We start from the raw sequence: 72089 nt of genomic DNA on the forward strand, positions 1-72089 counted from the left end.
TTATTTTATTTATTTTAAATTGACTGTGTTAAAATCCCCCCCCCTTTTTTTTAAAAGGACTGTGACACTTAAAAACCTCAGTCTCACAGAAATCTAATGCGATTTCAGTCCCAGTGCCTAAGGGAATTGGAAAAGTGAGATGTGGTGCTTTTAATTTTATTTTTTTTTACTTCAAATAATTGAAATAAACATATGGGTGCCTGTCTTAAGACATTATGGATTTTTTAGAGATTTAATCAGGGAAGAAAGCTTATGGCAATAACCTAACTGGATGTACCACATATTTTATTGTCTCTTCTCTATCATTGTCTCACTCCTCCTTAGAGCTTAAGAAACACTTTGTAGAGCTTTGTCAAAATCCCAGCTACACAAAGGCAGCTATATACTAGTCACTGAGGGACTCCAGATCTGTTTTGTATGAAGCTACTAATGAGCTAATGTGTTGTTACTGCTTTGGAAAGCTGATATATGCGCCCTGACATGGCCTTCAGCTGAACAGCGGTGGGGACTGAAGTCTGCTTTATTGCCTTGACTGGAGTGGTTTTTTCAGAATGGAGACATGCACATAATGGAGACGCTAATCTACTGTACTTCTGATCTCCCCTGAATGACCTTATTGCTCTGGACAAAAAGCTGTGCCTATTAATCCTTGCCTGTGCCCAAATAACGCTTGGCTTCAGCTAAAATTGCTTTGAAGGGTGTTAATTAGCATTTTGCAGATAAATGGCAGGATCACAAATTCAGTTATCCAATGGGAAAGTGGATTAGAATAGTTAGAGAGAATGCATCTGCAATACTAGATGAAAATGATTGTCTTCCACAATACAAATTTAATTTTAGTTATAATTAGAGTAAAAAGTTTTAATTTCGCATTCTCAAAAAATTAGAATCTCTAAAAAGATAGATCATGCAAATACCTTTGACTCCCTATTTTTCTTTTATTTCACCTTACTAAAAACTGAGAACACTTGGCCAACAACACAGGCTCTTGGCGAAATAACAAACATGTACAAGGAACAGAAAAACTTAAGAGGGAAAAGAGAAGGCTCTACTACTTTTTTTTTTTTCCTTCTTACAACAAATAGTTTTGTTTCTTGCTCCCTTATTCAAATATTTTACAGTCAAAATCTTTGAAGTGCAGGGATTTTGTTACTTTGATTTTTCTTTAATCAAAGAAGAATAAAGATACATATGAAAAGCAATGAGAACATTGAGGAAGGCGATAGTCATCAACATCCCTGTTAGGATGCTGCTATTGTTATTGTGCCCCCTGTAATACAGGACCACAGTCTGGGGAGGGACCTCCTGGGCTCCTCGGGCCACTCAATAATTGCATTATACAAGCTCCTTTCATAACTAGCCATGCTCCAACTGAAAGTAGGTCAGTGTTTCACCCATTTCTCCTGACTACAAGACTGTTCCAGACCCTGTACTTAAGCTTCTTCTGAAAGCTTCATTTATTCACGAATTGTTCAAGCTCATTTGTTCATGGGCCAAGAGTATCCTTTAGTTTAAGTAATTCTTTCCCTTCCCCTTAATCCCCATGACTGGCTCACATAGATCAGTCATCTTTCTCATTTTTCTGTGGTGGACAACCAAGGGTTTACCCTCCCTTCACAGGAGAGACATGCTTTAATTTAGTTAATCTTTCCAGAACACAGATGACCAGAGCTGCGCAGTGCAGTTTCGGTGCTATCTCACCAGCACCCTTCACAATGCCATTGTTCCTTCTCTTATTGAAATCTAGTGAAGCAAGTAAGGTTGAAAGCTTCCCAAAAAAGTTTATCAACATGGATATCAACCAGTTCCTTACATTCCCGGGAATTTCAGAAATGTGAATCACTACCTTATTGAAAATTATTTGTGTAAGTTGAAATGGGCATGGTCCTAATCAGACCTGTATTTAACTGATTAATGACTTCCATCCTAAGCAGTTTAATACTTATTTTCAGTTTTACCCACCATCTAGCTGGGGCCAGGAGTCGGAAGGCAAGTTTTGCTTATTGATTCTGCAATGCTCCTACAGCAGCATGGTTTGGAACAAGTTCAAGGATTCATCTGAGTTAAGGTAGTTGCACAATAATAGTAAAAAATCCATTCTGCATGCAGCTCTCTTCTTAGGTCAGCAGCTGAACTTAAGAAAAAAGGAGTTAAAAGGCAAACAGATTCTGAGCAAACATGAATATCTTTCTTAAATTTGTTTAAATAAAAAAGATTCATAAAAATAATCCAAGTTCAACCTATGACATTTTGTTCACACAAAATCAAGGTGCATTGCTTCATTCTTTGGCTAAGCTTTTAAGATGTTATTTTCCTCTAAGAGCTGAGGCAAATTTTTAACTGAACCTTGATATTGAGTTAGTCATGAAAAGTGGCTAGCAACTTAAAACAGAATGTAAAAAATAATCTGCACTACAAAAAGTGAAAGAAAACCAAAGCCATTTCTGAAAGGAAATCCTGCATTTAAAAATTCTCATAGTGAAGTACTTGGATGTTTTCTAAATCATTCCTGCCCTCTTTGGGATCAAAAGCGTGTATAAAAAATCCAGTTGCTCACCTATAATGAGGGCAGGGCAAAGCAACCAGACTTCAAGGTACTGGAATTCTGCACCTGACTTCAGGCACTTCCCTCCTGTACCAAGATCTCTGCAGTGGAGAAGTTTGCAAATGTGGTTACAAAGCACCTGAGGCAGCTTTTTCTGCAGGCAGCCTGCACAGCTGGGGGGTTACCCAGAGAACATGGGAAAAACATTTGTATTTTGATCAGTGAACTGATTGCTCTGAGTCAGGATATGGCTGTTCTTCAAAGATCGTAATTGTTAATGAGCAAACTCTATTCTGTGCTGACAGAGCTAGCACAGTTTCTCTCAAGGTTTGTTTAACTCTGGGTTTTTAAATGAACTATAAAAATATTTGGAGGGGTCTGATTAAAAATTAGGTAAAACATCATCTGGAAGATAATTTGTTCTGTGATTTCTTTTGGAAAAAAATTACATATTGTCCCTAAGTTAAATATAGACCCTCAAGTGCTGTAATAAATGCTTTGTTAACAATCTTCTAATGGCTGTAGGATAAAAAAACCCGAACCTGTTAAAAAAACTATTAAGTTTTCTATTTGGTGCTCTGGTGCTCATGAACTCAGATTTTATGAAAACTGCTTGCTCAGTATGTAAGTCAGGTTTGATTGGTGTCTGAATGAACAAATGGATTATGAACACACTTTTACATTTGTAGAAATGGAAAACACACACAGGCATGACTTGTAATTGCAGTTATTACTATGCAAAAGAGGTTTTAAACATCTTTATTCTTGTGGAGCCATCCATCTCAGAGGAGGCTTGAAAATACATTGAATTATATTTCTTCATCATTTGTAACTTTGTTGTTTTTTTCTTTTAAAGCTTTTTGCCCTTTGTTCCCCTCTTTCCTAATTTACTTCATCAAAGCCTCAGGAGCCATGGATTTCTACTCTGCTGTTTAGACCTCCTTTGTTTTCCTAGAGAGAGGCATTTCAACACAGGAAACTTTTCATAAGTTTCAAAACTTCACATCTCTAACCAAGATACTGAAACACTTGCTGAAGATTCCTTTGTGTCCTCCATTTGTCCTCGAGGAAAGCACAAAGCACAGACTTGCCATCATAAGTTTTAACACAAAACAGACTATCACAGACTCAAATGGAAGAGAAAGGAAAGTCAAAATCAAATGTGGCTAAGCCCATGTCTGAACTTACCCCTTGATGAAATATGGAGGTAAAAGGACACATACCAAATTAAAGTAAGCCTTCTCTGGCCATTTTTAAAATGCAGGCCCTAATCACCCCTGGAATAAGGGGAAATTAATGAGATGCACATTCAGTATGATGATCATCACCACCACCATATGGTCTATAGTGATGCTCTTTGGTTGTCAATGCTTTCTTTTAAATATATCTGTTGTACCATACCTTAATGATAGAAGGGAGTGTGACTAGTCAACCTAGAAGAAAAAGATCCTGTTCCAGAGACCTTACTGCTTTGAAGGTTTATTGTAAGTGGATGAGTGTGTTTTGGTTTTAAAATACTGTTCCCCAGTAAAACTATTCAATAAGTTGAAATTAAAACTGGTTTTGGTCAAGTAATGAAGAAAACATCCAACTCTGAGAGTTACCCCACTAGTGCCAACTGCTGGTAAAAGATTTCACCCCTGTAGAGCTGTTGGTATATGGCTGTTGCAATTAATTAGAATTAATTCCAATTTCTTTCTTTGCTAAAGGAGTCCTACACTTAAACCATGCCTTTGGCTTACATTTGTAAGACTGATGACAAAGAGAACAAACAAGTGTTTCATGCTGACCCAAGGCTATAAAAAAGTGAGATTCCAGCAGTAAGCAAATGATGCAGCTAGAGAGAGAACACATAAATTTATAGTGCTTTTATAGTGACTATTTTGTGAATAAACTGGAGGACTTTCTTTTCTAAGGCTGTCACTGCAACACCCCCTGTAAATATCATATTAATTTTAATGCTTTCACTCATTACACATTTTACTGTGCAAAATAAGTTTCATTATTCTCCTATTCTTAGTACATAAATAAAACCCCCAAACTAATGAGTCCATTGCTATGTATAACCTCATTGCCCCATTTACTGATATGCACCAAAGACAAAGCTTTCACACAGCTGGGCTAACAGCTAGCGTTCAGGGGCTAGCAGCACTTTGAAGGCTTCACTTTTTATCTGACAATAGGTCACTAAGTATATGATACTTTTTTTTCCTCACTCTTGCAAACTGAGAAATCTAGCTGTCATCTGGAAGTGGAAGGTTGCAGTATTCATAGATGTTGCACTGCTTGACCTCTAACTGAATGCAGAATGAATCTTTATTGTCGTTCTTTGTTTCACCCCAGAGGTCTCAAAGGCTGTGTAGCTCCCTTTTGGAAAATTGGGGCAGTTACACTTTCTGCTTTTCTATAACTCTCAAAAAAATTGTAATAGGAATGTTGTGATGTTTTCTAACTCTCTTAGAAATATTTTGGTAACTTGCTATTTTGTAACTTGCGTGCCTTATGTGTAAATCTCTTTCAAAAACAGAGCCCTTAGCAGTCACGTAATTTTATTTTCTCTACTGCCCCATTCCAATGCATAATAATGCTGATGGTGCCACTAAGTGTCAGAAGAAGCCGACCATAGTTTAACAGCTGTGAGCTTATTATGTACTCATTTCCTGAAGCAATGAGCTAGAAACTACTTTTTTTCCCCGCATCATACCAAATAGTTACAGAAGTAGGGTAAGGTACAGTGGCAAATCTAATTAATGTTTTTGAGGGAATGTGTGGGTGTCCTGGTTTCAGCTGGGATAGAGTTAACTGTCTTCCTAGTAGCTGGTACAGTGCTATGTTTTGAGTTCAGAGCGAAGAATGTTGATAACACTGATGTTTTCAGTTGTTGCTCAGTAGTGTTTAGACTAATGTCAAGGATTTTTCAGCTTCTCATGCCCAGCCAGTGAGAAAGCTGGAGGGGCACAAGAAGTTGGCACAGGACACAGCCAGGGCAGCTGACCCAAACTGGCCAAGGGGGTATTCCATACCATGGGACGTCCCATCCAGTATAGGAATGGGGAAGTGGGGGCGGGGAATCGCCGCTCGGGGGACTGGCTGGGTGTCGGTCGGCGGGTGGTGAGCAATTGCACTGCCCATCATTTGTACATTCCAATCCTTTCATTATTGCTGTTGTCATTTTATTAGTGTTATCATTATCATTATTAGTTTCTTCTTTTCTGTTCTATTAAACCGTTCTTATCTCAACCCATGGGTTTTGCTTCTTTTCCCGATTTTCTCCCCCATCCCACTGGGTGGGGGGGAGTGAGTGAGCGGCTGCGTGGTGTTTAGTTGCTGGCTGGGGTTAAACCACGACAGTGGGTTTGAAAGATAAACCTCTGCAGGGGTTGGAAAGCAATGTGTGCAATCAGCTAGTACTGAGGGCAACACAAGCATATTTAGTCTATAGCAGATACTTCTAATACTTCAACAAAACAAAATGAAGGTGACTGATTTCTATTACCAGCAGACAGATCCACCGAACCTTCTGGAAATTCTGGGAGGTTCTGATTCCCTTGGAGAAAGTGATTGGAGCTGCATCAAGCATACAAATCAACAACTGTCTATTACATCCAGGCTTTTCAAGAAGAATTCAAATGAAGTAAAAGCTTCCAAAGGTTAACCTAAGCATTCAGAACTTATCAAAGAGATTAAGGAGCTGAAGGACATGTCAGCATCCTCTGAACGATTACAGGATACCTAACCACCCATCAGAGGGCTGAGTTTATCAGTGACATCTGCTGAGGATCCACTTCTGGCACTTGTTTTCTGTTTCTTCACTTGTTTTTTGCTCCCTATTGTCAAGAATGACTATTCAAGCTCAGCTGCCATGGTTCCCTTTCACTGTCCTTTGGGGTAAGTCATCCTGGATTTTTTATTTTTCCACAATGTCAAAACCCCCCAACTCTTCATTAGTTCTCAGCCTTCATGCTGTAACAGAGGGCTCCACTGTCTACTCTATTATGCAGAATCTCAGCCTCTGAGACCAGATTATTTCCCTTTTTCCTATGCAGCACACCCATCTTTATTGCAACAAAATTTAAAATCTGTTCCTTTCTTTACATCTTTAGATCTTAAACTTTGCCCTTCTTTTATCAAACTGGCGTATGAGTTTTTGCTATGGAAATTCATTCCTGTCTCAGTGACTTGAATATTACTGTTTACTGGGAATAACCACAGCAGAAATAATTAACTGACATCCCAGTCAGAATTTGGGTCATCAGACTATGAGATGACAAAAAATGAGTCTTGTCTGATGGAGCTTGAGTCTAAGAGTTTGGCAAATGACATACGGTAGTAAGAACTACAGAAGCAAAGAAGTGATTAGAGTGTGATGCTACATTAGAAGCAGTAATCCCAGAATCAACATTTCTGACATGCAAAGACAAATCTTGATTGTACAGTTAAATCCCATCCAGGGATTGATGAATTAGGAAGCTTTTATGGAAAATTCTACTGAAGAAGGTACTAAAGTGCCCCAGAGAAAGTTGGGCATATTGGCATTGAAGCTGCAGTCACCGCCAGGGCTGAAATGGGAAATTATGACCCTAAACCACATAAAATAAGGAAGCCTAGACACAGATCAAGATCATTCTGTTTGGTCCTGAGTAAATACAACAATCACAAAAAAAAGGGGGTTGTTTCAAAGTATCTTGCTGCCACATGAGTATGCCAACAGGTAGATTACTGTAAAGCCACAAGGTCATGCTTTGGAGAGCATGAAGACAATAAAAGATAGAGAGAAAACTCTGCCAGTCTGTCCCACTGGTGTCTTAAGCTGTCAACAGGTATGCTACAAATACACACAAGTCATATGGATACCACATTTTATATATTGCCTTTTGCTGTCTAAGGGAAAAATGAAATCACAATGAGGCTCCCCATCATGAATGAAGGGTATTGAAGTAGCCTGCATGTGCCCTGGCAGGGCCACATGACATCATAGGATAGCTCAAGATGGATTTTATGTTGACGTAAACCACTGTTTAATTTCAGGAGTATAGGTATCAAACAGCTCTAAGACTTGCTTCATGGACGTTAAAAGAAATGTTTACTTTTTCAAGCAATTACTTAACTTTCCCAATTATCCAGAAAAATGACCTCATTGTAGCACGTAAATGTGCATTGGAGACTCTCTATGTAAGCTATAAAAAAATACAGCTTTTAAAAATAGATATGCAACAGGTTTGCGATACTTGAGCCCTAGACACATGCAGTTTATATGCAGTGAGAGTAAAGGGATCTTTTCTACTGTTGTTACCACCCAAGCCCCACTGAACCTTTAGAAAAATAAGAATATCTTCCAAAGTGTTTATAATGGTATCTGCCTTATTTGCAGGTAACTAGCCAGATGGGATGACAAAGATCAAGCTTGCACACTGTGTGAAAAACAAGCCTTTACTTCCAACCTCCTCCTACAATCCTTACACAGCTCTTACTATCATCCCCTTTGTACTGGCACTTTGTTCTGCGTTCCCTTACCATCATATAGATAAGGTTGTGGGATGGGATCTTATTGGATAAAAAAATCTGAGCTATTGAATCTCTCAGCCTCTAAACTGAACATAAAGAAATAACCTGGGGTTTTCATTAATTCCATTTACCTTTAAAACTTTTCGTAGGCGGCATTTGGTCATTCCTTGCTGCAGGTTTAGTAGGAAGACAGCAACTGTAATATTCGCTAGTAAAAAGGTATTTTGGTGTCTCATACATGGTTTGAAAGTTTGACAGAGCTTCTGCATTTACCATCAACACAAGCACAACTTGGAAATCTCTTTCTTGGACAGGAGGCTTGTCATAGAAACTATTATAAAGCTAAGCAAATGTCTGCCTAAAATAAAAGGAACCTATCTGTGTGTGAGCTGCTATAAGGTTAGGAAGTTGGCAGACATTTCCTAAAATTATTTTGTCCTTTCTTGCAACCCTCCATCCTCCATTCAGCTGTGTCCTTCCTTGTAAATCCTGTAGATTAGGAAAGAGCAGGCAAAGGGTGGAAGACAACCAGTGATGCCAGCTACAAAGTGCTTCTCACACTCTTCAGCAGCCTAACAGAGCCACGTAGGCACATGCACATGCAATACATGTGTGTGAAAAAAATGGGTTATGTGTCAGCTTACTAAGTATCTACAGGATTCAGATCAGTCCTGTAGGTATTCACTCTTCCATGAGACGTTGCATGTATTTTCCCAAATAAAATAATACAGTGGAGACTGAAGGGATAAACTCATGGGTGGCACTGAAAAGTATGATGCAAACACAAGCTTTCCCTACTGTCACCTTCTAATGCCTCTCTGTAAAATATTAAAAGGAAAAATTATCATCAAAAGAAGTTTGCATCCAAGGTTTCGAGGGAGCTGGTTAATATGCACGGTTGTCCCAATAAATTGTTAAATGTGTTTGCAGTGAATTCGTAAATCACTGTGTGAGGCATTGAAATAACTGGCACTACTGTTTTGGCTCAGTTACCAGTTTTACATCAGGGACTTATTTTCCAGTTTTTTCCTCTAAGTTGCTGTAATCATGTGCTGCAGTTGAATCTAAACTGAATGGCATGCACAATAAATATGCTCCCTCACTGAGATCATGCAAGCACTGTAAAATGTAAAAGAAAACAGTGGAAGGCATTGAAGTGGTTCACACTGTGACCTTTTATAAACCAAGAAGAGAAAAACAGCAGAAAAGCAAAATTTGTCAGATTTATCTGCTCCTTTTGGCTTAATAACAGAGACTGTGTTTGCTTGTCTTGTGAGGACATCTATGGCACAGGAAAAAGCCTACCTGAGCAGAAAGAAATCCCAGCTCAGAGCCTTCTTTCACCCACTCACAGATGCAACCCAACTGTGTATTTTTTTTCAGAATCTTACATCTGAAGTGATGACCCTTATGCAAAAGGAGTCACTGGAGTGAGCAGACACTGACTGGCAAAGCAAGCAACATGTTTGGAGCCGAAATACTCATTCTGTACCTCAACAGCAATCCTGTCTGTCACGGCTTTGTTATTGCTTGATCTTATGCCATGTAAAACCCACAAATCTTCAGAAAGTAAAATAGCTACAAATGCCAGAAAGGACATTAGCATCTCTCAGTGTCTTCCAAATGTAAACAGCTACAAATCAAAAGCTGATCTTACAAAATGCCCTTATCGGTGTTTAAAAACAAGCAGGATCCTGTAACACAAGGTTATCTGCTTTTGGCTGATTTTGGTTCTTGTATTAACAACAAATACACTGAGCCGGACAGAGAAAAGTGAGCTGGACTAGCCCAGAGTACAGAAGACCTGGTTTCGGATCCCAAATCTGCCTCCTGGCTTCCTGCACAACAGAGGCTCCACAACGAGCACCATGGAGCACCAATTACTGTCTCTCTGGTTGTTCATTCAATCTGGTCAAATTAGCATTTTACAGTGCAGGTGATCTTTTTGGTAAGCTTTAAAGTAAAGCTAATGCAAAGTGACAAGACTTTGATTGCTATACCTATATATAGGTAATATATTAGCAAAAGGCCAGTTCTTCACATTTCTTGCCTTCCACAATTGTGCTTCAGCTGAAGGAAACAAAAAAAGTCAGTAGTAAGTGTAAATCACCGTAGCTTTTCAAAACACTACATGATTTTTTGAGAACGCTGTTTTCTAAAACATCCTGTATGACAACTCCATGGTCATGATTTTTAAAATGCAAAATGATGTACATTAAGTGACTGAAAATGTATAAATCAAAGTTCATGTGTATTTAATATACACAAACATATATAAACACACTTGGAGAATGTGACTGATACTTTTCAGTGCATATTAAGAAACATTACAGTTGTTCTCTGCTTTGCAATGGAAATACACTCTTTTTTAATGTTTTACTTCTGAAAAACAGGAGCTAAAAATATTAAGCTTTTCTGATTGTAACCGGATTTCTCACTTTCAGACTCTAGACTATTCCTGATTTTATTTTCCAAAGGAAATAAAAGTAAATAGCTGGAAATATATTTCTCTCAGTTGGTCATATGGATATATACCTGTTTCCCAAATCCTCAGTTCAGGTACTTTTTTTTCTTCCATATTGATGGTACCTCTCTTAAAGTGAATTCAGGTTCATAGAAAAAATTAGATTGGCAGGGACCTCAGGAGGTCACCTGCTCCAACCTCCTCAAAGCAGGGCCAGCTTCAAAGTTTTCAAAGTGGGATCAGGTCCAGTTGAAGTTCAAAAACCTTCAGGGAGGGACTTTTCATGGTGCATAGCCACTGTCATGAAGAAGAATACATTCCTCACATCCAAACACAATTTCTTGTGTTACAACTTGTGATCATCAGCTCTTGTCCCTTTGTCACGGTGTCCTTCACAGAGGCTGATCCCAGCTCCTCCAAAAGCTCCCTTTGGATAGTGGCAGATGGCAACTGGATCCCCTCAACCACCCGTAGCCTTCTCAAGACCAATCAAACCCCGTTCCCTCAGCAGCTCCTAGCACCTCTCATGCTCTAGCTTCCTAACCATCATGGTGGCTTTCCTCTGGACTTGCTCCAGTTTATCACTGTCTTTACTGGGGGCTGAACACTCCGCAGAGTTTTTCAGATACAGGTACTGGAATTTACCTACAAAGTCAACTGGAATAGCTCAGCTCCTCAGTGAAAGCTAAAGAACTAACTTTTCCTGCAGCAGATTATGGAGCTCACATATGCTTCCATCCAGTAAAGAGCTACAGGTACTGTAATGTCTGGCAAATTACAGGTACAATCTTCAGCCACATATGGGTACGAGTGTTTATCTCCTGTCTGGATCTAAAATCTTTTTAGAGGGGTCTGTGTTTTGGAGATGCTTTATGCTGAAATCCACTTATTTTGCAGTAGAGAAAGGAAGAAATTAAGGAAAAGCAGAGTTGCCCAGTTTCTTACTTGCTCAGTATCATTACTATAATTGCCCCGTAAAGGCCCAAAGTTTTCCAGTTGACTGGGTAAGAACAATTGGGTTTTTCACTACTGTCATGGTTTAACCCCAGCCAGCAACTAAGCACCACGTATCCGCTCGCTCACTCCCCCCCCCCCAGTGGGAGGGGGGAGACAATGGGGGGGAAAAAAGTAAAACTTGTGGGTTGAGATAAAGACAGTTTAATAGGACAGAAAGGAAGAAAATAATAATAATAAAAAAATCGGAATATACAAAACAACTGATGCATACTGCAATTGCTCACCACTCGCCAACTGATGCCCAGTCAGTTCCCGAGCAGCGATCCACCCCCCCATCCAACCGCCCCCATTTTATATACTGGGCATGACATCACATGTTATGGAATATCCCTTTGGCCAGTTTGGGTCAGCTGTCCTGGCTGTGTCCCCTCCCAGCTTCTTGTGCCCCTCCAGCCTTCTTGCTGGCTGAGCATGAGAAGCTGAAAAATCCTTGACTTGGTATAAACACTACTCAGCAACAACTGAAAACATCAGTGTGTTATCAACATTCTTCTCATACTAAATCCAAAACATAACACTATACCAGCTACTAGAAAGAAAATTAACTTTATCCCAGCTGAAACCAGGTCAACTGCAACAGACTGCAGGCTTTGCTCCTACATCCAGGAAAAGGCAAGTGCAGAAATAGTATGGACATAGATAAAGCCTTCAGCAGGAATGCTAATCCAACCTAAGCTAATTCACTATTCAGAAATGATTCTCAGTCACCCAGGAGATGTAGACATCACTTTTATCTATGACCTTAAGGCTAATTTTCAGGCACCTGTCTCCCATATCTTGCGTTAGAATCATTCCCATTACGTCCCAAAGAAATTTACCTGCTGCCCATGGAAAACTCCAGAAACAGAAGCACATCCACATGCCAAAGTCCCAGCCACCTTGACAGCCTGGAGAGTTGTCACAGGGCTGAAGGCAAAACTGCCTGGACAAGGCAGCTAACTACAGACCAGCTGGGAATATATCATAGCCCTCAGTTATTCATACCAGGAACCACAAGAGATCCATCGGGATGCAATAACAACAACAATAATAATAAACAAAAAAATTCACCTTCAAGGAGGGACCCAAACCAGAAGAGCAAGTGTATGTTATTTGCTTACGCCCTGGTTCCATACTTTGTAAGAGGAATACCATGGGGGCCAGACGACCGGCGTTGCAACTCTTGCCCTAAGGACTGAAGTAGCTAAACAGATCATTTGCACTGAAGTAATTTAGAAAATGGCTATAAATAACCCACATGTTGATCTTTGGCTTCCTGCAGCCTGCGCCAGTATGAGAAATGACTCCAGGAATAATTCCAGAAGAAAGCCCTGTCCACTTGCTGACTTCCATTCTGCCTTTTGCTTTCACATACACTTTCAGATAAAATTGCTCCTGTTGGAAAAACCTAGCATATTGCAGTGCTATGAAGAATCACATTGCTGCTGTATTTCTCCAGCCTTGGGAGAAGAAAACAATCTTTATATTCTCTTCTTAGAGTGCCTTCGCATCCTCTTTGTCAATGGGTTTGGATGAAGTCTGGAAGAACATTTCTATTCTGCAGAACAACATTGTAGGGACCCTTATCATTTCACATGTTTTGTGAGTCCCATAACACTCATTCCAGCCCCATTTGCTGCAAATTTCTTCCATGAATCTGCACTGTAACTTTCCCCAAGCCAGCATTACATTTTCTAGCACCCTCTGCCCCAGTAAACAACACTTTGTTTGAGTATCTATCTCCATTGGTAAATCTACTGATTGAATGAAACGAACTGCCTAGTCAATAGGAAAAAGTCCAATGGCAACACAGGAAGTCAGGAAACACTGGACAGATCCAGCAGAAATTACTGGGGGGAAAATCAAATGCCTGTACGGAAAGTGTTGTAATTTAGTTTTATTCCAGGTCTAAAAGTGGAAAAACTTAAAGCTTCATACTACTTTACAGCGGCGCCGTTCAGGGTCTGCCAATGTTTCCATTATGAACTGCAATTTTCAGGGGTTTATAACTCAGCCATAAAAATTTGCTTTGGGATGAAACTAGAAATAAAAGCTCTCCACCCAAAAACTAATTCTCCCCCCCCCCTTTTTTTTTTAGAAGGAGAGAGTTAAATTGAATTTGCTTACTTTTAAGTCAGGCCAGCTAAAATAAAGATAATTTTTTGTCATTTTTTGTACTATTACAAAATATAGATTAACTTAGAAGGATCTGAGGTTATAGTGGATGACAAACCAAATATAGGTCAATATCATTTGGCTGCAAGAGGGCAAAGCTCTTCTTGGTTTGCATTAAAAATGTGAACACCATTCCTAAGAGACAGGCAGTAGTTATTCTGTGCAACTTTGCAATGGCAAGGTCTCGTCTAGAGTACTCTACCCAATTTGAGCATCACGTGTTAAAAGGGAGTAAACAATAGAAGAACAATAAAAATTATACAGACCTACAAAACATGACATAAGGAAAGACTGGAGAACTTAGATTTCATCTAGGAACAGAATATCAAGGGATAAGTAGCAACAGTTTCCCAATACTAAAGAAAAAAAAAATTGTAAGGAGGATAGTGATCAGATGCTTTCCAGGTTCACTTCATAAAGAGTAAGAAAAAAATAAGTTTATCTGCAAGAATGAAGTTTTAAGTTACATGTCTGTAAATTCACATGTCAGTGAAGTCATGCAGTGGAATCACCCTCATCTTGACCTGGTCATATTACTTAGCAAATATTTCTCTTGAGGCTGGATAATCATTTTGAAGTTGGTGGTGAAACATAGCACTCAAATACAGTTTACTCAAATACAGCACTCAGATATATACCCTGAAGTTGTATGACCAGCTTAAATGACCCCCCTCCTCATCTTTTTTACTACAGATCATTTGGAAGGTTTTTTCCCTTTGATTTGTATTTCCACAGTTTTTAGAGCATATTTTCAGTTTCCCTGCAATTCAGACTAAAAATTTCATAAGCTCATAAGCAAAAATTCTCACATAATCATGAGTCTATATGAGCTACAGCTTTATGAAATACATCAAAAAATCATGAGATTTGCAACAAAATGACAAGAGTTTTTAGCTCTGCATTTATTCCATTATGCAGTTGGTTTACTTTCCACATTTTATTTGAGACAGAGAAACTAGAGTGCGCAGTTTCTCTTTTTTACAGTGTGACTTTTGTTTCATTTTGCTAAATTAACGTAATTTCAAGTGTCTTTTAACTAGCAGTCTTCTAACCTTTACCTAAAGAGTCATTCCCTATATAACCAAAGCACCAGTTATTTATACCAGCTTGAACAGAATTTGGGAATCAACTTTTTCAGCCTTTTGGGAAAGAATTAGGAGTTTTTTCTGAGATTATTAGCAAGAAATATTTGCTGGCTTCTAGTCCTTTCTGTGGTAGCTTATCACAAAGGCTGGGAGTTTATGGTAATTTCAATACAGTGTAAAAACATTGATCTATATTTTAAAAGATTATGAAGCTTTGAGAAGCTTTTGACTATGTTTTACATTTGGCTGAGGGATCAGCTGACAAAGCATTTTATTTTATGCACATCACATAAATTTTAAATATTGCTGATTCGTTCCTAAAGAGAAACTTATCTCCAAGTGGTGGCTGGGGAACAGATCATAACCTTCTGCCTCTCTCAAAGGCTTCTGACATTTTCTACTCCCCCTTTGGCCCCTAAGTATTACGTCTTCTCTGAACTGAGGTTATGGCTCCCAGGGTCTTTCCTCTGAAGGTTATTCACCATCTCTGCTGTCCTCCCTCAACCTCTCCAACCATGTCTCATTGGATTGCATCATCTTGTACCTCTGATATCTGCTTCCCAAGTATTGACTGTCAACTTCAAACACTATCCTGGCTCACCATATTATACATTGCTTTTGATCCTAAAAAAAAAAAAAACCAAACCACCCCCCCCCAAAAAACCCAAACAAAACGGTAGTGCACATCAGTTTTCTTCCTAGCAGGTCAAATCCTCCGGGACCGTGTTTCTCATCCATGCATACTGCTATAACAGCACCTCACTCAGTACACCTCAGGTTGCAACACCATGTCCAAACACACTGAAGACCTAGATGTTTTTTCTCTGCATCTGGCTTGTGCCAGTAAAGCCCAGCTTACTCTAACTTAACGGGCAAGATCGTAACCTACTCGCAGCCAACAAACCTAACAGCATGTTGACAGGCTCACGTTACTCTGATGCTGACCGGACACATGATACCCTCATCACCCATATGCCAAACATGCCCCTGCAGGCTGAGAAACTTCTTGAGCATCTGGCTCCTGCCCCTTCTACAGTTCTACTGTGAGTCCAAACCACCGCTCGCACCAAGCGGACGTGGAGAGAGCTGGGCTCCGGTCTGAAAACACCTTGGGAAGGGATGAGATATCTCTTCCCAGCTAAAACCAAACAGAACACAGGGTGAGCACCTCAAAACTATTTCAGGGCAAAGGCAACCAAGCCAGCTTAAGCGATCTGTGATGGTACAGGCTACACTGAAGGTTTGGGTTTGCCTTGAAACAGTTCAGGAGTCGATTGCCACTAGAGACAGCCTGAGACACAAGCCAGTTTTCTTGCAGAAACATAGGCCTAAGTGTAGGTTGCACAGAGACTTGGTGCACTCACCCGGTAAAAAAAGTACACAAGGTCTGTGTGTCAGCAGACGTGTGATGACTGAGCTGGGATTTACACGGTGAAGTCACAGAACTGCACAGATTCCCCTCTTCTTGGTCCTGCTCTGGATGGTGCCCCACAGAGCACACTGCTCCCACACACACACTGCTCCGCGCTGCACCGCAGGAGGACAACACGCAAGACTCAATCCCCCCAGACCGCTTCCCCTCCTGCCAAGTTTTTAACAAAATAGACAGCAGATCGTATTAGCTGCACAGAACTCTCATTTTTCAGTCTGGCACTTGAGGTTCCCTAGACCACATCTCACCTTCAGCTAAGAAATTTTCAAGAGGAATAACAACATGAAGCAATACTATTATAAGCAGTCCTTGGGTGGGTTACAAGTCAAGCTGCTGATGACTGAGTAAGTTTAATCACCTTCAGAGCCCTGTAACCTCCCTGAAATAGCCCCAAATGTTATGAAATGGAATTTGTATGCAGAAAGCAAGGAAAATAGACCTTTTAATTTACTGGACTTACAACTATGATTATGACAATAATGGTGGGTCAGAATGTTCCCATTACATCAGTGGATCTATAATTAGCCCCTAACTTTGTTTTTGAGGGAGTAAGAACACCTTTCAGCTTGCCCCTGGTTGCTATATTAATTGCAACACAAGTGACCCCTCTCCAGCTGTCAGCATCATGCCACCATTTCACCTACATTTTCTCGAGACTTAAAAAAAAGAAAAAAATAAAGAAATCGTACTGCTGAATTGCCCCCTCGACATCCTCTTCTCCTTGATGTACTATCCAGGAGAAGCAGCTCCTCAGCTGGCACAAGGTCAAACCCCAGTAACTCCACTCATGTCAGGTCCTCCGCTGATGTATATTGGCACGGTTTGACTGGTCCCAAAGGAGCTACACCAATTTACAGAAGGAACTGGCACAGACAACTCCGCTCTACTCCGGATAGCATTAACAGGTCCTCCTAATTATTTATTGAAAGAACATTTTATTTTCCTGCTGCTCTTTAAAGCCAAGTCCCTCCAAGGTGGTCTCAATCCAGTGCCTGGAGCTGGATGTTAAGCTATTTTTGAATGCCTGCAAGTTTTGTGTGCCGCCATCAGGTAACCTTACCAGGTTTGGCCAGTCAGCCAGAAGCTAAACGCATTCTGAGTATGACACCGGGCACAAATCTGGGAACCCAATTTGTGCCATTTAATTGTCTCGGTAAGCCAAAACACAATTTTGACTACAAGAGACATCAGCACACGCAGATATTATACATGTAAATCACTATAACACGCTCACTCGTGGTTATAGCACTGGAGGGAATTTGACAAAGTAAAATGAGGCCCATCCTTCTTAGCACCACTTCAGCATTTGATTAAGTACAAAGGGAAGGTTTTAAAGAAATTGCAGTGAGTTAAATTTAAATGACTTGAGGTAATTACAGTACAGGCATTTTTAAAGCCCACCTTAAGGCACTGACAGCTATGGAGGAACACTGTATTAAACTTTCTGACACTGGTGTATATTTCACTGCAAGAAGGGAATGACACCAATTTCAAATACTACTACACACAGCAATCAATGTTAAGTATGCACAGAAGCGTTTGGTAGACAAGGATCTATTCTATTACTTCTGCGGCAAGTGGAATGTGACCTATTGTGTCAGCCCATTGAAGTTCTGTGGTTAAAAATGTGATGGCTGAAGTAGCTTTCCCAATACTGCTTCCTGTCAAGAAACACAGACTGTCACAAATAAAAAAAAAATATATAGGCAGTGTTTTCTGAAAAATTATTTTTTCAGAAATATATATTCCTACAGTAATAATTTTAATATTGTAAAATGGCAAGGACAAAAATATTTACCTATATTTCCCTGTCTTGCATTTATCTCCCCTTTTCCCCTTTTGTCAATTTCCCCTGGTAAAAAGGAAAGAAGTAGAAAAGAAGTGGAAAGAAAAATCCTCAAATGAACATTTATGGCTTTTGAAGATAAAACAAAACTCTTTTCCAGGCTGAACGGAAGGGGGTGGGGGGGAGGTGTGTGAAAGAAGAAAAGCTTAAGTCAAGAAAATTTTTTTTGAAAAATAACTAACAAAACAGGAATTGTTGCACTGTATCACCCCCCCCCCCCCCCCCCCCCCCAATACTATTTGTTGCATTTCAAAACCTCATACAATAAGGGCAGCCAGCCTGCAAGTCTGGAAGGGAATTCAGCACGTGTTATTGGTGGATGATTTCAACATAGCCACAGGGGGAATGCATTTAAAGATCCGTATGTTTGGTTGGCACCAAATCAAGTTCCATTAAATAACACTGTATTCAGCTACACAACAAATTTACTTACCATACATTTCACATGAGAACTAATTTGTTTGATAGGAATATTGCTGATGTTTATACTGGTTTACTGTAATGAAAACAGTATTTTCCAAACTATGAACAAATGCATACCAGTAGTTTTACAGTGGCTTAACCAAAGTACTGGTAGTGCTTCAAGAAGGGAATTTATACAATACGTATGTTTCTCAGTGCTGCTCACGCCAAACATAGTAAGGGGATTCTGCTACGAAGACGGAACTTGCTTGCAACACGGGGAGAGCAGACCCAAGTCTCCACACGGGCCGTGGGGAGAGCTGCTGAGGCCAGCAGCACTACAGGCAATTCCAGGCTTGACAGCTTGCTGTGTCCGAAAATGCCTTCAGGAAAACCAAGCACGTATGTCCAGTTCTGGTGGAGTGGAGCACAACACGAGGCTTTCTCATGACACTCTACAGAAATTATGAAGGCAGTAACTTACCCACTGTTTTAACTGAATGTCAAACCCCTAAATTTTAGATGTGAAACCAAGGGCCTTTATATAAAATGCAAAATTCACATACTATTGCCTATCTGGTCAACAAAGCTGCCAAATATTTTCACATACAGAAAAACACTGGCAACTGAGTTGTGCTATAAAAACAATAGAACATCTTGAGGATCTCACTTGTAATTCCATGTGGTCTGGCATTAATCAATTGGACATCTTCAGCAAAAATGTATTTCCTTAGTGGGAAAAAACCAGTTCTTCCAAGAAAGTCACCTTCAGTGTTTCACATGTTTATATTTTTGCTTAGAGAAGCAACGTTTTAAAAAAACAATTGAGAAGAAGCCAAGGATGATTTAATGATGCACTTACCAAAACCTCTGCAAATTGTCTTTTTTGTCAGCTTTCGATACACAAAATCTGCCTTGGCACTTGTAATCTTAATATCCATTCTTTTCTTTTCACCAGGACAGTTCTGACTTCTGGTTATGAGTCATGCTAAATTATAAATACAAACGGAAGCATGGGCCACACTGTTTCCAAAAAATATGTCAACATATTATTAAAAATACTGGCAGCACCATCCTTCATTTTTGTTCCAGTTCATTACTGAGGAAATTATTTTAAATTAGCACATGGCACTCCACATCACCTTTGTACGTGCTGCAGGTGTCCATAGTACAAAAATCAATTCCTGTAAAGACAAACCTGCGTGGTTCTAAGCGTAAATCTAATGCGATGCGTCATGAGATCAAACATTTCTGCACAGGCTGATTGCCAAACAGCAGAGGGAATCTACTTCTAAATGAGCTTCCTCTCCCTTCCCAAACCAGTGGGGAAGGAAAGGTGGCAGTCAGACAGGCACCTGTAAGTCCTAACTGGAAAATACTCTAACGCATACCAAAGAAAGGGTTCATCCCATTTCCAAACCCTGAGCTCCTCATTGGGCATTTATTTAGCAGATTTAGACTGTAACCTGTTCAGTGGAACACTGAAAAACATTCACTTCTCCGAAAGGTGCAGGATCAAGGCTTAAGTCAAGATGGGTCTATGGATAAACTTGATTTAAGTTATTGCATATTTGGAAAAATCCTATTGATGGTAATGCAATAGTTCTTGCCCAGAAGGTCATCAATCAGCCATTACTATTTCTGCAGTGCAAAGAGAACGAAGGGAAGCTCCATTTTAAGTATATATGAACTTTCCTGCCAGAATGATGTATCACATTAACCTGCAAATTATTCTAACTTACACTTCATAAAAAAGTAAACCCAAAAGAGAGACCTCCCTCAGATACAAGCACACCTTAACTGGGCGAGAGATTAGCAATTAAAAATCACAGCCATGGAAGGGAAGGACGGTTGAGCATTCAACCATTCTTATTACTCTGGAAGTACTAAATCACTGCCTTTGCATTTTTGGCATACTACTGTGACTAAGGTTCATAATTATTTTGGCTGCCCCCCACAAGACCTTGGCTACATTAAGAACTTCACCCCAAACCCTCCAAACTCAAACAAAACAAACTCTATCTTTGAAGCCAGACTTTCTACATAGATCCATCAGTGGGAACCATAGGCTCTAAGGTAGCAGAGGTTGTTCACGTGCTTGAATATCAGTATTTAGCTGAAACATGCTCCAGAAAGGATTTTTTACAGCAAGATCAACTATGACAGCAGGTAAGTCTTGCAGTCCAATTTAGTTCTGCATATTTTAAAGGCCAAGAAGCAGCAGAAGTCATATTTTTATAAATTCTCTACCGTATACATGACAGTAACATCTCTTGATGGCTTTTTTAATCCAAACTACAATCTGAAGTGCTTGACATCTACCAGTATACATTCTGACAAACACCTTTAATTACACCAAGAGAGCACAAGCAACTAATTAATTCTTCTACGGTTTTATTCTGAGCTTCAGAGTATTAGATTATTACTCCTTCATGTTGCACTTAATTTAAAACAATAAGCACTTTAAAGAACCCTGAGCAACATATCCTCCAACCACAAAAATACCAGCCCTGGGAAGTAGTGGAAAAGTTGTAAGTATACTCTCTGGTCTATTTTGACTGTCTTCAGCATGTTTTAAGGCCCAGGTTACAAAGTCTCATTGGCTTTGTTCTCAGGAATCTAACTTCCTTGTCACTAGCAATTAATGATCCAAGAATAATGTTTAACACTCATTACACAGCTGTTTTTGAGAACGTAACAAGGAGCAAGCAACTTTTGCTTGCATTTTCAAAGGAGCCAATAGATCTACACAATGAACCCACAGAAGATCTCAGGTGCCTCCTCACCAAATCAGTGTCTACAGCCCTCACATGCTTAACGAAAGAGTGGAATGTCTGTACTTCAAATCCAACTCACAAAACCTATCTTGATGACAGCAGGTTAGCTAAGGTAGTCAGGCTCACCGCTGTGCCCTGGGGAATAAGGGACCTTACTAGATCCACATCGCTGGCTCTTCTAAAAATTTTTTTTTTTTTAATCTAACTGTTCAGTAAACACAGTGCTCACCCAGGACAGAGGCAACAAGCTCATTTCTCACTTCTGCCTGAGAGGGTGCAGGTCGGTATCCCACACTCACAGGAAATTACTCAAACCAGTGGTGAGTAGACTGATGCAGGATGCTCTCTCTTCTCTACTTCAACTGCAACAGTTCATCTCTCTCTTAAGGAGCATTTGAGAACAAGCATAACTCTTTTGCAGGTACTCACCTAAGCACAGGAAAATGTAGAATACCTTCTCTGTTCTAGTGAATGATGATACAGTCTATACTGAAAAGATATTAGATGAATTGACTAATAGGTAACATTTTAAGGCCTGGCACACAGGTGAATATGCTCAGAGGAATTAAATCCAGGTGTCTCGCATCTTTAGCTAACACTAGCTACTGAAGTACAGAATAGGGGTGGAGAAACCATGGCCTTTTCCTTCTAGCTCTCTTTGTAGAGACAAATACTCTCTCTCTCAGCTCTGTACAGGAAAAGCCCTTGTCTCCCACATGCTGGGTGAGTGCTGCTGATCAGTTGGGAGCTAAGACATGAATGGGATGCTGTTAAGTCCCATTGCAGGCTATAGAGAAACATTTGAGCAGACCATCTGATATTGAAAATAGAATTGCCAGCTGCTGTTTCTTCCGAGTAGCAATATCAGATTCCCACAATGGAAGGAGGGTTGGAAAACAAACAAACAAAGTAGGAAACTACATTAATTCATAATTGTGTTATTTCCTTTCTCTAGAGCACCTTTAACCAGCTGCATCACAAATGAAGGTTGACTCAAGTTGGAAAACTCACAGAATAGGTTTTTCTTCTAAGATCTCCCAGACAACCTTCTCAGCTGTCCTAGAACGTATCTCTAACTGGGAAGTAAACTCCTATTGCTTTCCTCCATCTGTGTCTTAACAAATTTCATTCTAACATCGTCTGCTAGGTTCCCATTTCCGTGTTTTGCCATCTGGATCTCATCTTTATAAATACAACTTACATTCACCCACTTGGCTCACTTCATCTGTAGAGACTTGTTAAATGGCTTTAAAGATGATTTACTAAAAAAGCTAGAGTTAAAGATTTAACATGAGAAGAGATTAATTTAAGTAGAGAACTTCTCACTTTAATGTCAAAATTATGTTACCAATGACTTCTGGCTTCCCACATTGATCAGCTGATTTCTGCCTTATTCACATTTGTTCTCTGGCTCTGTATGTCTGTACTAGCTCATTAATTACTCAGAAGTCACCCAAGTTCATAGCAATGATCTAGTCACTAATTTCAAACATCTGAAATACAAGTGTGTAATGTCAGAAAATTAGTAAGAAAAAAAAGAGTCCAAACACTAGTGCTTTGTTTCTGAAGCAGTATGGAACACTCTAACCAAGCCCAAGAGAGTTAAAGTTTAAATTAAACTAGTTTTCTTTTGCTTACTGAATTGTGCTTTTCACCAAAACAGTACCAAGCTCCAAAAAAGTAACATCAATCTGAATGGATTTACTCAGTTATTTTGATTATATTTTTAAATGGTATTAAAAGTTTGTACTTAAATGCCAAAGTCTTTTCTATGTTTGAAAAAAAAAAAAAGAAAAAAGAAAAAAGAGACCTTGAAAGAGTTACAGTAGGGACATAAACAGCACACCAACTAATTGCTCCTGCCTGCTCTGGATCAGCACAGCACAGAGCCGCCTTCTTTCTAGTTTATGTTCTCATATCTTCAGTAGCTCAAGTGATACAGATCCATGGTTGGCACAGAAATTTTGCAATTTATTCCTCAAAATGATGTACAGGACTGTATCTTTAGACATGTTTTTCTCCTTCAATCTGTAAGAGAGATGGGAGAAAGCCCATGTACAAGGGGAAAAAAAAGAAGAAGAGACAGAGCCCTGAGTTTGCTCCTCCTAAGAGTACATGGCATCTACCTCCTTAACATCTTCATATGATACGTAAACAATCCTAAAGATATCAAGAGCGAAAGATTAGGGATGAATGAAAACAGTTGCATTCTTTTCCATTCCCTTCATCTAAATCTAGATACAACTGATAAGACATAGCAGCTCAGGGCTCTGTATGCCCTGGCACCTGCTAGCGTAACTCTGTCGCAACAACACGCGACCAGTTAGTCAAAAGGGAACTCTTCTTGATCCTTGAAGATTCTATGACGTACTTCAAACTCCACCCAGCAACCAACAGGTAGATCCTGGAACTGTAGTGCCATAAGCATTATTGAGATGCCCTTTCAGCAAATGAACCCCTGCCCTGTGCTCCAGCATCAATCTGAAAATGAATTTAAATGTAGTAAGAAGGGGCCAGTCAGTCAAAAACCTCTCTGGATTACTTCTGAAACATGCTGTCAAGCAGCTGGGCTAATTTTGACTATTAAAGTTTTCATTTGACTAGAGATCTAACAGCAGGCTCACTGTCTTCAAGGACTAATATTGCCTCTGGCTGCTTCTCAATACCAACCAGCAGTCCAGCTTTTTCTGGGCTAAACTTCAATCTGTTTGTCCAACCTGAGCTAGGCACCATCTGGGACATAGAGCCACACCATCCTCAGCAAAGGAGCTAGGTGAGTCACACTGTCCTCACTGTAGCTACCTGCAGACTGAAGGAAAACTCTACTGAGAAGTTCTCTAACATCCCAAAAGTGACCTCAAAACTCTGAGATTTGGGAGCCCTTTACAGCATATACCTAACAGATTTCCATTCTTATGTCACAATGCATCTCCTGATTAGTTGGCATTTCACTCACAAGCTGAGGAAGATGGAAGAAAACAGATGCAAACTGGGGACTTCACTGTTTTCTAAGAAAGTGATGAAATGCAGACCTTTGTAATTGCTTTTCAGCCTGTATCAGGGGAACAAAACCAAACTCTGTATTCACTGTATTTGCAATTATTGAGACTGCAAAAACAATCCGAAGAACTGGGTTTGGCTTAGTAATAATTTCTATTCCCTCCATGATCTTATTTCAACTGTTTACGTTATTCTCTGACCTTGTTAAAAGCCACCTTGCCAGCAGCCCGCCACTTTCCCATCTGACTGCACTTGTCACCAAAAGGAGTTACCACCTTGCATTAGCGGTTCAAATAGCCTCCTGATAGGAGCTGCAGGAAGAACAAAAAGCAGTGCAAAACTCAAAATGATGTATTATCCCTAAAATACTACAACTTCACTTGTCAAGGATTGTAATTAGAGTTGGGCCAAGGCAATGTTAGCTCAGCTGCCTCTGAACACACCTGTTTCAATTTAATTTGTAGTAATTAGGAAGCCTAGGGCACCAGGAAAAAATGCTGTTCAGTTACTGTTTCAGATAGCTGAGTTTTCATGTGCCATTTAAAATCCTGTTTTTCAGAACAGACTGCTGACTTGCTAATGCTAGCAAAATGAAATAAAGCAAAATATTTTTAGCAGCAGGAAGTTGTTACTTGCTACTGCCAATTACATGCCTTGTACTTGAACAGTGACATTTTTTCCCCTTTGCTTATTCTTCAAGATAGGTAAAAACTGGCTTAGGTCTCAGTGCATGAGGATTCGAACAAAACTCTTAGTCCCTGGAGTTGGCCGACACTTCTGGAGTCATAGCCAATACTGGCAGCAATCTGCTGTGACAGAGCAAACAACAGTGTCCTAGATCCACTCTTCAGAAAAGGGGGAAGGAGAAGATTAAGCAAGAGACTTGGATCTATTGGCTTTGGCAAAAGGCTGAATACCTTGTCATGCTAATAAAATTACTGAATTGGGGAGGAAAAAAATGGGGCAGAGGGGGGGAAATAAAAAAAGCATTAAAATTACATAAGAATAGATATTTATACTCTGAGTTAATTTATCAAACTGACACAGAGATGAATCATCCACCATTAAAATAATGGGATACAAGTTTTCTTTATATCACAATCATTATTTACAACTCTTAAATATTCACAGAGGAGTCAAGTATCCTGATCTTTTAATTTAAAATGTGCTCTTGCAGGCCAAAATAAAACTGTTGGCAAAAATAAGTTTCTACAGGAACACTGCCCAAAGAATGATTTCTTCAAAAACAGGATAGATCTTAACAATCATGATAGCACTTTTTAATTTTTTTAAACCTACACTATAAACGACACAGGGCTCAAGCAACTCACATAAAGCTAGATCTCCGAGTAACAAACCAATGAGAATGGGTAATAACAAGAGCCTGTGGTGTAGCTAGCTACACACAGCTACTTACTTTAAAAAATATAACACAAACCTCAGTTATTTTTCTGAGGTGACATACAACACTGATTTGATGCAGGTTCATTCCTACATGCTGAAAATCCAACTGAAGCCAATATGGTTCCTCTCAGTGAACTAACTTGAATATATGCATGTATTTCTACAAGTAAAAGTCCATTATTTTAATAACTGGCCTTTTTCTGCTGTAATGCCATTAGAAAGACAACCATACCACTGTATGTTTTTCCATCTTAGAACACAAACCAAAAAAAAAAAAAAAAAGTATCTGGGAAATTCAAAGCAATGCTTCCTGAATACTGTTTTGATTATTTAGGAATGGTTTTAATATTATCATTCATTATTTTCCATAGACTGACATGGATGTGTATTTAAAAACTGGACAAGAAAACAGAAAAAGAAACCCGTATGATAAAATGAGTGTTAACAGTCAGCACCATCATTTCACCACTTAAGTGAACTTTATGGAATATAACAGTGTCTATGTGAAGCTTGCTTGTATAACGTATATGGGACACCCATATACATGCCATGCATGATCTTAAAATCACAAAAATCAGAAAGTATATGAAAGCTGCATCTTCTTTTATTTGTTTGTCTTTGCTGCTTCAACAGGTAATTTCTTTACAATCCAGGTTTTTAGTTTTTCTATTTCAGTTCTGCTTAACTCATGATTAAGGTTTGGAAAAGTATGAAGTGATGCTGATACTCCCAGTGACTTTAACATCTTGTTGGTCTCTTCGCCCCATGAGTAGAGAACTAGTTCATCAGCAGTTCCATGACACTGAAATAATTCTGGAAGAACACTTTGATTTCTTTTCAAAGCCTGGATGGAGAAGAAACACTGTCAGACACATCACTACAAATTTTAGAAGAACAGTTACAATTACATGGTGACAGTTTACATAGCATTTCATTTATTAACCTGCGTTTTAGTGGTCATATTGTACTATCTCTACAAAAGGAAACAAGGAAATATTGGAAAAAAACCCTGCACTTCAGATTCCAATGTGCTAACTTGACAAATGATAGGGTTTACTTTAAGGTCTATATCCCTCTCCAAATAAGAGAAATAGAAAAAATTCATGACAGCAGATGGAGCCCATGAGTATTGTAATTCATCACAAATTTTCAAAGAATAGTTACAGTTACATGGAGTTCTAACAACTAAGGACAACATGCAAAGCATTTCATTTGTTAATCTGCCTTCTATTCTGACTGACTTTGAATAAAATAATTGTACTGTCTGTGCAAAAAAGCAACAAAATATCATGTAAAGACAGCTTTAAAGCCTCACTTCCCTAATAGTCTGCTTACCTATTTCCAGGAAATGTCATAAGTTTAGAATATTAATCAACTGCCTCAGATGAATAAACATGCTATACTCAATTTTAATTATCATGTTTTTCTTTTAGCTAACAAGTTTTTCTGTAAAGTCTACCACACACTCACCTGGTAAACAGAAGAGTCTTTATTGAGAAAACTAGACAAAGCAAAGACTCCTGCCAGATCTTGATGAAACCTGTATGCTAAATGCATTGCCATTCCACCTCCCATCGAAAAGCCTCCTAGGATGCAACAAAAGAAACAAAGATTGGATTTTGCTATATGTCTTTGTAACTGAGCATGCAATTTATTTTTATCTTCAGACTTGTTTCTTTTATTCACGATGCAATCAAAAAACATCTTGAGTAACATAAAGGTTACAATCATCTTAAATCAAAGCATGATTCAATTAAGTAGTTGGATAGCTAAAGTACTGCTGAAGATTCATTACTGAGAAGAAGAAAAAAAAAATCAGCCAAAATGCCATTACTTTAGAAGCCATTCGTGCATGGTCCCTACCAGGTAGTTGAACACTGTGGCCATATATTCTCTGACATTAACAAAGCAAAACTCTATGAACAGATAATTCTCACTGCTTTTTTATTCAACTTATTTTTCCCCTAGGATAGTAGCATTCACACATGAAAGATCTGTATCACTACTGCACATAATCAATGCACATTCACCACATTAGACTAGTGCATAGAGGTTGAGGGGTTTTTTGTTGTTGTTACACCTTAGGATATAAAATAAGTAGGGTAAGATTGCAATGTACGCTACCTGAACTCTAACAGGGTCTCTGAATTAATGGCCTTCTGTATTCCATATGTCTCTTCAGCTACACTAATTCCTTATGTGAGATAATTCCTCAGGGATGATTTTTACATGACAAATGTTTATTCATTAGGAAAGAAATCCAGACTACTGCATTACTTCACAAGGACACAGTACATAAGCTATTATATTGACTGTATCCAGATAATGACTAGGGTGAAGAATGACTTGCTGCTGAAATCTCTTCTAGCACAGATGGCAACCAGCAGAAAGGTTATGACTGCAGCTCTACTTAGAGCAGCATTTGTATCCAGGGTACTGGTGATACAATTGGTTTGTGCCAGATGTTAATTGGTGTTAAGTAACTGGTGTCAATTAGTTGCAAAATTCTGAGCCCAGACCTTTTCACACACAAGAGATGAATTAGGGATTGAAGAAGAAATGCAAAAATAGTAGAGAAAATACCAAACCATTTCAGCTTGTTATCTTTTTGAAGCTATTACAATAAGACTCCAGAATGGGAATGGCTCTTTTGCAAGGGCTACGTAAGCCCTCTGGGGTTGACTTCTGTGCTATGCAGAAGTTTGACATGGGTGCTGAACAAAACCCAGCCAGGAAGCAGTGTCACTGCAGCACCAAAACTGAGCCCAATGACACCCTGCAACTTTGGTACTTGACAGGATCCTTGGACCACACAGGAAATCTCTGGTGCACACAAGCTCAGAGGCAGAAAACACTGCACTTTGTAAGTATTAGTTGGGTCACAGACTGACTGTTCCTAATGGGGAATCCTCTTCCAGCATGTTTATCTGCAAGTCCCAGCAGGTCCGAGGCCCTTCTAGCTCATGCTCCAGCCCATGTTATGACTGGAAGATTTGGCTGGATTTGTGTAGGAAATTTTCCTGAAAACACTAGAATAATCCAGACATGAAGTGTTTTCTTTCACCCACACAACATTATTTTTTTATTTCTGATGAATTTCGGATCAGAATTTCCGCTGAATTTCTGGTTCTTCTTTCTACTTACTGTCACTTTGTAGTCTTAAGAGACTATTATGGCCAAAAGCAGTAACTGCAGGTTCCTGACCTAGAGAACTTGAATCTTAGGGAGAAGGAGCAAGACCACACAATGTCGAAGACTGGAGTCTTGCTTTCCTTTTTCAAACAGAGTCCTTAACTGAATTATGAGAGCTGTACCCTCAAAATCGGGAGATATACCTGGGATCCCGTAGCTATGCACCCAAGGGCCCGATAATACCCTGATATTTATCTTTGGTAAATAAAGCCAGGACCTGCTATTTACCCTATGAATCAATCTTTAACCAGTTCAAAGTTAAATGTAGCACGTCTAAGTGCCTAGTGGCAGTTCAGAAACAAAGGTAGTTGAAGAAAAGTAGGAAAGAATGTGGTAAACAAGTTCAGAGCACACCTTAAAAACTCACAGAGCTCACATCACCTGTAATTTTGAATAAATGTGTCTTCACAAAAATAAAAATATTGAAAATACTACTGCAAGCCTTTCATCTGCATCACTATTTCCTATCAGAGATGTTCTCATCACATGTAAAAGAATGCTACAATGAAAAAAAAATTGCATGTCATAGTAATCACAAAAATTCAACACTGTTGACCCCACATTCAAAGAGACAGAAAAATACAGCCTTCTGAGAAAGTATATAGAATACAACAGCTACGCAAAGTTACTATGTAAACAACAGTATCTTGCGCTGAAGTTTCCTTTATTCTCTTATGTGGAATCTGATCATTTACTTCTTCATTTCCTTTTGATCATCCTGAATGACGCTGGTATTGCCAAACCCCAAAAGTAGCACTTACACTTTAAGAGACCATTTTGCATTTGCTTACAAATAAATACATATATACTTTGTCCACATATAAAATGAAGTCCATTTTAAGTATTTTAGAATACAGGGGAAAAAGCTGCATTGAAAACTCATTACTAGTTTGTAAATGATTTAATCTAAAATTTTGTACCCAGTTAGTCACCATCTGGCAACACTATCTGCAATTACTCACCAGCAGTCTTTGACAATGCAGTCACCTTCTGTTTAGAAGAATATTAGGTAATGGTTCTTTTATGTGGCTCATACTACTATGAGCAAATGTAATACAAAGGACTAGTTCTTTGAATTTAGTTTTCCAGGGGAAAACCTGAAGTTTATCACTTGATACCACAACAATCTCTGAGTAAATGCCGTATAGTAAATGCTTCTAAACCAACAATTAGAATAAGCACTTGTAGTTGGAGACAATTTTTTTTTATTACAAGTATTTCAGAATAAGCGTAAATTTGACATAACACATAAAAGACATGCTCAGTCAAGACCTTTTATAAGAATTCAAAAATTTTGGATTAAAGAAGAATAAGAGGCAGGTATAGATATTACACAAAACGCATATGAAGTGACAGAATGTAAGCAAAACACAAAAGTACAAGTATGCTTAAGTACACCAGTCTCAGCATAAAGAATACGTAAACCTCAGAGCATTGCTAAGCAGATTGTGTCATGAGTGTTAATCAATATCAAAAATGACACAGCAACATTTCAACCTTAGATGGGCAGAACATAGCAAGCCATTCACTTGAGACCAATCTACTTCCAAGAAGTACAAAGGGTGTGTACAGAAGTTCAGAATTTGCCACTAGGTTTCACATAAAAAGTATGTTCATTTTCCATTTTTCCCCTTTTATCTATTTTTAAAGGGATCTGTGATTAATGCTTCAAAACAGTTAAAAAGGGTTGGCTCTACAATGTTCAGGATACCAGGAAAGCATCTAACTTTCTGCATTAACTTTCCTGCCTTAAAAAGGAGGTTTATGCACAGGCGAGAATGTAAGCCCATACAAACCAGACTCAATTAAGTAAAGCACTTTTCTTTCAGTTGCAAAGAAACTTAACTCAAGTACACATTTATGACCTCAAATCTGCATCTGTGTAGTGCTGGTTTCTAGGCAATACCCCTTTGCAGTGAGAAGAAAGCTCCTTGTAACTTGCTTTGCTAGTTGAGAAAGATCTGCTGAAATCACAGGATCATCACACTTCCAAATTAAAGAATTTGAATCAGAAGGAAACTGCCATGCAATACTTTACTAAAAAAAAAAAAACAAAACAACCCACCAAAAAACCACCATTCTCTGCTGGAATATCATTTGTAACTATGTTAAGGTAACCCTAGCCATACAATGATGTAACACAGAATGAACAGAGACTGAATTTCTCATATGTAATTTATTCCTGCTTGAATAAAACAGAAACTCTCATCACAGCTGCCATTTTTCAGTGATAAAACCTTCTTTCCAGAACTTGTAAATGGCCTTAGGAGCCTTTTAAACATCAAAGTGTTTGTATAAAACCTTGAGCTCACTTCTGCTAAAGATCTTGATTTATATTAATTTGCTCCTCATTTGTATCTGTCTGAAATGATAATCTGGTCCATGATGACACTTCAACATTATATAGAGTTCAGGAAACCAAATATTTACCTACTGTCAAACTTCAGCTTTATTCATTTCTATGTATTTGGTCTAACAATGTTTGGGTTTGTATCTTAGAAAATGACCAACTTTATTATCTGGCACAAAGATTTCTTTATTTAGTCTCTCCCTCTTATGTCCTGTATGCATGAGAGAATGCTAAAAACTCTGCCTTCTCCCCCATGCTCCTGTTTAGTGCCTGCAATGACCTGTTCCTGAGTTCAGAAAGCTCTTTAGGTTTTCATTCTCCTTTACAGAAAACACACTTCTCTAACACACACAGGTTTGACATAGCCAATTGCTTCCCAAGTCATATAGATCTGACTGTAAAAAGCCTTAGTCAATTTTTTCTAGATAGTGATTATGGACTTAGGAAACAACAAACCAGGTCACTTTTTCGGTCTTTCCAGTATAATTTTAAAACATGATCAAAACTGTTTTCCACACTAGAAATCACAGCCATAGGAAACAAATTTTAGTTATTAATCACATTTAACACATGAATTCTGCCATCTGAATTGAGTACAGATCTTCTGCTAGTTGCAGAGACAGACCTTGAGCTCTTCTCGCATGAATTTGAGTGGTGGAGGTAGAAACTGCTTCATTACAGCACAGAACCAAAGGAGGAAGAGGAGAAGCTAAGCCCCAGACTTTGATGAGATAAGGATTCGGACTTGGGTGTAGGGGTGGGTTTGGGGGTGTTTATTTTAAGCAGTATTTCTTCACTAGTTTCTCTCTAGTAGTTGTTCATCTTCCCTGTATTTCTTCAAATTTGTCAGTACAGCTTTGGTAACAAAGTGGCAAGAGATGAATGCTACAGCTTAGAGTGCCTGGGCACAGACACACACTCTTCCGTTGTATAAGGCTACATCAGCACAGTTAGAAATTGCCTTTGCCCGCTCTGTTATCATCACAATACATTACATACTCTTGCCTCATTTTCTGTCCATTCTCCCAGCATTTTTCATTCTCAATTTCTCTTTTCTTTAGATATTTCAACTTAAGAGTTACTTTAATCAGTTTGTCATCAGGAATTTTTCCGTAAAGCTACATTTCAGTTTACTTTCTGCTCTCCCTAGAGACTTTCTGTGATTTACCTTCTATTAATCGTAACAGCAGAACCTTGTTCTACACATCATCTGCAAAGAAGCTGACTTTCTGGTTTTGTTTCTTCCTTTTTCATCCATGAATGGAAGTATTATATACATTTAACAGCATTCATATATGAGTATCAGCGAAGAGTACAAATGCCAGTGGAACAGCAAACTCCCTTCTCCACAGAACTCACTGAACACTGCTCCTGTGTAAGTGCTCAAACATGTACTTTGTCTCAAGTGAATTTCCTCACAGCAGCCATTTTCTCTTTTTAATCTATTCACGAAACTTCACTAAACACTAACCTTACACGCTAGCAGAACTGCAATGAATCGTTTCCACCTTTGATAGCCTTTTTATTCTGTTTGTTACTCAGTAACTGAGGTCTTTACAAAAACAATGCCAACTTCCCTTGGGTGGCTCAGCCACTTCCTCTCATTAAGAACATGAATCGATTTGCTACCCAACTTTCTCCCCAGCCAAAACACATTTTGAAATGCATATTTAAGTAGTACAGGTTTTACCACTTTCTTGTAAAAGCAAGTATACAATAGTTTCTAACGTATCAACTCGCAGTAAAACCAGAACCAGTCACGGGTTTATTTTCAACTGATATGGGTAGTAAGAGGGGAACCCAATGTGTGTACCTAAGGAATCATAATTTTTAGCACTAAAAGGAAAATAAAATCCACGAAAAGTCTCAAATCAATTTTTACTATGATGTTACTCTATCAAATCTATGGCTTGCTTTATTTACCTAGTGTGTTTTCTCAGTTGTTTCTGAGGATAACAGCACAACACTTACCTTTCATTTTACAGTCAGCATAACCGCATAACATGGAAAAAGGAAGAGAATAACCTATTCTTTATGCTCATGGTATTCATGATTTTAAACTGAATCACAGAAGAGAAACTAGAAAATAGGCTCTCTAAATTGAAGAATAGTGAAGCACAGGAATGGGTTGCCTTGGAAAGCTGTGAACCTTCCATTAACGGAGATCTTTTAGAAGTCAGAAAAGCAATGGTAAGGATTTGCCTAAAGAGCTGAACCTGCACTAACACATGAAGATGGATTAGCAAATGTTGTTAAGCCTCACTCTTCTATGGTCCTGTAGGCACAACTGTGAAGAAAGCATAGGTTAGTGTGCACCCTGTGGCATGTCTACACGTGACTCTCAAAGCATTCTAAAAGCCCATCCATCCGTTTAATTTTGCACTGAATTCAGGCATTTATTAAAGATGAGTAAGCATATGTTTTCAACAGAGTTTCTGCTAAGGCTGAAAAGATCAGAATTCGATTTACTTTACAATTCTTTTCTTCCCAAAGCTATTAGCTGATGATAATATGTGATGACAATATCAAGATTGAATTGGTTTTGGTTTTACTGCTGTGAGCCTTATTTACTCCTAATCTTCACTGTCATTTGCTAAGCCTGTCATTCACCATGCAGATCAAAACTGAGAATGTGTCACCTTTCAAAGACCCTCATTTCTAGATACATTAATATGGCCACCCTCAAGAGCTGGGAAACAAAGTGACAAGTGGTGGATCCTACTCTCTGGTTAAAATTATTAGCATTTGTACCTCGTACTGAATGATTTATGAAGGAAACAGAAACATTCATTTGTTAATGTCTCTTGCTTGTGCATCAGGAAGTATAAGAGTAGTAGAGATCCAAAAGATACATAAATGGCCAGTTCAGGTGCAAACGAACAAGAGGAGCAAACATTTGTCCCAAAGTACAAATGCAATGCAAATCTACACTGACGCACTGAAAATTAATGAAATGTTTGCTGGTATTATGGGGGAGATGGACTAACAGGACTGCTTTGAGCCCAGCATCTCACAGGCATAATTTAGATAAACCACAAAGCCACATAATGGGTGATAAAGAAAGATAAATCTCATTTGAATTGCAGTGACAAACAGCAATATAAACCCATGAATTTACTTTGTGAGAGCAAGATAGTAAGTGCCTCCAAATGAAAGACAACATTTTCCTAATAAAGACAGAAGATACAAGATAGGATGAGCGACAGCAAAAGGCTTAGAAGCCAAAGACATAAAATACCAAGACTGTAGGTGAAATAGTTTGCCCAACATTTTAACGATTTATTGTTGATTTTTTTTATCTTCCCATATTTACAGAATCCTCTTTCTCTGCAATGCCAAAGCCCAGATATTTCCTTCCCATCCCATTCTCACACACACTGAGAGAGATGGAAATGCTAATATTTACAAGAAACACAGAGCTTTCATGTTACTTCCACCATGGTTCAGTAGCTATGTAAGAAGTCTAGCAATAAACAAAAAGTGGTTGTGTGTCTTGTGTTATTGTTACAGTACAAGGGGTCAGGAATCATGCATGTGTTTTTTGGCATAGAGTCAAATCTACAGGACTGTTATGGAAAGTTTATTTTCACTGGCTGCTTACACAAGTGACTACAGGTGGCAGAGACCAACAAGCTTGGATCAGCATTTCTGTACTACACAAAAAGTGACCTGTAAAAGTAGGAAAGCAGCGCTAAATTAAGAACAAAAAAGAGAACAAAAAGACTGCCTTTCACTGAAGTGTAGTTGACTAAAGTGAGCACTACTGGAAAGCTCCAAATGCGAAGTGGCCATTTCTTTCAAGAGCTTCTCACATATTCTTGAATAAGAGAGGTGGAAATTGTCTAAGATTTCAACAAAGTGGAGTATTTTATAGTGCACTATCACTATGGAAGCAGTTAAAAAAACCCCAACAAAACAAAAAACAAAAAACACCCTCCCCCAAAAACAAAAACCCCAAACACAAGAAAAAAAAACAAAGCAAAACCACCACCACCTGAAAACTCAACTTTAAATAGAAAAAGAAATGATTGTCCCACATTTCAAACTGTGGTTATTTGCTTGTTTAGCTAATTTAGCAATGAATTCAGGCATTTATAAAGAAGGAATACATCCAGTTTTTAAGAAGGGATACTATCAAAGCTCCAAGTGACAGAATTTGACTAATTTTATCATCCTCTTCTATCTCCAAAGTCAATATAAACCTACTTACAGGATTATTTGTAAGCAGCGCTTTAGCCAGGAAGACCAGTTAAGAGTAACTCAAGAAGAATGTTTGGCTAAAGAGTGACTTCCATTATCAAATTCTGGGGATGATATAATTATCTTTGAATAATTATATATTGCAGTCAGTCTCCCTTCCTTCCTCCTCTAAGGTCAGGGGAAATAGACTTCTGGCTCATTAAGGTTTACTTCCTTCAAAAGACTTCTGTATTAATAGGAAAGCAACTCATGAAACTGTCAGGAAATAGGAATGGGTAGATGAGCCGTGTACTACTGTGTGCTGGTTGTTACGCTAAATTGATACGGAGGTTTAATAATAAGACTTCATTTACCTCTAGTAAATAAAGTAATTTAATTCTTTAGAATTAGATTCATAGAGCAGCTATTGAAAACAAGGCTGCACCAATATTTTTCTTGATATAGAAAAAGAGGAGTGGCATTGCACAACCTGGACTCCATTCTCAGCTTTAGAGTTCTGCCCTACAAGCAGCCACTTGTGGAATTCGGAGCCAACTGTGCTACCTAAACAAACAGCGCAGGCTATAATTTCTTTCAGAACAAATGATCTTACTGTACCCACAATCTTGAGCCTTGTGGAAAGTCTGAATGGCTCCAGAAGGAGAATCATCCCCCAGAACACCAGGTGTTGGGCTTCTCATTTTCCACTGCTTGAGAGCCTGCTCCTGCTTCCCCTCTCTTCCCACTCGTTCTCCTTTGCACAGTGCTCCCTCAGATCTTGCCTTCTTATCCCACACCTCTGAGCTGTCAGCAGCTACCCACCTTCCTGCTTGCCTAACACCTCGCTTGCCCTCATCTAACAATATCTGACACTCATCCTCAGCCTGTAATTTCTAGTCCGCTATTCCATATAAAACCATAACCTTCAATCTTGTTACCTTCCTCATACTCATTTTGTTTTCTTTCCACTCATTAAAACTCCCACTCATTACAAAACAGACAGTCCCACAACCCAGTTCTCCTTAACCCTTTAACATCCATTTAATTCCCTGTAACTACCTCTTCATGCAACTGCTCTGCTCTCTTGGCTTCTGTGACCCATCTGAAAAGGCCCCCATCACTCCTCATACTCCCAAGTCCTCCAGTCTCTTCTCCCAACTATTTTGTCTCCACTTTCCATAATAAGATATGTACCAGTATTCCCATTATGGATCTCCAACATGACTCAACATCACTGAATGCACTGAGGAAATATTCATAGCAAAATTTCACTATGGTTTCCTCTGCTATAATTGCCTTATTTTTCCCTTCACCTCAAGAAGGCTGCCTGCTGCAACTCTACGGTACCAGCAGCCACAAATCCACTGTCTGCTCCCCACCTGTTACCTCAAGCCTCTTCTTCTTGTACCAGATGGATATTCCTGACTTTTTCAAAGAGAAATCTGAAAAGATCTGACAAGACTTAGTTCTTTGACATTCTAAGCAAGTGACCATATCTTCCATTATCTCCTGTACACCAATCTTTCCCAAACTCAGAAAAATTTCAGGCCACTCATTTCTCCTTTTCTAGTGGACATTACAGTTTGGTGTAGACATACTGACTACATCTTCATAACCAAACCTTGATCTCATATTTTCTTTTGATCAAAAACTTTATAAAGCTGCCAGGTGCCTTTAAAGAATTCTTCATTTCCCGTAAGAAACAATGCTAGAAGATGGGCAATTATTTATACCAAGTCCCATCTAAAACAACTAAGAATGTCACATTAGACTGACTCAGACCGATAATACACCCAACCTTTATGCACAGAAACCTTACAGGATCTCTAAGCTTCATTCTCCACTGTATCACACACTGGTTAATCATCAAAACCAGTGCAGAGAAGGCACAAAGTTCTCGGGGAAGAACACAATCTTGTGCAGCCACAAGTGACACGGTTCATTTTCCACTAGCAAATTTCTTCTGCATCCACATGGGTCCCCTTCTGCACTTTGGATGGAGATAATTCAGGGCTGCCTTATTTTGCTTGTTGCACTAATATTAGATTCAACTGTGAGGATGTAGTGTCTGTCACAGAGGCAAGGAAACCGTGCCTTATTCTAGAAGTCTGTAATCACAGCTCTCAAGAGTGAGAAAATAAGTATAATTATTTCTGATTTACAGATGAGGAATGCAAACACACAGAGATGGGGACTTCCAAAGAATCTACAGGCTGAAACAATTGGTGCATACCAACTTCCTTACTCTGCTTATGACTTCTAAAAGAACTTTCATACTCTGCAGTCTCACTAATTAGAACTCTCAGTTCTAATTTTGAAGGCTACATAAAAAGGAGAAAAGCCTAGTAGCAAGTTGGATCTGTACACAGAACATCTCCCAGCTCACTCTACAGAAAAGCACCTGCATTTCTTCAGCCGTTTCCAAGCCAGCAGGTATAACATAGGAAAGACAGATCAAAGAGACTGTGCTGACAACCATCCAAAACAATGCATTCTGCAGCCAAGGCAATGAGCCAGAAAGGGAAAGTAAACAGAGGCCTTCAAAGAGCAACATGGGGCTGGACCACGAAAACATGTAGGCTGAATGGTAGTGGCTCCGCCACGCAGGATTTTGACGGCATGACTCAGTTGGCCATAAATTTATAAGTTCCCACACTAAGAGTTTTTTCCCCAACCTGAAATAGTTTGTGGTCTACAGATGGGACAGGAAGCCAAGGACTCCTGAATTCTCATTCCCTCTCCGACACAGGCTACTCCATTACCCTCAAATCCTGTGCCTCAATATCCCGCTATCTATTTCACAGCAGTACTGTAAAAGTTACTAGAAATTTGTGGAAATTAGGAGGGACAGGAATACAGACACATATGAACTATGACAGCTAATACTTCACTTGTTATCAAGTGTTAATCTTTAGTGATGTGTAACATGCAAATTTTTTCCCCATGAATTAACTTGACCCAAAATGATCAGAGCAGTAAGGAAAAGCTCATGATTATTTATATGCTACATCTCCACTCTCCAAAATACAAGTCATTTTGGGAAAGCATACTTTTCCATCCTTAAAAAAGGGCTAAAAGGAAATAGTAAAAATATGTACTTTTTGAAGTAAATAACTGCCCACTCTGCATTTTAAATAACTATTACAAATTACCATTTACAATAAAAACAGTTTAAAGTTACATTTTTGAGGACACTGCTTACATTTAGCCACATTCCCCATGTTATAACAGGTTTAAATAATGATTCAATATTCTTGAGGATTGGCTGCTGAAGAGGCTGTTCAGCAGTTTTAAGGCATGCTTACAAGCTTTCAGGATGGAGTAAATTCAAAGTAGATGATCCCTTAACAATTAAAAACCATTAAAATAAACACATTAGAAGTAAGTCTCTCTTACCTATTAGTATCCTATTCTTTGCAATGCCGTTTTTAATCTCATCGTTGATCAAGTCTGTAAGTCCCTGGCACATAGAATCAATACTTTCAATGTGTTCTGGACAGTCATTAGAGATCTTATACCTGTCAAACCACACAGTGGAAAAGGCTCCTTTCATAGGTGTATATGGCCTGGAGTGGTGGAAGGAAAGAAAACAAATGATTAACCAAGCATAAGATCAAAAGCCTTCAGCATACGTGTGAAATAAAAACAATTCAGTATCTCTCCAGCAAAGGAAAAGAAGGAACCTCTTCCAGGTCTAACTTGATTTACATCCAGTCACATTGCATTTCCTTGCATTCAAAACATGGTCCTTCAAGAATGAAGGCAGCGTTTGGAAGTTATGTAAAATGCAAGTTTCAGTCAGTTCAATGTCAAGGCTGATCAGGTCAGCTAAATGTTTTAAATCTTAACTCTGTTGAGACATTCTTAAAGTTAGGGTTGAAATCAACTTTGGAATAAGACAAACTGAAGTAACTGCTAAACAAGAAAGCTTTGCAGGAGCTAACTTTATGGGATTCAGTTGTCTTATTCTTGTTGAAATTGACAGGAGATAGGTATTATGAACCTCTAGGTCTTTACAAAAACTTTTTCCTTCTGTCAATTTTTCTTTTTCTTAAATAAATACAGCCATCCTCACCTTAATGGGGCAGGTATCTCATAAAAAATAACTGAAAGAAATGCCATGTGCTTAGTGTATTGGTACACAGACACAAATTAGAGACATGACACTCCCCCCCACCATAATACTGTGTTGTCAGATTAGTATTTTAAGTGCTTTAACATGCTGCCCAAACCTCAAATAATCAAGGAAGCTACAATTCCAGCAGCCTTTTCTTTGTTTTTAAATAAAGAAGATGAATAGAGCCCTGAAATCCCAAGAAAGGTGATCTAATTGCTTTGCAATGGCTCTACAATTTAATACCAAACATACTGCTATGAGATTGATGCTTCATCTCAAAACCAAGACCCCTAAAATCCTTAATTGCAATGCTTAATCAGGGGGCACATTCTTCATTTTTACTTAAGCTCAGATGAGCTCAGATCAGATTACAATCATTGCCTACTAACAGACAGCCTTTGATAAATTTGTCTGGATGGGAACCCACTGCAAATGCTAACACTGACTTCTGTGTGCTCTCTGGATTTTTTTCAGTACTAGGATTAAACAAAAACACAACTAACCTAAAATGAGAAAGCCACTATTTCAATTATTCTTAATGAAGGAACAAATTCTGCCTTCATTAATACCAGAGAGGCTTCACATATGTAAATGGCTATTTCTAAACCAGAAATACTGCCACTAGTATGAGTGTACAAGAGGCAGTAAACTATTTGCATTACTTGGTCACACATGTCAAAAGTGAGAGAATACAGATTTTCTTCTGTCCAGTGCCATGAACATGAAATAAATAAAATCCATGACTTAAAACCTGGTGAGCCAAATATAAAGAAAGGGGCAAACAACAGCAACAGACAGGTACAGACAGACAGACTACACTGTTTCATCTTCTTGAGCACAGCTTCAGGAACAAGTTCTCTAAAATCTACTGTTATTCAAAATGGCATACTAGTATGTGGTCAAGTTTAGCACAGTGTGTGTCTTAAGTAGCCCCTCATTTGCATAGTTCAAAACAGACCATACACTTAAGCACCAGAATTAACAAATTATTTTGTACACTCCAAGCTAAAGCCAAGTTTAAAAAATGTTATTAAAATGCTTTTGCTTTCTTTGTTTTGGGTTTGTTTTTTTTTTTTAAACTTCTCTTTAGCATTACCACTGTCTCCAGGATTCTTCCCAAATGAATTGATCAACACCTAAGAAACAAGATTACAAATCTCTAATTCACAAAAGTCAACTTCTAAGAGGAGACATTCCAGTTAGAAGTACCAACAACAGCAGAATCAGTGGAGTTTCTGGAAGTCACTTGGATGATATGATGTACAACAGACTAAGTGCTTGGGCAAACAGCATTTAATTCATGGTTTTAGCTTCTCTCTCACACAATTCTACATCAATCCTGGTTAAAATGCTTACCAGCCAGAATGCTTAATTTTCGAGCAAAACCAGAGTTCCTGATATTTCTGTGAGAAAAGATGTGTAAGGTTTTAATATTATTACAGCAGGTTGACCCAGGATTTCCAGGGAATGAAGATACATATTTGTACTACATTACGGAAGCTTCTATTTACATTACAGAGATATTAAAACAGCTTTCCCCATAACTGAAAGACAGAATCATACAATTTATAAACAGGACAAAATCCATGATGAGATTATAATACTTGATCAGATGTCAAAATTCAGGACTTTCACCTGCTATCTTTGCAAATTCTTCAATAAGACAGATGAAAGACTAATGTGTCTCAAGCCCACATAAAAAGAACTCCCAAGCAAACAGACAAGATGCTTTCAGTTGTCTCAAAAACATCCTTGCAATCGCTCTTGATTTCTCAGAAATGCATTAAAAATAACCTTTACATAAAGCTGAGAAGTAAGATTCTTTTAATGGTTCACCCAACTGGCACATCTGTTTTAGTCATTCACCTTGTTCCTTAAATAAATCCCTTTATTAGCTGGCACACTACAACTCAGACATTACCACGGTAAACAAATATGTTTGGCATGGAACCATCTGCACAGCTCCAAGAATACAGCATAAAATTTTTTCATACAATTAAACCACAAAAGAAAAAAAAAAAAATCCCCTATGTTACAGTGACACAAGAGGCTGGACTGAAATACACAAAAGCAAAGAAATACAGAGTGGAGTGAAAAGTCCATCCGGTAACATCAGCATGGTCAGTTAAGGACAGTGTCAGACCAAATGGTCGGCTTTAAGTTTAGTTTTTTTGCTTTCCTAAGTTTAATTAAAACTCGTGCCTGTAGTCCCAATGATTTTTTCCTCGGTGCCTCACTTTATCTCTTTTTTAAATGATACTAGAAATAAAGCTCCATGTCTCCAAAATGTGTGCTGTTGAAACTCAGAATGAAAATATATAGCCCCCCAAGTTGTGTGGGTTTTTTTGTTGTTGTTGTTTGTTTAGTTTTAAAGGGTGTGTGTGTTTTTGTTTTGCTTGCTCTGGAGCACACAAAAGATTCAAATCCGTACAAGAAAACAAAAATCAAGAACCCTCTCTCTGAGTATATCCAACATCCAAACTTGCACCCATTTTTAAGAGACATTTTAAACACAATTTCCTACAAATTGAACTAATTCTTAACATTTAAAAAGAAAGAGAAAAGAAGATGTAAAAGATACATGGCTAATATCAAACAGCATTTAAGAAACTGCAGGCACCCCAAGGAAAAGAATCTTTAAAATGCTTCCCAACATCCTCAAATCAGTCTAGACCATGTTTTCCAATTACTTTATAGGTCTTATTTTTTAAGGGTGTGCATTGATCTACAATTGTTTTCTCACGCATACACTTCTTGCGTGAGACTGCAGTTTCAGGAAGATCCTACACACCTAATATTTGAATGTCTTCAAATCCTGTAATACCTCTGTAAGTATTTATCATCCTTTCAACCTTTAAAACATGTATTCAAATAGAGGTAATTTTCACTGTTGATTTCACTGCAAAATTTCAAAGTAATACAGATGATTCAAGTTTTCACAAACTGAAGATAGGTTAGCTTCTGCTAATGCGAGTTATGTACTAACAATGAAAATATAGTGAAAGCAGGAAGAAATAACACCATCTTCTTCCACCTTCCTGGAGCATAGATAATATACTCTACACTTTCTTAATCGTGTTTAGAATTGTGCTAAATAGCTTGAAATTATCTGAAGTTAACAGAATTGGAGAGCAACCGAATGACGCTACACAAGGTTCAAGTTCAGATCCAAAACCATGCCAAATTCTATCTCCAAAATGATGCTATTAGCATAGCGATTCACATAAAACTACAGGTATTTTTGTTCTTTACCCAATAAATCACTGTCCCTGTCCAATGTTTTAAGTTAAAAGAAAAGCCAGCACTGCTAGCTGCTTTAAATAACAAACATAAGAGTAGCAGACTGCACACCGATAAATAGTAAATATTCTTTCCCCAAAACTTTCTACTGATGCACAATTATATCACTGCCTTCACGTTCAGCGCTATGATCACCCTGCTAATGCAGTCACATAAAACCCAGACCACTGGTGCTGGCTTACAGCTTTCTTGAAGTTCCAGACAGAACTTCCTGAGATGTCAGACAGAACTGGGAATTTGTAGTGAAGTTAGGCTTCAAGATTCAAGTAAAGAAAGATCCAAAATTTTTTTTAAATCCTCACTTTTGCTTCCTTCCCAAACCCATCTCCTCTCAGTTAGGAGGCAGAGTCAAATGAGATATTGTAATGGTCTCTTTTGGAAGACTGTGCATCCCTTTGAGAAAATCTACAGAGCACACTGGCAGACTGCTTAAGTTCTGCTTTGCTCTGGTGAGACCCTGCCTGCTTTCCCTCAGCACAGGAAAGACATGGACCTGTTGCAGCAGGTCCAGAGATGGGCCACAAAAATGATCAGAGGGATGGAACACCTCTCCTATGAAGAAAAGCTAAGAGAGTTGGGATTGTTCAGCCTGGAGAAGAGAAGGCTCCGGGGAGACCTTACTGCAGCCTTATAGGGGGCCTATAAGAAAGATGGGGACAAACTTTTTAGCAGGGCCTGTTGCCATATGACAAGGGGTAATGGTTTTAAACCAAAAACCCAGTAGATTTAGACTAGATATAAGGAAGAAATGTTTTACGCTGAGGGTGGTGAGACACTGGAACAGGTTGCCCGGAGAGATGGTAGTTGCCCCATCCCTGGAAACATTCAAGGTCAGGTTGGACAGGGCTCCGAGCACCCTGATCTGGTTGAAGATATCCCTTCTCACTGCAGGGGGGTTGGGCCTTTGAAGGTCCCTTCCAACCTGAACTATTCTATGATTCTAGAAGCAAGTTTTGACTCTCTTAAAGCTGATGGCAGGCTTTTCTAATGAAAGCAAAGTTAGTCCCCAGTCCCAAATTCTCCCCGAGCATAACCTCACTCCTGATACTAGTACAGCACAATAGAAAATCTAGTTCATAATTCTACTTTTTAATTCCCACTGTCTGCTTGAAGTGAAAAGTGAATTTTAAAAGAAAAGGCGGGGGAAGGCAGAGAATCCACCTATTCAAATCAGAATTGTAATTCAAAGCTCTAGTCCAAGGCATATCCAAAATTAAAACTGAGGTTCAACATATCTTAATAATGAAGCTTTGTGGTATGGTAACAGAGCATAAGATGTGTCAGAAATTCAAACAGCTTAACTTGGAAGTATACTTCAAAAAAGGAAGGCAAGAGTCATCTCCATGAGGAGTAATTTTCGCTGTTCCTCAGAAAAGGCTGTGCCTGTTCACTCAACCACATGCAAATGCTTTTGAAAGTTGTTCTGGATGTATATTGCCTGAAATGAGAGCTAACCGAACCAGTAGTGAATAGTTACCTGAAGAAATACTATGTTGATAGGTTCTGTTACTTGGGACAAATCTTATTCATTCAAGACAAAAGAAGCCGCAAGAGAAGCTGACACAAAACTCAGCAGGACAAATTTTGAGTTTGTTTCTCTTTCTTTGTTTCTGTTGGCTTGTTGTGTTGGTTTTCGACTGGTTTTGGGGGAGGGTAGGAGGGGGTGGGGAGGGTGTAATTTGTGGGGATTTGTACTAATCAGAGAAACAGCAATAATGTTATGGTTGAGAAGGCCATAAATTACCTTTTCTACACACTGCCAGTTCCTCAGCAACCAGCTAATAGTGGCTGCTTTATGAATTCACTCGAAGAAAGTGGCAAGAGGCAAACCAGGGTCCAATCTGAATCAGTTCTCCATTACAGAGTTTGAAAGACACTCTGGCATACAAAGTGGTATCTTTCACAAGCTGGTTGCAAACAACACTGAGGGTGGACGGATGAGTGACACTAGCGAAGCAGAGACCCCTGAAAAGACTGTAAAGCAATAGCACAGAACAACACATAACTTAGAACCCCACAACTGCTTTCTGGAGGGGCCATATAAATACCACTGTGTCTGATTCTTCTGTATTGGAAGACAGTTGAGAGAATAAAAACAAGAGGAAGGACGTATAAGAATACAATGTTGTTAAAGGGATTAGAAATCCAAGATCATTGCCATCATGTTCTACTTTGTTTTCGCCAAGCATGACTAAAGTATCTCTGACAAGCATTTATTGCGTTCCACCTAGTATTTAGTATATGATGTAAGCATTACATGTATGCGTACCCATGTTTTCCTCACCTAATGCAAGAGGAGAAATAAAAGGAAAATATGAAGTTTATCCAAGCATGGTTCTATCATTATTATGCAGAATATGTTAAATTTCTACTTACAGAAGGAGATGAAAGAACCACCCCATGATACCAACCAAACCCCTTTCCATTTGTCCCTCAAATTTCCTTTAAAAAGACTTCTTTGTGTTAAATTTATGAATGAGGTTAGGGCTTACCAAAGTGAAGGATTAATAGCATTTCCTTGAGCCAAAAATAGTATGATAGGCATTGTGCATGCTCCCCTACACTGCTCTGCCAATCCATCTCAAGTCTGACCTGCAGTACCCCTGCTGCTTTTCCAATCCTAGGCCTCTCACAAGCAGAGACTGCCAATGTAGCTGAATGGTGCCAAACTGTCTGGTGGTTTTGCGATATAGCCAAATGGGGACTACGGTGAGATGAAACTCATTTCCACCCGTGAGCTGAGCAAAGATGTAAACTTAGGTGAAAGGATGGAGTACCAGGCCATATAATGCTGAGCAGTCCTTACCAGCCCCATACTTAGAGACAAGGGAAATTAGAATAAATTGGGGGGAAAAAAAAAAAAGACAACAAACTCTGCATAGACACTTATTGGCCACAGAAAGGTACATTGAGTGGATGTCAAAATGATCCACAAAATAGCCCCAAAAGTATTTATAGTTTACTTTCTGACTTGCAAAAGAAGACTGTCAGAATGGAATGCTAGACAACGCAAAGAATCTTTGACCTAGATTTTTTAAGGGAATTATAGAAGGTAAGGTATACTTATTAAAACAAGGAGCCTAAATGGTTTTAACTTTACCACGTTAGCTCCTGCAATGCCAATTTAAACTATCACTTTCTATTAAAAAAAAAAAAAAAAAAAAGAGAGAGAGAGAAAGAAGGTTATATTGGGTGGTATTCAGTTCTGATTTAGAAACTCAATAGAAACCTAATGTTTAAGTCACAGTTGTAGCAGCTGAAACAGTATTTAAAGCTGTAGCCATCCTGACCCAAATAAAAAAGGAAAAAGGAAACCCTTTCCTTTAAAACTATTACTGTAGACGTGGCTTTTGGGATTGCATCAGCTGCTAGGGCTGCAATTTGAGCTTCTTTTTTTTAATTAAAGATATGCATTAGCATTACAAGGGAGAAGAAATAGAACTCTGTGGTGTTTAACAAGTTTAATCTATGTACAGAAGCACTGACCTTGAAATAAAGCTAGATAAAAGTTAAAAGAAGGAAAGTTCTATACTCATTTTTAAGTATGCCCGTTGCCTACCTTGCAGAGAAAAAACAAAACCTCTCTAAGCAATGTCTAAAAATTTTCATTTGTAAAGCAAAATTTGCACACCCCAGCTACATGCATTTAATTTCCAAACATATTCCAAATAATTCAGGTGCCACTACTCTCACTACATCCCACTGAGAATTCAAATCCACATATTTTACTTAGAGATTTTGCAAGTTTTTCTTTTTTAATAGTAAATTGTACTATCTATGTTCTGTTATTTTTGCTCAGGAAAAAACCAAATATGACACTCGCAGGACTTTCCAAAAGTGACAGGGGATGAGTGCGACAAAGTGCTGCAAACACTTTACCTGGCCAGGGGAACATCTGGTGATCATTCTCTACACAGACCCTGCACATTACAAAAAAGATTAAAGAAAAGTAAATCTTTTTTAAAAAAGTGTAATGTGTTACAGAGACCTATAGAGAATAGTAAAAAGCAGTTTTATGAGATATAGTTCAGTAATATTCTATTGCTTTTACCTGTAAAATGAAGTATCCTCTAGCCTTTGCTGAAATCAATGCTAATGAAGCCAGAGAACAGGTTTTTAGAATTCTTCCAGATTATATGCTGGGCTAGTTTTCCAAAATAATTTTCAAACATATTGACTCTTGAATCAAAACATGTCTGAACCTCTGATGTTGTAGTAAATGAAAAATATGTATATTGCAGTGACTGTGATAAAAATCTAAACAAAATGTAAATATAAACCCCATCCATCCTCCACAAAGAAAAAAAATTTTCAATGTTTTGTTTAAAAGTGTGAATTCCACTGCCTTTCAGACATCTATTTAATAGAGGTGAAGAATGTACAAGACTAGTCTATAGACCTTTCAGCAGAATTATATCCATCAAAAATGTGAAGAGGTATTCCTGACCTGCAGTTTATCCTGCCAAAGCCTCTTGCATTGCAGTCATATCGTCAAACCTGCTTTTACTGGCATAGCTACTTTGACGAAGAGCATTCAATGTGTATGTGGTAAGTTATGCTGGAAAAGACAGGAGTTTATAGAGTATGAACTACATCCACATTAACAGTATTTTGCCAGAAGAGCGTATTAGCCAAGCAATCCTAGTATGGTCTTGCCTAGCTTCAAGCTTTTACATGATTTCATCATCAGTGTAAAAACCTGCCGGCAAGCTTTGCACTCTGCTCCTATAATTGACAATGCAGTGGCAGGTTTTGCCACCCACAGAGGCTCCACTCTCACTCACATCAGTGTAGCTTTCCACCAGCATATCACTCTGTCTCTACATGATCAAAGACTGGATCAGAACCTTCTTCAGCATATCTGCACACCCATAACCATCTACCTATAGGTCTCATTATCAAGGATGCTGAATTCCCCCGCTGGTGCCAGAAGCATCTGGAATTCTTATCAAAACATATATACATACACACACACATAAAATCAGACCATATATTCAAGTTCCTAATGCAGATATAATTATTTTAATGTCTGCCATGCAAGTTTGGATGTTCTAGGCCTTGTTTTTCCTTTCTGTGGAAGAAAGGAGAGAAACCATTACAAATGTTTCAAAAAGCGTAGCGTGTTTTGGACTTTAATACCAAAACAACATGAAATGGGTCTGTAAAGGCTTCTGTTATTTCGGTTTCAACCACTAATACGTATGTTCACAAACTTCACTTCAGCATTGCTGCAGTGGCAAACACTATTGTACTTAAGGGCATCTGTTTTATTTCACTACGTCAGCTAATGGTGCTTATCAGCAACACTAATATTCCCAAGCGCACTTCATATTGCCAAAGGCAAACACTGTGGTAGTTTTTATTCTTTGAATATACAACTGTTCACAGTTTTGCTAAAAATCACTTCTGAATCAACTCATGCATGATGTCTATCTGCTCTAGAGAAGAAGAAGAGTAACCTCAATTTAAAAAAGCAAAAGAGTGGAATTAACTGTTTATTCACATCCTTTAATTACAACAGTATCTTCCCATCTGTTTACCAAAGTACTAAAATCCAAAGACTTAAGATAAAAACAAATTCCCCATAAATGCAACTCATTTGAGTCAGGAGATCTTGCTGGTTAATCATTTATGCATAGTTTACAGCTGTAATTATCCAAATAAACTAAAACTAACGGGAAAAGGCTTGGACCCCAGAAGTGCAGTGGGATGGAAAAGTGAAGCACTGGCCTAACAGATGTGGTCTGAAGTGTTCTGGCTGCATATAACATGTGAAGATAGATCATTTCATAGGGAAGCAAAACCTCCTGCATTTTCCTGCTGTGTTGATAGGGAAGAAATAGAGCCCATCAGTACGTGTTATGTGCCACTGATAACTCTAGCATCACTTTAGCCTGTCATCAATGAAGTGATAAGCACATTATTTACAGAAAATCACATTCACTACCTACTAACCCAAAACACACTGCTTCAAAGACTTCCACTCACGGGCTTGAGTTTTCGGTAACACAGTGAGTACATTCACACTGCAATCTCTCAATTGCTTTTCCTGCCTAAGTAGATCATAAAAATACATAGTCAAGGAAAGTTTTTTTTTTCCACATATTAGTGAGTGCCAGACAAAATCTGCTATTATACTTGTTTATACCCTCCAAGAAAATTTTTTCAAACCTCTGTACCTCGAAAGTCTGTGTAGAATGTCACAATTTCCCTTTCCTTTCAGCATTCATCCACACTTACACACAAATTCAGAAAGAAACTTAAGCCCCATTACCTTTCAAGGAAACATTTTCCTAACTTAGAGCCACAGACACCTTAAAAATGATTTTGTATTACGAAAAATTAAACATCTCTGAAATATAAGGCCATGTCTTTACATAGCTAAATATGGAGGTAGGTGTCCAACTTTTAGCCTTTAGGTTTGACCTCATTAACTTCATTTGCTTTCAAATTCCCAGGGGTAAATATTTTTAATCTATATTTCTGGTCTACCACTGAACAAGCAGTGTCATTTAATAACAAGAATTGTGCCTACAGCAAATGTTGAACTCAATTCTCTTTGAAACAGTTGGGTCAGGATTCAAACTAGAAGAAATGTGTAAATTTAAACTCCCAGTCCTTTCTCCAGCAGCTGAAGATCTTTCACATCCTACTTGCCAAAAAGACCGACCACCTTCAGAACTGAAACCTGGCATTAAATAGAACAGAATATTTTAGTGGTTAATTTATGAGAGTTAATATAGGTAAGATGGTGACCCAGAACATGGCTCTATATTGTCATTACAACACACATTGGAGTATCTTCTATTTATATCAAGGAGATGGAAAGGTACTATGATGACAATACCTGAATTTGAATTAGAGACTGTGACTTCTGTGAAGTTTTAACCATTTAGAGTCTTAACCACTTAAAATCACAGTCCCTGGGCAGCAATGCACTGTTGAGCTCCAGTTTTGCCAAAAAGAATACACATGAGAAAGAAGTAGTGTTATGACAGTCTGTACCAACATTCACAAGCGTATTTTACAGTACTGGAATAGAATAATTTAATCCTAGAGTTAAAATATATTAAACAATACCTGGCAGGAGCTGTTGGGTAAATTACTTTTATATGTTGGAAAGCCATGTCTTGATTCAAAATTTGTTTTATCCATGTTCTTGCTCCTTGGCCAGTGTCACCTGTATCACACAGAAGTATACAACAAGAATTATTCTGTACATTTAGAAAGAAAACTATACAATGCCAAATATATTTATACCAGATTGACCTAATTTCTAAATCACAAAGTTAATCCTCCAAAATGCTAAAAAAGAACTTTCTAGAATAACGTCAATCCCCTTTCCAATGAAGATGGACTCAAAACTTCCTAGTCCCACAGCATAAGTTTAATAAATACTTACTACATCCAACAGCTTAAGTACCTCCTAATCAGGCACAAGGCCTTACCTCTTACTTGCAACTTACCTTATTTGCTGATAACAGCAATAAACAAAAAATACTGATGAACTTCTTAAGAAGTGAGATAAAATACCTGCTGTTCCCCTTAGAAAAGACAATTAATTTTACTACAAAGTTTTCTGTTAACTCACTTCAAAACCTAGTCGAAAGCAATAAAAGGGATCTTCACATTTAATTATGCTAATATTACACACAGGCTTTAAGGGAAGTATCAAATACTCCCAAGGTTTTGTAAAAGTGCTCGAGATGAGTTGGGGTTAAAATCTCTGGCAGGCTCCTCAAAAACCTTAATGCCACAGTTCCGTTTGAAAGTTAGTTGAGATCTGACTCTCAATGTGTTTTTTCCTAGTCTTACCAACTCAGCCTATAGCCAAAACCCCTGCAGATTGAAGTGCTATGAACAGATATACAGGATGAATTCTTATGCAGACAGCACGTGTTCCTTTCAAACAAAGATACATATATACACCAGACAGTTTCTAGAGCTTGTCTTTGCAGCACTGGTATCTTCAACTGTAACTTCACTGCCACCCCTCTGAACAGCATGCACACACAAGTTACCAATATTGTTAACAAGTTAACAATAAGAGTTAAACAATGCTTCAACCTTGAGGAAACTGACCCATCAAAGAATATGGTTTATAGTTGGCAGTAATACAACATGTGCAACCTAAACAGTTGGTGGGGATTCAGCAAACTGGAATTTCAGTACTACCACTCATGCCATAGGACTTCAGTCTTGTCTGAAGTCGAGGCTCCCACATATTATCAACTCAAACTGCTAAATTGAGTTAACAGTATTCTCTATTACTTTATCTCAAGTTGGTCAGTTTGACTTTAGAACTCACCCTATTCTTTTCAATAAAATGGCCAAACCACAAGGGGGGGGGGGAAATCACTTCCCTAAACCAGGCTTACTGCCACGTTACATGGGTTCATCTGAACAATGTCACACGAATATACCAATTTATTGTTACAATGTTTATAATTCCCCAATGGAGATTTGCTCTTGCTTTAGCACTCAAACAGTATTCAGTGATCTTTATTTACATATACAATTAATGCATCTTCAGAATTAAAGCAGAAGGCAAGAAGGATTCAAACCCAGCATTATTTTTTTTTTTTCTGTTGAGCACAAATGGCATAACCACAAAGTTTTCTGTTTGACCTAAACACTCCAAGCAACAAATAAACAATAGGGTCGCAAAACTGACACAAAACCTTATTCTGTGCTACGTTAAAACACTAAAATCAAACTTACATCTTTAACTGGATGCTTCAGAACACATTCCCACAAGCACTTTGCTTACATGAGTAGTATGGTCTGAAGTCCAAACACACCTCTGATTCTTAGCAGACACTCTTGACATGCTTTCCTCATGGCTGCTGTCACCTAATTTATGAACAATGTATCTTAAGGAGGCTTGAATAAACATTTTTTTCCTATATGCTCCTCTTTTTTCAGTTAGAAAGCAGAAGTCTAGGCTTTGCAAATACTTGCATAGGACCAACCCTCAGGCAGGTCAACCTAAGCAGCTATCTGAATGCTTACAGAACTGGGACTTACTGAGGTCTTAATGGTGCAGGACACATCTTTTATTATTTATTCACATTTTTTAAGCTTTACCAAGATCAGCAGAAACATTTACAGTTAAGAAAGCTAGCTGGTCCATGAAAAGTTCATAGAAAACTCATTGGGAGAAAATTTAACTATGACCTTCTGTGTGCCAAGGGTCCCCATGGTCCAAATGCTCTGCAACTGCTGTGAGCACTTGCATGCAGAGGTATTGCATTTTGATTTGGTAAGAATAGAATTCAGAGGGGAGGGAGAAAGAGAGGAGACTGTGATGCCAAACAAAACCCAACAACCTTCTGAAAGGTTTGTCTTTCAGGCTGTTCTTAGATTTTAGCATTATACGTTCTTCCGAACACTACTAAAAAGAAGCAAACAATGCACAGACAATTCTGCTTTGAGTCTGTTTACAAACCTGAAACAGACTGATGGCAGCAATATTATCTTTCTCCCCCTCAAGTAAAATACGAATTATTTTCCTTTCAAATATAGCTTGAATTTCCAAATTTTCTTTCTGTGCAAAGTTTGAACTTAACAACACGTAACATGTAGACTGGATACTAGGAAAAATTTCTTCACTGAAAGGGTTGTCAAGCCTTGGAACAGGCTGCCCAGGGAAGTGGTTGAGTCACCATCCCTGGAGATATTTAAAAGACGTGTAGATGTGGTGTTTAGGGACCATGGTTTAGTGGTGGACTTGGCAGCGCTAGGTTAATGGTTGGACTTGATGATCTTAAAGGTCTTTTCCAACCTAAACAATTCTATGATTCTATGCATGTTATAACATGCAAAGTGGTAAACCTAAGTCTAAAAAATTATTATACATTTGTTATGTCCGTTTGCCTTCCCTGCTCAGCTACCAGATGGATCCTCTACCTAAATTTGATGTACCATACCGGGAATTTTCTAGTATTTTTCTATACCATTTTGTATTTACATTCTCCACTTGTTATAATTTGTCTGGAGCAAGCATTATGAACAAAATGGATTCATGGCATTTACTGCCACTTTCCATCACAAGCACTGTAGAAGGTTTACAATTCAGGTTTACAGGCCAGCCCACAGCAACGGCACTGTGGCTACTTCTGTTTTAAATTCTATTCTGTGGAACTGCTAAACAAAACCAAATAAAAGCACCCTTGTACTTCGCCATTGCAAACATTACGAATGAAATCATATCAAAAATGAAAAAATTGTAGAGTACTTTAACCACATGTGGAATCAACCTCTAACCATAATCTTCCCTTACTCCTCCAACATGAGAGAAAATTATTTCCTCAAGCATTAAAGCATTAGCGTTAACAAGAGGGCTGAATGCATCTTATGAACTCTCTTTCATTCTTTAACTCACAGAACTTGAGAAAAGCAAAATTAAACTAGATATAAAAATGAAACTAATTTAATAAGCACATACATCTTTGTTAAACTAAATAGAAGCATCAGCTAAAACTAGAACTAAGAGAAAGACACTGAAAGTTGAGCACATTGCCGTGCGCACATGGACATCTCAACAGAATTGATTCCCAGGACCTTGATCTAATAAAGACCTACGAGTACTGTGGGTTTTTGTTGTTGGGTTGGTTTTTTTTGTTCTGGGGTGGGGTTTTTTATGTTTTTGTTTTATTTAAGTCATGTGGACTTGGTTGTTGTTATTTAACAGGTTAGAAATAACCTTTAAGAAAAAACCCCAACAAAACACACACTCCCCTCCTTCCCTCAGACCGGTCACTGATGAAGGTAACTACCTTCTTCAGATGATAGCCATGAAGCCAGTCTGGACACGGCTAGCACCCTTCTGAACAGAGAGAAGTCAGTCTATTAACACTGGCTTTTAAAAGGTGACAACAATACTCTCGGTCTGATCCTAAAAACACCAAGAGCCATTTTAATTATGAAAATCATTCTTCGCACGTGGCTACCCTCAGAGGGGACAAATTAAGAAAATATCTTCTGGAACACATTTGTTCTCATGGCAAAGAAAGCCAGGCTGGTGGCACCGTCCCTAAAACGCACCCCACGGACCCACCTCAGGCCCGGGGAGGCCCAAACGCTACACCCACTCCACGCACAGGCACGCCGCTTTGCCCACGGAGCCTCCTCCTTTGCCGGCCCCAGGTCCCGCACTGTCCCCGGGGGAGGCTAGAGCCGCAGGGAGGACACGGGCACCTGACACCCCTTCTCCTCGCTTTCCAGCCGCGGCGGGCCGGCCCCGCAGGCTCCCTCACGCAGCACCGGGACGACGCCGCTGCTCCCCCCCCCGCGCACCGCCGCGCTCCCGGCAGGGCCCCACGGCGCAGGAGGCGGCGGCGGCGGCGGCAACCACCCCGGCCCCGCGGCCGGAGGGCGGCCTTCCGCCGGCGGCAGCCCTGCGCCCTTCCCCAGCGGGAAGCGACGCCCACCGAGCCCCGGCCCCGCCGCGGGGTAGCAGGGGAGGGAAAGGGGGGAAAAGCAGCCACCTGAGCCGTGCAGGAAGATGAGGGAGGCGGTGTGCCTGCCCGCAGGGGACACCACGCTCCTCTGCAGCGCGGCGGGCGCCGCCATGCCCGCCGCTCTCGCTCTCCTCCTCCTCCTCCTCCTCCTCCTCCTCTTCCTCCTCCTCCGGGCCCGGCCGGTAGCGCGGCCCACGGCGCCGGCGCAGAGGCGGCCCCGCGCCCCGCCGCCGGGCCGGGAGGGAGCCTTCGGCCTCTCCCGGCCCTTCCAACCGCGGCCGCGGGGCCATGTCGTCGTAGTCCGCCCCCCGCCCCGTTCTCCTCAGGCGCTGCTGCCCCAAGGAACAGCTCTCCCGCCCCCAAACCAGAAAAGTTCTGTCTGTTTATACAAAGTACTGTATCTGTACAGGTTTAGAAATGCCATGTGGTAGGCAAACTGGGGATCAAACAGCGAGGGGGAGGGGGGGCAGAGGGTCCCTTTCATGTCGTAGTACGTGTTTGGAAAGGCAATTAGGCTTCAGCCTCACCAGGTGCACGCTTTCAAGAGTAAAGGCCCGGCGGAGGGGAGTCAGGTAGCGGGGGGTCTGAGGGCTCCTTCGAGGGGCTTCAGAAAGCAAAGGGCCTGCAAGGACAAACGTTCCAAAGGTCCAGTAGAAGCTTGAAAGGTTGTCTGACCTTAGTCCACCTCTGAGCACAACTACTCTGATGCCCTTGGTAGTTTCTACTGAACTGCTGTAGGGGGATAAGGAGTAGGAGCTTTCTTGTGCGCTTTTAGGTAACCTACACACATTCAAGGTCGTAAGACTTTTTTTTTTTTTTTTTTTTTTTTTTGTCCTAGTGATGTGTTGATTAACCACCTGCCTTGGTGCTTTGAGGGCTGCGGCAGTGGAACAAGGATGACCAAGCATGAACTCCGCTATTGCCATTTCACTAGCCAGGTGCAGTGCAAGCCAGGGGGTGAGCAGCAAGTTTACAGATTAGTTTTGCAGTTCATCTTGAAGTATTTTGGCAAGCCATAGGGGCACACCTGTTAGTCCTTAAAAATGTAATGAAACCTTAGCCTCTTGAGGTAGCATGTTATTACCTTCAGAATGGCCTGTGGGTTACGTAGATGAAACATCAGCGTGTGTGTAATATGAAGAGCATGCTGTGCTTGTATTTCTGTTCAAATTACTGTCCTGACTACTATTTTCCTATATATTTAGTTAGGGCACCAGTTAAATGCAGGCTGACAAATGGCATGTTATGATGCCCCTTCAAAATATATGCAGCTGTCTTTTTAATATATCTAAGAAGCATTCTACAGCAGGTCCAAGAAGTAAATAGAAGGAAAAAAATCCAATAGTTGGGGAAATGAGAAAATTGAATGGTGGGGAGGGGTGAAAGAGATAGCTAAAATTTTCTGCAGTCTCAGTTGCCCAGTTCAAGAATACAAAATCTCAGTAAAGTAGTGCCACCATGAACAGGTGAGTATTGCCAGTGGCTAGTACCCGACACACACCTTGCTCTTCGTTTGACTTGCAGTATTCAAAAGTAATTGTGGTATTGGAGACATCAACGCTCCTTTTTTAAAAAAATTAGCTTAGCAGGAAAGTTTAATTATTATTATAGGACGTATTCACTCAATTATACTTATTTGCAATATTTTAATTTATCTTGCCATCTTTCATGAGCATTGTAATTTTTGAGGGCTATTATATGTGAAGGATCACTGAACAAACGTGATGTGTGGCTTTGGACAAACTCTTCTGCACAGTTATGACAACAAACCACGATCAAGCCTTTTTAACGCTTACGGTTTTTCATTCCCTGCTTCTGAGTTACAAGCTTGGAGGTACCAGATTTCTTTGTGCCAACAAATAAAGCTTGATGCCAGGAACAAAACAGAGGATAAAATAGCAAACTGTGCAAAAATAGTACTCTAGGTTTGGAGGATTTTGTGTGGGGTTTTTTGGTTTTTTTTTTTAAGAGAAATAGTCAAGGCATAAGATATATTCTTTCTTTTCCATTAAAAAACAAGCAAAGGGCTATCTTTATCTTTCCCTGAAGGGAGAGGTCTCCAGGGCTCCAGGGGAAAGACCAATATTTTTCAAAAATTAAAGACAAAATAGCCAACTGCATAGAAACTTGTGAGAGAATAGGAGCTGTGAACAAACATAAATGGAAAAGAGCTGAGTTATAATTCTGATGACAACCAATTTACTGTGAGAACTTGTTATTTATACCAGAGGAAAAGCCTTTCTTGGGATGTTTTTAAGACTATTAATGATATTGTATATTAATTATATTAAAATGTATTTTAATGATATTAAAAAAACCCAACACTGCAAAACCCCCTTCTAACAGTGATAGATCTGAATCAAGTGCTCAGAAATGGTCAGGAGATGATTCTTTCATTTCTGGGAGTTTTCTGTTGTTAGAGGGATGATAGAGTCCCCTCCCCTGCCACTTCTGCCTTCTGCCTGAAGAAGGAGGGGAAGGAGGGAACATGGTTGGAGTAAGAACTAGAAAAGGGCTGTAACGATTTCCCTGGGCCAAACCTATGAAGCCTATGAAGAAGACAGATGAAACCCATGAATATCATGGCTGCTGCTAAAACCTAGCCTTACTAACTGAAAGGACTATCCTGAATGAATTAACAGTATGTTAATAACTGTAGAAAATTATAGGCATTATGAAAATAGCTAGCAAATTTTGTTAAACTAACATATGCTTAAGTTCTGATGTTTATGGTTTTTTTATAAGAAGTCTTGCACTGCTGACATGAAACATCTCCAAAAGGAATTTATTACATTTCACAGCATCAATAAAATGTCCTCCCACACCCTTACAAACATATTCTGTTGTAATTGCTTCTCTTTTTAATTTTTTTTCTGGGCTTAATGAAATAAATAGATTAAATTTTGACTGAAATGCTAAATAAATATTGAAATGTAAATATGTGGCCATTTTAAGTTTTCTAAAGAAAGTAAATGTTAAGTGTGAGCTGCGTTTTGTTCCTTAGGATAGGCTGTTGCTCACAGTGCTCTCTGTTCCAACTCTGTTCTCTCACACTGACTCTATTCAGAAGAAACCAGAAGAGTTTAATTTACTTGCAACCATTTTGATATTTTTCTCATTTAAAATGGCTTTGCACTTTAAAATTAACTTTAGCTGAAAACAGTATGTTGCAGAGTAATTTTTATGTCCAGCATGTGTACATATATAACATCCAGAAACACTATTATAACTGTATATGCAGAACTAAGGCTCTTGCACCCCACATTGAAAAATAGTTTGTAGGTATTGTACAGTTACTGTTGGGGTTTTTTTTAGTAGTTGAGTTAGTCCACAGATGCTTCATTGATGATTACAAAGAAGTTTATCTGATTTCTAGTTGATTATATTTACATTTAGGTGATTTTGACAGAAGCAGTGATTTTGGTATGGCAATAAAAATATTAAGTATTTGGATCTTTACACACACACCCTCTATTTCTTTCTCAGTATCGTGACATTATCATCACCATATCAGAAGATCAAATCATTAATAATCTAGTCTTTATTGCTTGAGTGATAGCTAACCTATACTTGCTTTCTTCATTACTAAGGCATTAAAATTAAGTGCTGAATTTCTTTGACTCTTTTGTATGTTCCTTCCCTCTCTATCTTTCTCCAAGTTTTTTACAGGCTGAAGGGTTGTCCTGGTTTCAGCTGGGATAGAGTTAACTTTCTTTCTAGTAGCTGGTATAGTGTTGTGTTTTGGATTTACCATGAGAAGAATGTTGATAACACACCGAAGTTTTCAATTGTTGCTAAGTAGTGTTTATACCACGTCAAGGATTTTTCAGCTTCTCATGCCCAGCCAGCAAGAAGGCTGGAGGGGCACAAGAAGTTGGGAGGGGACACAGCCAGGACAGCTGACCCAAACTGGCCAAAGGGGTATTCCATACCATGTGGTGTCATGCCCAGTATATAAACTGGGGGGAGTTGGCCTGGGGAGCGGATAGCTGCTCCTGAACTAACTGGGCATCGGTCGGCAAGTGGTGAGCAATTGCATTGTGCATCACTTGTTTTATATATTCTAATTCTTTTATTATTGTAATTTTATTATTATCATTGTAATTTTCCTCCTTTTTGTCCTATTAAACTGTTCTTATCTCAACCCATGAGTTTTACTTTTTTTTCCTGATGCTCTCCCCCATCCCACTGGGTGTGGGGGGGTGACCAAGTGGCTGCGTGGTGCTTAGTTGCTGGCTGGGGTTAAACCACGACAAGGGTCTGTCCACTATTTTTAAGACCATCATGCCAGTTACTGTGATCTGATAAAAATAAGCAACTATCCTCAAATTTGCAGGTGGTTTCATCCATTGGAAATCAATGGCTGTGCTTTGATATAGAATTTATATGGCATGGGGGTTTTTTTAGGTCTTCTCTTTCAGTGTACATCTTGGCATAATTTATTCTAAAAAGTTCTTATAAACAGTACAACTGCCGCAGTAGAGGTAGGAAGTGCCATAAGGGTTGCTACTCAGGCACACAGCCCAGTGGTCCATTTATCGTGCCAAACTATTCATACCCTCACCAAGCCAAATGAAAAATGTATTTCCATTCATATTTTTTAATTAAAATTTTGAGGTTCTTAACAAACGATCAACATTCAAAATAGGTAGATTTTGAAAAGTTGTTTTCCTGTCCAGTGAGAAGTATATTTTGATGCTGAATTCTCCTGTTCCTTACTAGAAAAAAAGCTCCCTGGCTAGGCTATGTCCTTAATATTGTGCATCAGAGGTATGATTTACCATGGAGTTTTGTGGGGGAAATCAGTCCACAAAGAGAAAAGCAAGTTGTGTTCTGCATCTGAATACTGTCTGGCACAATGGGATCTTGACCCAATGTTTCTGGTTACCACAGCAAGGTAAACAAGTAATAAATAAACAAATCATGTTCTTTTTGGCCCAAGAGGTAATTGGTATTTAGGGTCTTGTGAGATAATTTTGCTAGCAGGAGCCAGATATTTACTGCATGCCATCCAATTTGTTTAAAAACAAATGAGGGCACAGTCCCAGGGACAACAGGAGGCAGTTCCCTTCTTCACAAATCTGAGCCTGCAGCTAGCCAACACCCTGCCAAAACAAATCCAGTCTTGGCTACATTACTGGTGTCTGTGTGTTTCTTCTGCTTGTTCTTTGCAGTGGGTGTGCTGCTTCTGATTCATTTGGACGTCCACTCAGCTGCTGCATCTGCAGGCATCTCCCAGGCAAGCTCCTTGGCCCATCTTGTTCAGCTTATAGCCTGCTGGAGCCTGGAGGGATGTTCCTCAACCAGAATTCCCCAAGGGATCTCGCAGACATGCTTGGGGCTTACCAAAAACACATTAACAGTATTCTCAGCAAATAGTGAAGCTGCTTTCTATTAATATGTGGACTGGTGCTGGCTGCCTTTTATTTAATACGTTGATTAGAGCTACGGCTGCTAACTGGTATGACTGGTTTTACATTGACTTGACGGTTGCTGGCAGAGCTGCTTTATATATCAGACAGCATTTCAAAGATGCTCACGCTGGGTAGTGAACTCACCTTGGCTGTGCGAGATTGAGTTCAGGACTTTTGGGGGAAGTTTGAAGTGCCATGGGAGGGTTTGGCTCCATTGGAGCTTTGCCTGTGGGAAGATGTTGGTCCTGGGACCACAATATTATTACAGTCTCCAGTAAAATTTCTGGACTCAGAATGAAGGATCCTTTGTCGATTTAAACTGTGTATCTGGCAAGTTTGTTACGCCTTGTGATTTCATTGTGCGTTTTTGTAGCAGGGACCCATCTGGAGACGTGAGCCGAGTAACAACCGGACACCGATACGGTTAAAGTTGTTCTCCCTTTATTGCCCAAATAGCGTGCTTATATACTTTGTCAAGCTAAACATCAGCTGTCCACGCGCCAAAAGCTAAAATATAATTGGTTATACTATCTCTGTCCACGCGCATAAACATAGGACACAATTGGTTATACTAACTCTGTACACGCGCCTAAACATAGGACACAATTGGTTATACTAACTAAAACATGCGAAACTTGTCTCAGCCTAATTGGTTAAGATAAACTGCCAAATTGAGGTTCTTCATGCCAAGTTCCCTTTATCTTGGAATGTCCACCTGTGTTCTTCTAATTGGCATCTTTCTTTTTTTTGTCTTCTTGTTTATTCTGTTCAAGGCCTTCTAAAGGCATCTGGAATACTTTTGTGACCGTTAGCTAAATATGTGTCCGCAACAATTCCCCCTTTTTTGTTTTTTCATCAATTGTTTCCATCAATAAGTTCTTAAACTTCGTTGATGCCAGTGGAACCCCCTATTAAACCTGTGAAGAAGGGATTGCTTGGTGCTGCTGTACGGAGGCATAAGCAATCTTGTCCAGTCATGTCAGCCAGGGTCATCCAGATGTTTTCTTTGGCTTGCGGCAGTATCCGTGACTACATCCAACCGAGGACTGTGAGGAAGATGGACCATCCATACATTCTTGTGCCGTCTTGCACCGCAAACTCAGCCCAGAAATCGGTAGGTGCCAGCTTTACGTGGGCGTCCCCACGTAGGCAACGATGGCCTTGCCATACACCAGCCCGATGCTCTTCGGAAAATCCCGGTATTTATACATCTGCAGAGGAACGGATTTCAGCACACGTGGCCAGCGGGTGCCAAAATCCGCCTCGGTTGCAACATGGGGAGCCTATGACACATGCGCTTGCTGGCCAGGCGCACTGCACGAGTCATAGCCATCCTGTCTATTGGTTCATGGGCTTTGTGATGCAGTTGCAATGCACAAAGAATCTTGACCCTTCACGTTGATCAAGGTAAGATCTATGAACACAATTAATTAAACACAGTAGAAGCAACATTATACCTAATAAAATACACAAGAATAAAAGAAACCCCGATTTTTAACAAAGATACAAACCAACTCCTAAATCCCCATCCCACAGCTAAATGCTCTAAGCCGAAATGACAGCTTTCTTAATTGCATTAAAGCTCTTGCAGCTCCTTCTTGCCTCTGCAGTTCTGTTATCTTGTTTATTAATTGCTCCACTGTCCAAGTTCCTCATGTCCATTGTTCTTCTGGTGGTTCAAAGTCCGTTCATACTGCAGCTGTCACGTACTCTGGCCCACTCATGCTAACTGCGGCCTACTTATTCTAACTCTAAATAATCAGGCTCAAAGAAATGTCCCCCATTTTCCATGAAATCTCCCACACGTTTTGGTATTTCTCTTGAGGACCAGTGTTCTTGCATATATGTTACTGAATACGAATCTCAGGTTCTTGTTGCTTTAAAAGGATATAAGCTCTCTGAATTGAGGAAAAAGCTGTGAAAACGTGAACCTTAAAATCCAGACATACAAGAAAAAAATCCCCAATATTCTTATTTTAAATGTCTCATAATTTTGACTCATTTTCTAAAGTTCTGATTTATGAATTAGGAACTCTTGAAATTAGCAGGAGCGCTCTAGTGAGATTACTGCACTGGAGTTAATAAATGAGTGTGCCCAGATCTGTGCTGCCCCATTCTACATTCATGTGTATGTGAATCGGGAGTGTTAAACATATCACACTCTCAAATAACATGGCTGTGCTAGGAAGCTTTCTCGTTTTCTCCATAGAAATGCAATCTATCAAACCAAAGTATCTCGTGTCAATGTGGAGTACTTTTGCCAGTATAAATTGGAAGTCTGAAAGAGGGCTTTGCTCATATAAATATATTGGCAAGACTTTATACAGTCACAACAAAATCTAAATTTGCTTTCTTAATGCTAAAATCTGGTTTTGGTTACTTTACTGTCAGTCAGGAGTAACTCCCTCTGGTTGACCCAAAGATAAGTTGAACCCAACAAAAGAATCTTTGGGACTCACAACCCTGTACTGGCATTAGAACATGGAAATGGCAGAAACTGCTTTTTTAATCTGCAAGTAGAAAGTAACTGTATTCACATTGGTTTTGCTTAATTTACCCCTTCTGAGCCTGAGCAGGTAAAATGTAGACATTTATATCAACGGTGGAAACGTATACTACAGAACTCTCTGACAGACCTATTTGTTGCTTTCCTCCTGCTTCATACCAGTGGGACTTTGTTGGTATGGCCTCCACATTTCGGCATTTATTTGTCAAAACTGGGGCGTAGGTGCAAACATTTTTTTTGGTGCCAATTTATGTGATGCCATAAAGCAGCGTTTTTTATTTTTCAACACTTATTAGCTCAGTTCCTCAGCTGTGCGGCACCACACCCTGATGTGAAACTTACAGAGGGATAATTCTGACAGGTTTATATTGGCCTAAATTTATAGCTTTTCATTTGGGAAAATGAGTATCTTGTTCACATTTCCAGTACAATGTTGTGACTATTTGACAAGATCAACCACCAAGACCTTTGGAAGACTGGAAATCAGAGGATGTCCTAAAGATATATGCAGTTCCACTTTCAGACAGTGGATTAATGGAAACCCCATTTCTTTAAATTGAATGGGCTATGCTTTAAATTATTTTAGTGTCAGTGCACCAAATTCTTCCAAAACAGAGCATCCAACACGTATATACATACAAATATATATATAATATTAATATTGAGGTAAAATGAACAGTGCAATAATGTACTCCAAGCTTTTAAGGTAACATTTGTGATGCCTTAAGATAAAACACTGTGGTGTATCTTTTTCATCATAGACCAGATATGGTATAAGGACATAGAATATACGTCAATACATTTTTCCTACATATAAATTTATGATTGAATCTAAAACTAATATGCAGAGTGGCTATCATATATATATATATATTTATTACGTTTTATTTATTTTTCTAAAATGAAATATGTCCCAAAAGAGTTGTTCTGTAATCTCTGCTAATAAGTTCTGGATGTACTATTTTTTCTATGTGCTAAGGATAAAATCTGTGGTTGGTCCTTACCGTTTCATTTAATTGCATTTTAAGGGTGCAGGTATCTTTTTCTGGCCCTGTAAGATTGCCCCTTTTCTGTAGTCAACAGAGGCAGTGGGTCTTCTCTGGTCTGTAAAGGGTGCTTATGGGCATGAGCTCAGCTATATCCATCTGAAGTCTGGACACCTCAAGTTAGGTGAGATTAAGCACAGCCTAAGCTTCTACTTTTGTTTTGTGTTGTTGGATTCCAGGTCATGGCCATGCTGTTATTAGCAGGCCACAGAAAATTATGTCTGTCAGTAGTCTAATCGGGTCCAGTTTGGATCTGTAAACTCTAGTAGCTTGAGTGTGGTGTCTGAGTGAACAAAATAGTTATGACCCAGTTCTGTCATATCTGAAATGTACCTACGTTTTTAAAATCGTCACCATCAAGCTAGCAATAACAAGGATTTGTTTTGTTTCCTGCAGCAGAGGAGCTATGGAATTAGAGTATGAAAAATATGAACAGGTCACTGTAGAAAGGTTACCCACCGGGGTGTTGGATCTGCTCTAAGCCTAGCTGTAGAGCAGTTTTTCCATTACATATCTGAATGAATTCTCACGCATGTGAAAACTGCAAAACCAGACCACCTGTGGATAAATGGATGACTCCATTCTGAGTCAATTAACACAGAGAGTATTTTGTAGAAAATGAAATAATTAGATTTTCAGACAATGTGAACCATATAAGTTACATTTGTGTAACATAATCAGCATTTTCAGAAACAATTGCAAAGAGACCTAGGCATGCAGTATGTGAACAAATCCAGCATGAAGCATTATGTAGGTGCAGATTGCTCACTGTTGCCTTGAAATGTGGCCTTTATTAGATATCTGTGAATTACAATAAAATTTGATACATTAATGACATTAGAACCATATTGCTTTAAAAGAACTGACAACATACTAAAGTGTTTGAATTAAGAAGATGCTTGTCTGGATTTCTATGTTTTCTGTTATGCAAAAATTAGCAATATTTTCAAATGGATTGTGTATTCTTTCAGATGCAAAGGGAATTACTCAGTTGAATAAACCCTGCTGTAAGTTCGCCCTGCCCAAATGAAAGCCAGTATTACGTGAGAGCAATTACTTTTCATGGTCCTTAGCATAAACCATGTGATGTTGGGAAGTTCTGAATGTTTGAATATGCTAATTATTCTTCCCTTTGCTCTGTGGTAGATGCTGTTTTGCTATATAAATTGGCTCAGGAATCTGCATGTTTTTGTGATGTGCTAGTTGCCATCTGCTTTGGAGATATTCCCATGCACTTTTGTTGATGCAACAGCTATAGTGTTTTAAAATGTTGATACTATGAAAATGTAATGTGATTGGGCTTGGACAGGTGCCTTAAACAGACCACCCATCATATTTATTTTGCTGCCAGTCAGAACAGGCAAACTCTTGGGTAAAATGTTGAAATGCTTTGAACTTTCCAGATAGATAGTGAATAATTTGCAGTTAATTTTAAAAGAGATTTTGACAGTCCTGAAAAAAGTCCTGCTTAACTAAAAGCCACCATTATGATCCAAATTTCCAAAGCTTACTATTTAATTTGATTTTATTTTTCAGTTTTGTAATTATTTTCACAAAGCAATCTAGTTCAAATGCCTTATTTTTGGTAGTAGAGAAAAAAATGTTAAAGAGTAAACTGGAACAGTATAAATTTATTAATATTATTACTCTACGTCAAATGCAGAGCAAGCAGCTATATATGCTTATGTTTATAAAATGACTGGATTTGGTGTACAGGGTACATCAAAGATTCTGTACATATATATAAACAAGCATGTTTAATGCAGACACAGATGCTTGGATGTGGTGTGGACACTGAAGCTTAGATATGCTTATGTCACGAACATACTTGAAAATCACTGGTCTTAAATCCAGTAGGAATGGTTTATCACTGCCAGTTCTAGAAAAATAACAGTCAGGGTTCAAACCACTAATACAAAATATATATACAATAATATACACTCATGCATGTGTTGTAAACCTATCTGATGTCTTGGTTTTACCTTAATGGTAAGCAGAGGTAAAAACTTTGACTTGAATGAAGTCTTAACCTTTTCAAGCATTAGGGACTGGAGGTGACTGATACAAAATTCCTGGGTAGAAAACTGGTGGTTAAAATAGATTGAAATATAAGTGATTACAGTGAAACAGAGTGTTACCATCACAGATCTGGAAAATTATCTAATATTGGATCAAAAAAATATTTCAGAACAGGAATGCTTCTTGTGGTAACTGATATCACAGTTACCAGAAACAGAATAGCACAGAGGGAAAAAAAGGATCGAGTGAAAAATAACAAAGCAGACAGTCAGGATCTTGTTCTCTGAAAGGTTAGATGCAATTAAGAGTAATTCACTTAAATTATGGCACTGGAAGATTGGTGTAAATGAGAAGAGAATTTTGTGTATGGTCACTCCAGCAAAAATATGGGACGTGGAGTTTGATTTTGAGGTGACCTTAAAAAAAAAAGAAGCTTGTTTTCACATAAATGTTCAATAATCATTCTTAAAAAGAAAAAGTGTGCTATAGAAAAGGGATTGTCTATGAAGATTTTCATAAGGAGCAAGTGAATCTTGAAGGATCTTCAGAACCATAGCCACATTTTGGACTTAATATTGGCTGGTGTTGTGCCAGAGAGGAAGAGAAGACTTAGGTGTGGTTGGTTGTTTCTGAAAAAGAGATAGTGTTGACAATTATTAATAAGAAAAATGAAGTCTCGAGAGAGGATGGCCTAATGGCACAACTATTAGCTACATCCAAAAAGATGGTCTCACATCCTTGCTGAAACATTCAAATTACATGAGAACACAGTGTGTTTTCCCAGATGGGTGAAAGATAAACATAATCATCTCTGCCTTTAAAAATGATGGCAGAAATAGCTGAGAAAATTGTACCTCAATTATCTTGATCGATCTCGTAATAAACTCTGCACACAATCTATCTGTCTTTGCTAGGAAAGAGGTCAAGAAGAAAAAATACGCCCTTTTTTTAAGAAGAGGACTGAGATGAACTTGGGGTGAAGATTTTTTCAAATAAGTGTATTTATTTATTAGAGATACTGTGGAAGCAAAAGTGGCTGCTATCTAAGTTTTGTTTAAGTTAAGCAAAAGTTCAGCACAGGGTCAGGTAAGAGATTTCTGTCATGGTCTTGTTTTATAATGAATAAAATCAGTATTTTATACTGAAGAGTCTCATCCAAAATATTGCAGTAAGATCTTGAACAAGCAAATACTAATTTACAAGTACTCAAACAGCAGTTTGAATGTGTAAGGATTTGAGCTTAGCTTCAGTTACTAATCATGATATGGCTTTTATATCACATTTTGCTATTCATATTGCATTTGTCATCTATACATGTAGGTACAATTGTTTAGGCAAGACTGGTGCAACTCAGATTCTGGTGTATTTTATATGTACACATAACACCTTTGGGTATGCTGTCACAGTGACTGTAAGCGCAGATTGGTCTTCTACTTCAGTTAAAGAAACACTGTGGGTTTTGAACCCTTGTATTTTTATCAAAGGTGGTTGGTCCTAATTAATTTATGAGTGTAGAGAAACGGTCTAGAGGCCATTGGTGTGAAGAAGATGCTCTTCTCATCACACCAGTGAATTGAAAAAATGGTTCAGAAAAGTAAGTAAGGACTTGTAAGTACTGAAAGGATTTTGCAAGCCAGGTGAAAGCAGAACTAGAATGAGTTGTCCTGTTATTTGAACTGATGTTATAGGCAGTGAGCTTGACAAGATAGGACTTCATAGCAGTGGAACATGGAAAATAAATACCTTTGTCACATCATCACATTCCCTTTCTTCTGTTCCATGAGGTCATATATGAACTTAGCTCTACTGACTGAATACAGAAATTATAGATTTAAAAGGATCACACTTTTTTTTAATAGAATGGGCCACGGGAGATTTCCACAGAAAACTATGAGAAACACTCGCCCCTCTCACCCCAGTTTGATTAGCTCAGAGTACTGAAATCAGATTGTATTGTCCTCAAAGGGGTAACTGAGAGATACATAGCAGGAATATCAGAGTACATGCAATTTTTATGTATCCAGTGCCAATGCTTAGGAATGGAGCTCCAAAAAACTGGGCCACTATGTCACTTTTGAATCAGCTGAAGTGGTTTAATATTAGAGCTTTTGTGGTAATGACGTGGAAGAGTTACTGGTTTAGACACCCTGACTTTTGAGTTTTACCAGTACCTTTCAGCCTTTTGATACATGAGGATGGGGGTGTGTGGATTTACTAAAACTTTCAATTTTACTATATTTTATTAGGGGAGAAGCAAGAAAACTGAGTGATGCTCAAATTCTCCAGTGCCTTGTCTTGTCAAAAAGCTGGGGGAGGAAGGAGGAGGGAGGCATTACTGACTCTGTGTCAAAATTGTAGATTTTGATCTAATTTATGGGGCATACAACTATAACTCCTTTTGATATGGTTTTGTTTCATAGTGGCATAGAAAACACTTAACAAAGTTTTTAATATAAAAACAAAATCTTCAGTGAATGAAGTCCTGCCCTAATATTTTAACAGAACGGGAAACCTGCAGTTTGCATGCCATCCATGTACCAGAGCGTTTGGTAACACTACAAAAGGATCTGTTTTACCAAGCTGGTTCTGATACATAAAAGCTGTGACTTCAAATTATTTCCCCCTTTTAAAATTCCTAGTGATCTTTTTTCTCAATACTAGTGTATTGGTTTTGTGTGGCAAGGTTTTGGTAGCGGGTGGGGTTACAGGGGTGGCTTCTGTAAGAAGCTGCTGGAAGCTTCCCCTGTGTTCGACAGAGCCCATACCAGCCGGCTCTAAGACAGACCCGCCGCCAGCCAAGGCCGAGCCAATCAGTGACAGTGGTAACGCCTCTGTGATAACATTTTTAAGAAGGACAAAAAGTTGGGACAGCGGTATTTCGGCAGCCGGAGAGAGGAGTGAGAACATGTAAGAGAAACAACCCTGCGGACACCAAGGTCAGTGAAGAAGGAGGGGGAGGAGGTGCTCCAGGCGCCGGAGCAGAGATTCCCCTGCAGCCCGTGGGGAAGACCATGGTGAGGCAGGCTGTCCCCCTGCAGTCCATGGAGCTCCACGGTGGAGCAGATATCCACCTGCAGCCCGTGGAGGACCCCACGCCGGAGCAGGTGGGTTCCCGAAGGAGGCTGTGACCCCGTGGGAAGCCCGCGCTGGAGCAGGCTCCTGGCAGGACCTGCGGATCTGTGGAGAGAGGAGCCCACAGAGCAGATTTTCTGGCAGGACTTGTGACCCCGTGGGGGGCCCACGCTGGAGCAGTCTGTGCCTGAAGGACTGCACACCGTGGAAAGGACCCATGCTGGAGCAGTTCGTGAAGAACTGCAGCCCGTGGGAAGGACCCATGTTGGAGAAGTTCGTGGAGGACTGTCTCCCGTGGGTGGGACCCCACGCTGGAGCAGGGGAAGAGTGTGATGAGTCCTCCCCCTGAGGAGGATGAAGCGGCAGAAAATAACGTGTGATGAACTGACCGTAAACCCCATCCCCATCCCCCTGTGCCGCTGGGGGGGTGGTAGAGAATCCGGGAGTGAAGTTGTGCCCGGGAAGAAGGGAGGGGTGGAGGGAAGGTGTTCTGAGATTTGGTTTTATTTCTCATTACCCTACTCCGGTTGATTTGTAATAAATCAAGTTAATTTTTTCCCCAAACTGAGTCTGTTTTGCCCGTGACGGTAATTGGTGAGTGATCTCTCCTATCCTTATCTCGACCCACAAGCTCTTTGTTATATTTTCTCTCCCCTGTCCAGTTGAGAAGGAGGGGGAGTGATAGAACAGCTCTGGTGGGCACCTGGCATCCAGCCAGGGTTAACCCATCACAACTAGTGTTGTTATATTTGTTTCCTAAGGGTATCCAGGTGTTTTCACTGGAATAATGCAATTTTGAAACATTTCTTTTCTGCATGCCAAATTCATTGAATTAATCACTGTACGCAAATGCAGCTCAGCACTGTCCAGCAGCAGTAATGAGATGCAGCTTCTCAGTGGCTGGTTTCCAAGCTGGCAGAGGGCAATGGGGAGTGACAGTCATTACCATCTTCTGCTGGCTTGGCTGTGGGACGTGGGGCGAGAGCTGCAGTGCACTGGGGCCAAAACACGGCACAAACCCCCACATCCATAGCGGGTGGTAATCAGCAATCATCCAAGCAAAGCAATAACGAAACCATGTTGCTTCTTGCCCTGAGACACAGTCTGTTGAGAACAACATGAAAACATCTTCTGAAGGCTGAGAAGAGAAACTCAAACTGAGAGTTGTCCTGTGTGTAAAGAGAGGGTTGTCGTCCAGCGTGTTTGGGCAGTATCTGAACACGTGAGCGTTGTGCCTCAGGGACAAAAGTTAGCAGAACTGAGAGAGAATAGAGCTGTTGAAGAAGAAATGGAATGTACTTCTATATTTTTAATGATATTAAGGATTTAACGCTACTTTCAAAGGCTGTGTCAGAACATACACATTTTGGGCACTGCGTGCATGTACCTTTTCAGCTCATCTTTAGGGAATAAACATAGAGAACCACACACTCAGCAAGTGTAAATCAATATGGCACCAATAAAGTAATTGAGAACCAGGCCCAGAGAAGGGTCTAAGTTTCAAATTTAGGAACAGAACCATACATTTAAGGTTTTGGATTTGGGGTTCAGGTTCAGGGTTAACTTTAAATAGAGCAAATCACTTTGAGAGGTCAGGTGGGTTTTTCAAAGCAGGAAATATTCTTGGTAACGGTTTTACTTCTGAAAGCTTAATGTCCTTCATGAGTGGTGAGGCGTAATGTCAGTGCCAATGTCTTCAACAGTGATAGCTGTAAATAAGAAATCAGGGTTTATTGTTGCAAACCTTGTAAGCATGTATGTACTTATAATTTTGCTGTTGGTAAGTATCTGGCTTTGGCTTCATACACATTTGGTGTCAGAAGAATGAATAAAGTAATGAAAACTCTAATAATAATAAACAGTGGCTCTGTTACAGTTGCTTTTATTCCATATGCAGCCTGCACATGGACATGTCTAAGTGTCTTCTTTTTATTTTCTTGTTACATTTATCTCATTCCTGCTTTCCAGTTTTTTCTATTTTTATTTGCAGTATGAAAATACTTAAATCACTGTTGCAATTTGTTTTTATTGCCCAGTGCGACCACTTATTCCAGGTGTTTATTTATCTTCGTGAAAAAGGTTCTTACTGGATTTTTTTTGTGTTTATGTTTAGAATGTTTCTGCCACATTTCATGACTGTTGGGCCTCTTGGATGGGAGGATGTTTTACCATGTGCATCATTATCACTTCCTTCATTATTTTGTACACATCTATTAGGTCATCCTAAATGTTTTTCATCGTCACTGAAAATAAGCTTAACACATAACAGGTGTGGAGCCAGATGGGGAGAGAGAGCTTGAAAGAAAAATACTAGTTTATCCACTGCAGTGCAGTGCCTCCCTCAAACAGCATGAGCATGTGTTGATGCAGAGGGGGGGTATAGCCTTCCTAGCCCACTCCCTCTGTAAATCCTCCTCTACTTAAGTAAGTGCCTTGCTTTGAAGCTCCATGTGACAGAAGAGAGCCATATAAAGCAAATCTTCCAGGTCCAAAAATTGTAGGTCACTGACTATCTGACTGTCATTCATAGCTCTTCACAGCCTGTTATGTTATACTGAGATTTAATATTGGTTTTATGCTTAGCATCCATTTTTCTTGTCATGGACACAAGGTGTAAACAAAATAGGTAGGGAGTTACCTAAGTGTTGCTGAGCTGCCTTGGGATTTCTCTGGAGTAAAGGGTGTTAAAGCATTGTTATAACGGCTTTATAGTGCCCTGCTATCTGGCATCAAGTTGGGCTGAATTTAGTCAGTGATCAGAAAACAGCTGACTCCCAGTGATTCAGAAATACCAGAAAGCTGCCTTTAGGATCACTGCAGCTAGGCAAAATTTGTGGGAGTTTCATGTCTCCTCTTAGAAGCACAGCAGCCCGAACCAGCCCCATAGTCACAATTGGGAGAAAAGGTGGACAAAGTGGCACACTTTGTCCTGCCTTTTCTGTCTTGACCTCCACCTGGTGCAGATGAAGATCTGCCCCTAAAAGTGTAAAGAGATGCATTTCAATTCCTGTAGGACTGGGCTCTAAATCAGGAACAGTAATATAATCCTTGTTTTTTCCCTTCCTTCTCTATACTATTATTAGACCATTTCCTTTGTCCCTGTTTCTCATTTTTTGTGCATTTTTAGGAGACCACTATTGTATTTTCCTTTTTCTTTAATGTGAATATGTCCAAAGAGCCCATTGTTGTCAGTTGAAATATTTATGTAGTTTAGCATTCAGTAATTCCATTTGCTCCTTTAATTTGATCCTTTAACTTACTTCTGCTTATTTTTACATACAGTGCCTCCAAATCCTCTGCACCAGATTTGTTTATCTTTTTTAAAAGCTTTCAGCTCTCTGCTTGTAAAACTCTTTGCATTTCATTCCTTACCTAACCACAATGGCCTATGTTGCACTTTTCCCTGTTTAGATTGAAGTGGGAAGAATTTCAGCTGCACTCTTTCCAACAGTTGCTTAAACATTTCCCACTTTTCCCCTAGTAGCTTTCCCACAGTTAGTAGAAATCCAATCAAAAGTACTTTCCACTCTTTTCAAAGTCAGCTACTTTATTTCTCTTATGCTTTCTGGTAATATTCTGTGCTCACCCTTGAAACTTCTCGGCCATCTTACGTATTTTGAGAGAATGTATTTACTCACACACACACACATACACACTATATATATATATATATATATATATATATATATATATACACACAGTGAGTAAATACCCGCATGCATGGACGCACACAACTATATTTAGCCTTTTTTTTTCTTTCTCCTCTCACCTTGGCTTATATCCCAGTGTTGTGTTTTGGGA

The 72089-nt window shown here is 39.2% G+C and overlaps 1 protein-coding gene across 3 annotated transcripts; it reads right to left on the minus strand.

The window, feature by feature from the left end:
• Positions 1–26217: 26217 nt before the first annotated feature.
• Positions 26218–54553, minus strand: LYPLAL1 (lysophospholipase like 1). Of its 3 annotated transcripts, XM_052806121.1 has the most exons (6): positions 54259–54553; positions 53548–53597; positions 49850–49949; positions 38749–38918; positions 27102–27217; positions 26218–26475 (listed from the first exon to the last, which is right to left on the minus strand). In XM_052806121.1, the coding sequence occupies exons 1-6, from the start codon at positions 54519–54521 to the stop codon at positions 26236–26238; spliced, it is 939 nt and encodes a 312-aa protein (XP_052662081.1). In that variant the 5' UTR covers positions 54522–54553; the 3' UTR covers positions 26218–26235. The 3 variants fall into 3 exon arrangements, with proteins under 3 accessions (XP_052662081.1, XP_052662084.1, XP_052662083.1); XM_052806124.1 differs by lacking the exon at positions 53548–53597 and having other exon boundaries at positions 54259–54395; XM_052806123.1 differs by lacking the exons at positions 49850–49949; positions 53548–53597.
• Between the last annotated feature and the right edge of the window lie 17536 nt (positions 54554–72089).

This window comes from Harpia harpyja, chromosome 13 (assembly GCF_026419915.1).
Source record: "Harpia harpyja isolate bHarHar1 chromosome 13, bHarHar1 primary haplotype, whole genome shotgun sequence".
NCBI classification, from domain to species: Eukaryota; Metazoa; Chordata; class Aves; order Accipitriformes; family Accipitridae; genus Harpia; species Harpia harpyja.

Excerpts from the sequence above, each read along its gene's own strand:
- LYPLAL1 (XM_052806121.1), bottom strand. The coding sequence starts at position 54,521 with ATGGCCCCGCGGCCGCGGTTGGAAGGGCCGGGAGAGGCCGAAGGCTCC. Across the intron at positions 27,218-38,748 it reads AAAGAATAGGATACTAATAG|GAGGCTTTTCGATGGGAGGT; the intron begins GTAAGAGAGACT and ends GTTGCATCCTAG. Across the intron at positions 26,476-27,101 it reads AAGACTCTTCTGTTTACCAG|GCTTTGAAAAGAAATCAAAG; the intron begins GTGAGTGTGTGG and ends TTCTCCATCCAG.